General features: G+C 41.1%; 4 protein-coding genes across 4 annotated transcripts; 3 read left to right on the top strand and 1 right to left on the bottom strand.

Annotated features, from left to right (window-relative positions):
- The first annotated feature begins 5,321 nt into the window (after positions 1–5,321).
- Positions 5,322–22,131, top strand: LOC143122485 (transmembrane channel-like protein 2-A). Its single transcript, XM_076283273.1, has 20 exons — positions 5,322–5,358; positions 5,736–5,777; positions 6,176–6,530; positions 6,659–6,808; positions 7,481–7,574; positions 7,670–7,751; positions 8,140–8,246; positions 8,335–8,433; positions 8,652–8,794; positions 8,917–9,064; positions 9,560–9,748; positions 9,994–10,173; positions 10,557–10,715; positions 13,417–13,545; positions 13,917–13,984; positions 14,101–14,340; positions 19,901–20,026; positions 20,322–20,400; positions 20,646–20,769; positions 21,917–22,131. The coding sequence occupies exons 1-20, from the start codon at positions 5,322–5,324 to the stop codon at positions 22,129–22,131; spliced, it is 2,766 nt and encodes a 921-aa protein (XP_076139388.1).
- A 3,586-nt stretch (positions 22,132–25,717) lies between these two features.
- LOC143122614 (G2/mitotic-specific cyclin-B1-like) lies at positions 25,718–28,237 on the top strand. Its single transcript, XM_076283397.1, has 7 exons — positions 25,718–25,813; positions 26,106–26,291; positions 26,731–26,889; positions 26,973–27,209; positions 27,284–27,424; positions 27,538–27,648; positions 28,133–28,237. The coding sequence occupies exons 1-7, from the start codon at positions 25,718–25,720 to the stop codon at positions 28,235–28,237; spliced, it is 1,035 nt and encodes a 344-aa protein (XP_076139512.1).
- Positions 28,238–29,980: 1,743 nt separating this feature from the next.
- On the top strand, positions 29,981–34,709 carry ccnb1 (cyclin B1). The gene is made up of 9 exons (XM_076284300.1): positions 29,981–30,073; positions 30,350–30,481; positions 30,582–30,689; positions 31,594–31,779; positions 31,880–32,038; positions 32,124–32,360; positions 32,454–32,594; positions 34,224–34,334; positions 34,428–34,709. Exons 1-9 carry the CDS (start codon positions 30,053–30,055, stop codon positions 34,530–34,532), a joined length of 1,200 nt encoding a protein of 399 aa, XP_076140415.1. The 5' UTR covers positions 29,981–30,052; the 3' UTR covers positions 34,533–34,709.
- A 26,879-nt stretch (positions 34,710–61,588) lies between these two features.
- On the bottom strand, positions 61,589–61,957 carry pmchl (pro-melanin-concentrating hormone, like). Its single transcript, XM_076283271.1, has one exon. It carries the CDS (start codon positions 61,955–61,957, stop codon positions 61,589–61,591), a length of 369 nt encoding a protein of 122 aa, XP_076139386.1.
- Between the last annotated feature and the right edge of the window lie 3,091 nt (positions 61,958–65,048).

Here is a 65,048-nt window from a genome sequence, read left to right as displayed (position 1 = left end):
GGACCACAGTTTGGGAATGACTGGTCTAGACAATAAGCAAGGTGGTTCAGTGAGTAGGCCTATTGTGTAGGCTAATATACTGTTGAAGTAGGTCTAGACAATAAGCAAGGTGGTTCAGTGAGTAGGCCTATTGTGTGGGCTAACATACTGTTGAAGTAGGTCTACTCTTTTTTTTTAGCTACTGTAGGTGGTCCGTGCGTTTCTTTTTTATTGGTTAAGTGGTCCTTCCTCTGAAAAAGTTGGTCTATTAATCCGGTCTGTGACACTTTTGGAACACGCTGCTATTTAGACATGAGCAGGAAGACACAAAGTGTGGCCGCCCATTCATCTCTGTTGAACTAGGCTACTCGCGAAGTAGCCTAGCCCAGACATCACATGAAAGAACTTTTTCTTATCTTTTATTAGGTTGTGAATATGGCTGCGTTCTATTTGATAGTGACGTAGGTGGCACTTATGAATAGCCGCTGTGATAAACGGTTCGCGAGGAAATAACTTTCAATTATTATAAATTGAAATAGAATAGAAATAATCATATTACTCTATAGCTCTGTGCTCATCTCAATTCATATAGGTGGAATATCTCACAAACGTTTTGTTCAACAGATGACAAACCGTAAACCAGAATAAACAACAGACCTTACCGAACACAAAGGTGTAATGCAATCCCCTGTAGGCTACAATAAGCCGTTCCAGAGTAATCCGGTTTTGAAATGGTAGCAAATTTCTATATGGTCTCCAACTTTGGGCTTTAAGTGTCTTAAAACTGAGCTGTGCTTAAATACCTATATATCTGTAAACATTAAAATCAGAGGATATAGGCCTACAGCTCATGGCTAAGAGTTTGTCGATGTAGCCATAATGATTTATTTTCACAAAATGCTGCATGCATGTATTTAGGCCTAAGTGTCCTAAAAAAAGTGTGCTTAAATTGGTCGATGCATGATTTCATTACAGGCTAAATAGAAAATAAATGTTAAATGTTAAATATAGGCTAGACATAATATTAAAATTAGATGATGTAGGCTAGAGTTATAAGGCCTTTTCACACAGAGATCCCGCTAAATTTGCGGGAAGAGGAGAAGTCTTATTGCCGTCTTTTTGTGTCTGAAAGCGAGGTGAAAATTTGCTGGCCTGCTGATCTGTTCACATGATGCGGCAATTTGGGGAGCCAGGAGGCAGGATCAGTTATAGTAAATTAAATTGTGACGTGCAACAGGGGGCGTGTAGAGTGATAGTCGTAGGCCTTATTATGCGTGGGGCTTCAGATACAGCAGGTGTGTGATTTCAAAAACCATGGCGGAAGAACCGACTGCACTTTGGTTAGCTTGGATTTGCTTTGCTGTTGCTGTTAGAATGTTAGATTCTTGCGATAGATGTCTTCAGACAATAAAAAGTAATTTGGAAGAGAAATTCAGAGGTTCACAGGCTACTGTGGCCTTGGTCAGTGGCGCCGCCAATCCTGTAGGCTACGCACTGTGCGTACAATTTATTCATGAAATCATTCAATATTACAACAATAAAAAATACCTTGTGTATTGTCTTAATTGAAACATGTTTCGCACACAAATGATAGCCTAGGGCAAAGAGAATGGACATCTCAACATAAGGATACATTAGAAGATGATGATTGGTGTAAACTTTGTCAGACGACGTGATAAGCAGTTCTGGCGCTTAAAAACGCAACGTTCCATTCAGTCATAAATCATTTAAGCGTAGGCTAGTGCTCGTCATGAAAAGAAAACAGCAGCTTAATATTTTTCAGGTGTTTAACAGTAGGTCTAGGTGCACTGTTAGCAGTTATGCCGAAGGCAGTGAGATTATTAGGCATTGCATCCTGTCACTCTGTTTGGAACATCGCAGTTCGGGTTGATAAGATTCAGTTAATGCGAGTATGGCCTATGGATCGTCTCAAAGCTTGGGACAACCAAACAGCAGTGTAGGCAAAGCAAATCTTAATTGTTAGGTTACCATAGCTGTCTTTTCCCTAGGCCTGGGCCTATCGGAAATCGCGACATAAGTACATTGGTTTCTTTTTTCTTTTCTTTCTTGTTCGCGTGTTGGGTAGTGAAGCGATAATGCATTTAAAGCAGTACATCATGTGAGCCAGAGCGGATATGGCCAGAGCTGCTGTATAGGTATTCTGTCCCACCCAAATTTGCTGAACTACTTGCGAAGTAGCCTATTATCACAGAAATCACATGTATCACACGAAAGAGCTTTTTCTCAGCTTTTAAACAATGTTAGTGGTTAGTTGTTGTGGTAAACGGTTCGCGAGAAAGGTAACTTTAATTTAATCATTTTTTGCGCCATATCCCTACCCATTCATCTTGGTGGAATACTTCGCGAACTTTACCTCAACACATGACAAACCATATATCAGAATAAACTGCAGACCTTACCGAACACAAAGGTGTAAAGCATGCCCCTACGGTTAGCCATTCCAGAGTAATCCGGTTTTAAATTGGGAGCAATGTCTTTATGCATGTCTCCAACTTTGCGGTTCCTAATGTGTTTAAATTGTTCAATAGGTCTACAGACAGACTCATGAGTTCATGCTTTGTTTTTTCACTGGATTTTAGGATAGCCTATTATGGCAACTGATTGCATTCCAAGCTACAGTCAACTCTAGCAGGCATTGAATGACTGGAGACTTTGTGAATTTATAGATTGACATAATGTGCTGTCTCTGCTATTGCTGCTTTTGATCAGTTAGATTTATTTGCAATCTCCTGTGGTGGGCTGGACATAGCATCGAAATGCCCGCCCAGATTCCCCTTTCACCTTGACCCATTCACACTGGTGCCGGAACGAAAAAACTCGGCAAAATGTCTAGGGGGCTTGGTAGTAAATTTGGCGAGACACTTTGTCCCGCCGTTCCGCCTCGGTCTATGTGAAAGGGACAGTCGTTCCGCGATTCTGGTACATAAAATCGCGGCGATTTCGCCAGTGTGAAAGGGCCTATAGACTCACACCAGTGGATTGTGTCTTTTAGGAGCCACACCACTTTTATGACACTAGCTGTTCTGTTGACCTTTAGTTTTGTTGCTACTGGGCTTGAAGGGCAAGCCAATTATGAGTTCATTGATGGTACACTGATGGTAGGTTTAGAAAAAAAGTCAGCACATTTTAATCATATCGCAATAATACCAATAACCGTGATCATTTTGGTCATGATTTTTCCTCAAATGTTCATACTGTATCTCTAGTGGCTGGTAAAAAAGTTGAGTGGCTGGTAGACTTTGGAATCCACCAGCCACAATGGTAGGTGGAAAAAAATATTTTATTTCCATCCCTGTAGTGGGAGCTGAACTGGAGTGCATCACTTCAATATCTGACAAAAGGACCCTGAACAAACTGATCAACATTTTGGACAATGAGTGTCATCCACTCCACAGCACTATTGTAAAGCAGAAGAGCCTGATCAGCTGGAGACTTCGCTCACTGCCTTGCACAACAGACAGACTGAGGAAGTCATTTGTCCCCAGGGCCATTGAACTGTTCAATGCTTCACTTAAGGGAAGAGGAGAGATAGACTTCTCCGCGTCTGTCTGCCTCTCCACCTTCTCCATGTTTGGTACTGTCTGTCCACTAGCCACTTTTTACCACTGTCTGCCTCACTGTTTGCGTGCTATACTAGCACATATGCATAACCCCTCCCTCCATGCCACAGCCGGAATGTGGCCACACTTATACCTTTTCTTAATATATATATATATATATATATATATAGTTTTTTCTATATATTTTTTTTTTATATTACCTTGCCTACTCTCTGATATGTCCATATTTATATGTCCATTTCTTTCCACAAAACTCGCCAGAATCATTATTTAAGGGGTTATTTTTCATTTTTTTCTACGGGGGGGGGGGGGGGGGGGGCATGCCCCCCGAACCCCCCTAGAATTGCTGAGCTACTACCATACCTTTTTCATGTCTGTGCCCAGGGGCCCAGTGGCTCATAATCCTTCCATGGCACGGGGTAAAAACACTGGTCTTGTTTCAAGTGCAATCAATAAATTAATTATACATTTTGAAGAAACTTTTTTTAGATAAATCAGGGATTAGGCTATACATAGCAAAAGAGTGAGGGGACAGACATTTTTAAAATTAGGTTTAGGGAAAAAATTAACGCAACACACTATGACTTCACAAAATCTCACTCCAGCCAAACACCCAAAGTCCCTACAGTAGCCTAACGGTTGATTCACTCACGTTATCAGCTTTCACTTAGTCGACCCGTCCTCTTTGGAAAGTGGTCTCGAATCTTCCTCCTTCCTTAAGGCAAGATCAGATCGCACTAACCGGCACTTAGGGCGCAACTATTACGAAAAAGTGGTAAAAGTGACTACTATCATGTAATATTACGTGATTCACACGGCTGCGTTAACGCTCACTCAGTCTTCTCTTCGTCTCTGTCTCCCTCCTCGCGCACGTCCCCCACTCAGCCCCCGTACCCTATGCCCGTACCTCTGCTCTGATTGGCTAATAGCTTTTTTTTAGGCATTCTGTCCTTAACTAGGGCAACTGGCATGGGCAGTGTAGTGATATGACGAGGAGTGTGGAATTATTCATTTTTTTGTTCAGCGTTAGTCTGTACATTTACATTGTTACCCCGCCATCGCTGATACCTTTAAGTCTTCTTGTGTTTGTAAAATGTGCTGAATTGGCTTCCACATGGTCCACATTGATCTGTAAGTTTACATATTTTTACAAGTTTACAAAGCCATTTGCCCCATGTCATGAGACTAGCCTAACATGTGCTGAAACTTAACACCTTTGAGCACTGTGTGCTTGATTGTGGTTAACAGTCTCTATTTGGAAACCCAAGCCTCCATTAAATCTTTAAGTAGGTTCTTCTTGTGACAGCTGGGGTTCTTGGGATAGTGTGACCAGACGAGTGAGAGTGGGTCTGCAGGTTTAAAAGATCGGGTGGACCGTATAACCGTTTTCGAGGTCTCGGTGTGGAGTCACTCACCATGGTGTTGCCACTAAGTCTTGTCTATCATGCCAGGTCATCTCCCTGATATCAGGCCCTTTTAAGCTAAAGGAAAATACCTTTCACTTATTGGTGGTATATTTCAGATGCCTTCAAGTTCTAAATGTCTTGCTCTTCAGAAAATACGTTTTTTTTCCAAGTGATTTGGGATTTTGTGCCAGCAAGCAGGTGACATGTTCGCTCTCTGTAAGTTTTGCACGCTCTTTTGTGTGTGAGGTCATTAAGCGTCGTCATGGCGACTGGGAGTCGGTAACATGATGGCAGAACTGAGCCCTGAGGTGCCTCACCGAAATTCCAGAACAGATCATCAGAGAAACGACACAGAATGCCGCGAAGAGAAACAGCAAGGAAATTGGAGGATGGTGAGTGAAGCATCATATGATGTGCAACCTGAGCTGAAATTAGTTACTGTTGAGGTGAAAATCAAACATTTAATTGAGATATTTTACATTTTAACTTTTTGTCTGATTTGACTATATGACTATGATTTGAGTATGAAAATGTGTTATTGTCATGGAAGTGTCAGAAATAACAGATAATAGTAGATTATTTGTTACCGATTGTTGTTATTATTTCATTTTTTTATATATAAATTGTAATTATTGTAATCGACCATTCTAAATGACTTGTTAGTGTACACAATGTTGCATTAAATTTTAGAGAGAGACTAATTTAGTTATGACTTGTTTCAAGCTGACCATGCACTGGTATGTTCTGTGTTCCGCTAACCTGACTGCAGTGGGAATAGATATTGACGGCGAAGTGGAAACAGGGAGTGAGGGTGAGTTCAGATAATTGGAGATGATCTTTGTGCTTTGTTATTGTGCTTGTGTTTGTGAACAGATGGATTGGTGAACACGATGAGCATTGTGTTTATGACCTGCTATGTATGTGTGTGTGAGAACCTGTTTCTAAAGTGAGTATGTCTCAGTGACTGTCATCTGATATGGGTGGTTGCCTCATGATTACCTGTGGCACAAGTTTAAGCAGTAAGGTTTAAGTTTAGTTGGTGAATGATCACCTACAGAGTGTGTTTCTGGAATGAGTTTACTGAGGATATTTCTTTGACTCTCCTCTGATACAGTATAAGAGGTTGCTTCTTGATGATTTTGCAATAGTTTTGTTGACTTTGTTGAGATTATAGGTTTAGTTGGTGAATGTCCATTTTTATGCATGCAGAGGACACCAAACCCAAAGCCAGAGGAAGGCAAGCTGCGGGCAGAAGGGGCAAAAGAGCGATGGAGAGCGAAGATGCAGAGGATGATGAAGACAAAGAGGACGAAGCTCCTCGGAACAAACGAGCGGCCAACAGGAGGAAGGCGGGAAAGAAAGCCAAGGACACTGAGGACGAAAGTGAAGGGGAGTCCAAGGCAGGGGGCAGAGGGAGGAACAAGAAGGGGGGAGGGAAAAAAGGGAAGGAGGAGCAGAAGGGCAAAGGGAAAGGAAAAGACGATGATAAAGAGGAGCAGAAGGGCAAAGGAAAAGGAAAAGGGAAAGACGATGATAAAAAGAAGAAGAAAGGCAAAGGAAGCAGGTACAACACCATCTAACTGGGGTGAATTGTTAACAGGGGCTAGACTAGAAACTGAAGTATTCATTAAATGTGTGGTGAAAAGAGAAATGTAAATGTATTGACCTTGTCCCTCCCTTTTCCCATGAAAGCTCGGACTCCAAGACCGATTCTGAAGAGGAGGAGTCCATGTCTGAAGGAGAGTTGGCCCGACTCACGGAGGAGGTGGAGGAGAAGAAGAAGCTCATTGCCAACATCAGAACCAAGCCATGGCGTATGAGACGCCGCCTGACAGTTCTCAAGTAATGCACCATGGTGATAAAAAGAGGAATCCATGACAAAATCAGTGGTGTTGTGAAGACATACAGTTTTAGGTGGTGGTGTCATTAGGTTATTATTCAAATTGTCTGAAGACTGCGTTCAAATAGTCTATTTGCGTGCAACTAGTTTGTTAAAGATGATTAACATTATTTCAAACATAAAGTGGTTGGTTGGTTCTGGTTGCAGGTGAATTTAAACAGTTTTCAGTCAATATCAGATATGCTCTGAATAGAATGATGCAAACCACTTGTGAGAAAGCAGTATCAGCGGAAACCCTTGATGAAGTAGAAACTTCAAAGAAGAGTCACATTCTTATTTCAGAACATCAGGTAAACTGGCGCAAAGTAGAGGAAGTAAGGGAAATAGAAGATGTGAAGGCAGATAGACAGAAAGAATAATAAAAAAAACGAGAAGAAGATAGACAATATCTAGAAATGAGAAAGAATTCTCAGAAAGTCAAATTCTATTCTTAGAAGATATGCTGACAAAAGTAGAGGAAATAAGACAGGCGCTGGGTATGCAAGAAAGAATGAAATAAAAAAGCCAGAAAGTCAAATGCATAATGGCAAATAGCTTTACATGCAAACCTTGGCATAGAGTAGATGTCATCATTAACTGCACTAAATATTGTGATTTTAATTGTGTGTTTCCAGAGAGTCCCAGGAGTTTGTGGACAAATTTGAAGGTGCTCTGGGGGGGAAGGGCAAAGGAAGAGCATGGTTTGCCTACAAAGTGATGATGAAGAAGGTAACAACATGTTACCGTGTAACAACAATGATTTTTTGTATTGTGAGAACTGACATATTTAGTTGGTAATTTCCTTATGCCTTATTGGTTTACAGAAATGGATCAAGTTTCAGAGAGATTTTGAAAATTTCAGAACATCCTGCATACCATGGGAAAGGAAGATCAAAGAAGTGGAAAGTAATTGTTTCCCTAAACTTATTGTGCACTATTTGTCATGTTATTGTGACTAAAATGGCACAGAGAGCGTGTCATGGAATTAGACTCAGTCAATATCCCTCTCATGTAAAAGAACTGATTCACTTATTTGAAAAGAAGAAGATAACTGATAGAACTTATTTGAGGGAGAAAATATGACTGAAAGTACAGTCACAAAACATACTGCAATCATGTGGAGAACTGTGGTACATCAACAATGTTAGCGCCCTTAACAATTGTACATCTTTGTTCAATGTGTTGCATAAAATATTTACCTCTGCATAAAACATTTAGCTAATTTACTGAGCTAAATTTGTTGAAATTGGTTTGGATGCACTTTAATCCTATGTATTTGTGACTGGGTCTCCAGGTCACTTTGGGTCATCGGTGGCCTCCTACTTCATATTCTTGCGGTGGATGTACGGTCTGAACCTGGTGCTCTTCAGCTTAATGTTTGGGCTTGTGGTCATCCCCGAGGTCAGCAGTCACTCGGAGGTCACATTGTTGTTGTGTAGTGTAGTTTGAATGTATTCATTAACATTTCTAATAGGTAATGTGATGACAGGTTCTAATGGGGCTACCATATGGATCCATACCTCGGAAAACAGTACCTAGAGCTGAACAGCCTACGGCTATGGATTACTCTGTTCTTATGGACTTCAATGTGAGTTAGCTAATACAGAATACTCCATCTAACCATTCTTGTAATTCATAATGCAATTTATATGTATTAGTAACTTCACTAATCTATCATAAAGCCCAGACAAATGTCAACATTCCCCTGTACGTTTTTGTGATATATCTGTTATATATATTATTCAAAAAGTCAAAGTGTTGGTTAAACTACACATCATTTTACATCTCTATATAAATGTATTGCAGGGTTACTGCAAATACTCAGTGCTTTTCTATGGGTACTACAATGACCAGAGGACCGTTGGGCCTCTGAAATTCCGACTGCCACTCTCTTATCTATTGGTAGGGATTGGAATCTTCGGCTACAGCCTCATGGTTGTCATTAGAACGTGAGTCCACCTATAGCACCAGTACAGACTGTTGAAGATATTGCATTTTCCTGTAATGTATAGTTAAAGTGGATATGAATTGAAAAGAAAAACATGTATGTTGTCATGTTGTTCCATGTCAGAATGGCTAAAAATCAGGATGTCGGCGGCGGGGATGATGCGGATAGTGAGTTCACTTTTTCCTGGAAGATGTTCACCAGCTGGGATTACCTTATCGGGAATCCTGAGACAGCGGATAACAAATACGCCTCAGTCACCACAAGCTTCAAGGCAACAACACACACACTCACACTGTATTAATAGGGACAGTGGTAGTGTAGTGGGTAAGGAGCTGGGATAGGATACAGTAGCCTGAAAATATGTGGGTTAAATTCCCGGCTTCCACTGTTGTGTCCTTGAGCAGGGACTTACAGTAACCCTGAGTTGCTCTGGGGACAATGGCCCGTGTAATATAATTGACATACTGTATGTAAGTCACTTTGAATAAATTAATACAAGTAAATTATTATTCAGAAACATATACTAAAGACATCTGTCAGTATCAGTGATGATGGATAAAACGACATAGCTGAATTGGCAAATGACCTTGTTTACTTCATCATTTTATTCACAATAATAATATTTGTTATAATCCTTCCTTTTACAAAGTATCACACAGGAACAACCTCATGTGACGCTATTTTAAAATTGCAGGACTATGATTTTTGTTCTGGTTTTCATATAAGGATAGGCTATGATGTCGCTGTCATTTGTGAACTCTTGCAGGAGTCCATCGTGGACGAGCAAGAGAACCAGAAAGATGAGAACATCCACCTGCGGAGGTTCCTGCGGGTGCTGGCGAACTTCATGATCACCTGCATCTTGGGAGGCAGCGGCTACCTCATCTTCTTTGCGGTCTCGCGGTCACAGGAGTTTGCCAATAGGGATGACATTGGGTGGTACGAGAAAAATGAGGTACTGTGGATAAAACAATTATGATCTAAACATGAGAACACGTGATCTAAAATAAGCAAGGATTCTCCTTTATTTGGACCACTACATTGACCACTGCAACAGCTACCTAAATATATATAAAAATAGGTTTCATCTACTGGTGGCACTCTTAAAGTATAGAATATGAAATTGGTCAAATGATGTTGAATGAATGTGAATGGAATAGCTCATCCTTATGACTCTCCTCTGTTCTCCTGTCGTAACAGGTTGAGATCATCATGTCTTTACTGGGCCTGGTGTGCCCTCCATTGTTTGAAACCATTGCTGAGCTAGAGGAATACCATCCCCGTATTGCCCTCAAATGGCAACTCGGTCGCATATTTGCCCTCTTCCTAGGCAACCTCTACACCTTCCTCTTTGCTCTGTTTGACGAGGTCAACAACAAGGTAAGCCACGGTCACGTGCATGTGTACATCCATGTGTGTCTGTGAAACAGAAGTGCTGAATGTGTCCCTTGGTCACATGCATTTCTGAGAACAAGAGCACAGAGAATGCCCCATTACCATGAGTGATGGGACAGCCATGACAGTTTAGCCTGATATTGAGACTCATAAATTTTTAATGAGCAAGAATATAAGACTGGTCTAGCTGTATTGTAGTTGACACCATGCTATGATGTTGCATAATGTAACATTATACAGTAATTTTTTTCACTGTGTTTCATTGAGTATGCTGTCTCACTACAACAATTCCCAGTGACTTTAGTAGATGTGGTAATGACGACTATTCTATTCTATTCTATTCTAGTTAAATGTCTTTTGTCTTGCAGCTTGAGGAGGAAGTAAACATTAAGAATAACTCAGTTTGGTTCCTGAAGGAGTACCTAGCCAACTTCTCCATGTACAACAACGACTCTGAGGCCACCGCTCCGCCCATCAACCCTGCTGATGCCATCCGCGGACCGTGTTGGGAGACTAGCGTTGGACTTGTAATTCTAACCATTTAGTTGGCCTCTGACATGCTATCTATTATGTTACTGTTTCTGTCCATTAGAATAGTGATGGGCAAGCTACTTGATATGTGTGGTGAGCTAAGCCTACTCTGCAATAAATTCAGCTTCACTACACAGAAGCTACCACCCATACAAATATAGCAAGCTAAGTTACAAACTGTCAAAAGTAGCTTGATAGTAGCTATTTTCAGTTAATCAAACTGCATGCCAAGTCAATGCAATTTTAGTGATCAAAACAACTGTCAGTCAGATAAAGGCTAAAATATGATTGGCATGAGTTATCTAACTGTTTGAACTTTATCAATTATTCCGTTCTCCCACCTCTTTCGTACTTAATTCGTTTTGTTAGCTGATTTAAGCTTAATTTTATTCATTGATGCAAAATGGAAAAGTAGGCCTAGTTTAATGAAATTCAATCACCGAACGCGTGTTCGTATGTTTGGATGTCATTGACGTCGACAGGAACTTTTTTCTTTGGATTACACAGAAGGCATCTGAAAATATATTTATTTTCGTTGGTCTCGACTAAAGTGACGTACCCTACGTCTGAAGGTATGGCCATGGCCTAATGGTGCATTCAGAGCACCTCGGAATGACAAGGACCGCCCCCATGGCTACTTTGTTTTTCCGACAGCAAGTGTTCAAGTGCTTTGCCATCGAATGTGTGACAAACACGGATGCCACAACAAAGGCTAAAACATACACTCACTAATCCTAAACAAACAACTGTATTTGCTTAAAATATAGTGTAAGATGCTCGTGAAAGAAAGATATGCAGCTTTATAAGTGATAAAAAGGGCAAATTCCCAAGTTCACATTAAAACTGTTGGACATGAAAGGCCACATAGACTACAAACGAACTACAACGTGACGACAAAAGTGATGACGAGCCCCTAACTGGGCAACTCTGTTAGCAAAATCTAGCCCCAGTTTCCGACCTCTGACTCACACATTAATTAAGTGACGTGAATGACGCGGAATGATGATGTTTTCACTCAGAGAAAGGTTTTTACGAAGCCCATGAACGCTAGGTAACATCATGCTCTGCAACGGATCTTGGGGTCTCTGCCATTCTGTCTGTTCCCTCCAGTGTATGTGTGTGTGTGTGTGTGTGTGTGTGCCGCTGTCTATGGTGTGTTGTCTCCGTGAACATTATGGTGCATTCATGGCACTTCGGAATGACAAGGACCGCCCCCGTGGCTACTTTGTTTTTCCCACAGCAAGTGTTCATGTGCTTTGTCGTCGTAATGTGTGACAAATACGGATGCCACAACAAAGGTTAAAACATACACTCACTAATCCTAAATAAACAACTGTATTTGCTTAAAATATAGTGTAAGACGCTTGTGAAAGAAAGATATGCAGCTTTCAAGTGACAAAAACGGCAAATTCCCAAGTTCACATTAAAACTGTTGGACATGAAAGGCCACATGGACTACAAACAAACTACAACGTGACGACAAAAGTGATGACGAGCCCCTAACTGGGCAACTCTGTTAGCAAAATCTACCCCCAGTTTCCGACCTCTGACCCTCGTGACCCCCTTTTGTAAATAGCGACGTTACTGCCAAGCTACTGATGTAGTCGATGCTACTGCCCATCACTGAATAACATCAGTTATATTCTCATACCACACACCAAGTCCATTACCTTGAAAACACTGAAAGGTGATATGGTTTAAAAATGGGCTTACATGTCCACTTAACAGTAAGGACAAAAGGAGGTTCTATCTTGTTTGTCTGCAACAGTGTCACACACTGGATGTGCACTTGCACAGTCCCAATGAGAATAAAAAAGGCAAATACAACACAGAGAAGAATATGGTTACAATTAGCAGTGAATGGTTTGAAAGGTTCACCTCACTGCCACTAGGAAACTTTAACAATCAGTTAAAGGCACACCCTTACCCTTATATTTGGTTAAGATCCAGTTCAGCAGAGGTTCCCAAACTTAAGACTACTCATCTGACTATAAGATTTAATTTCTAAAAATCTTCTGCGGCCCACCCAAACATTTATTCACAACTCTGAGATGAGACTAATATAAAGTATTTCCTTATCATTTATTTAATGGAATTTGAATAATTACGCATGCATAAACTAAGCCTATTACAACTACCACTCCATTATAAGACACTTCAGTGTACCCATAATCTGACAACCCCATCAAATATGTTTCAGATCAACATCAAATGAACGTCAGTTTGAAGAATAAGCATATATTTAATTTACTTTTATTACTAGGTACTTTTGAATTGGAGCCATTATTTTTTTCAATATTTCAACCTTAATTACAAAATGCAAAAAAAATAAAATAATGTAGGCTACCTCTCACAGCCCATCTGCAACACCTTGACGGTCTACCAGTGGGCCACGGCACACTTTGGGAAACACTGTGTTAGAGGATCGAGATATAGTGACCCTCTACCTGGTATGAAAATTTAATCAGTACTTAGGTACTCTGTGTGAGTAGACACAAACACACACACGGAGGGACTGAGTTACAATACTCTCTGCCCCCACAAGGATAATAAAAAAGTAGCATGGACAGTAGTAAACACCCCAATATGATTATTTTAATGATTTCTAATTAAAGGCTAATAATATGAAGCTTATTTCAATCTAAAGTAGCTCTTTACCTGTTACCTGTTAATCTAAAGTACTTCTGTCATTCACAGGAGTTTGTGAAGCTGACTGTTTCAGACATCCAGGTGACCTACCTGACTATTCTCATAGGTGACTTCCTACGGGCCTTCATTGTGAGGTTTCTCAACTACTGCTGGTGCTGGGACCTGGAGGCAGGATTTGTGAGTCTTCTTCATAGCAGATTCTGTAAAGAGTTATTATTTTCCTTGGCCATGGAGGATCACAGTTAAAATCTCTCAAGTACTCTGCATGTTTCTATGACGCTATTTTTAAGGGTTATAGATAACACGTGCTTTGTAATGTACCAGAAGAATCTTTAAGAGAATAATAAATTAGTTTAGTCAATGACATTCTTTGTTAGGTTGGGAGCAAGCCTTAATCAAATCCAACACCCATCATCAATCCTTTTACTGTTTTAATGAGCAAATACATTTCTATGTAAAGTACTTCTTTGGAAACCTTGGAACACATTTCAAAATCATGAGTGACATGGGTGCACTTAACTTAACTACTGTACCTTCATACTGTCTAGCCATCATATGGAGAGTTTGATATCAGTGGCAATGTCCTGGGGCTGGTCTTCAATCAAGGAATGATCTGGTAAGTTTTAAAACCCTGAAGCTGAACTTGCTGAATGCCTAGCTATCTCTCCCTACAAATGAGTTTCCATACCCTTGTTTTTTTATGATCAATAATCTCCTCTTCAATTCTGTCAGGATGGGTGCATTTTACGCCCCTGGTTTGGTGGGCATCAACGTCTTACGTCTGCTGAGCTCCATGTACTACCAGTGCTGGGCTGTGATGTGCTGTAACGTGCCCCATGAGAGAGTCTTCAAGGCCTCCAAGTCCAACAACTTCTACATGGGCCTCCTCCTCCTCATTCTCTTCCTCAGCCTGCTGCCTGTAGTCTACACCATCATGTCTCTGCCGCCCTCCTTTGATTGTGGTCCTTTCAGGTACAGGATAATGTGTTGGAGTATGGAGGGAGGAGGGGTGTGGTAGCGTAGTGGCTGAGGAACTGAGCTAGCATACAGTAGCCAGACAGGTTGGGTTCAAGTTCCTACTGCCACCATTGTGCCCTGAAGCAAGGCACTTAACCCCAAGTTGCTCTGACTGGCCCTTGTAATAATTGACATAAGTCGCTTTGGATAAAAGCATCAGTTTAGTTTAGTTTTAGTTTATTGGTTTATTTAAGACAGGGACCATGTACAAGGTTAATTAATTACATAGAGTAAAAAGATGGCTTGTACCAGATTATAGCTAATTTCCATCTGCAGTCCCTGGGCAGGTATGAAGAATAAAATAGGATACAATGAAATAGGAACAACAAGCACACACACACACTCACACACACACACACACTCACACACACACAGACACACACACACACACACACACACACACACTCAATTAAAAATATACAGAATAATGATTAGGGCTGACAAGACTGATTACTTAAAATCCATTTTTTCACTTCACATGAGAGTATGGAAATCTGTAACACATTTTAGATTACTGGGGCGAGTGTTCCATGCAGCTCTAAAAGAGAAAGCTGATTGCGCAAATGCAGTGCTCCGATTTGGGAGGCTACAATCTCCCCTAGTAATGGATCTGGTGGCTCTGCCTATTCGTTCAGAGCAGGGTTGGACAATTTTTTTAGAGGTGGTGGAGCAGCATTGTGAATTATTTTATGTATTAGGCGCATGTATGAGGTTTTCGAGGCTACTTGCCCAGTATGGCACAGTGGTGGTACTGAATTGATCTTTTGTCTAGTATTTTCAGAGCTTGTTTGTAAAGTGACCAAATGGATTTCAAGGCAGTCCTGTTAGCCTGGGACCAGCTTGACATACAGTAATGTAAGTGAGACATAATCATAGCATTTACATAGGTCTTAGTAGCATCAACAGTTACGAATGTGTCTGAAATGAGCTATACTTCACTGTATTCCCCAGCTTTTTAATGTGTTTTTTAAAAGTAAGTGTAGAGTCTAAAGTCATTCCCAGGTATTTAAACTCCTCAAATTTTTTTTAACTTTTTCCCATCTACGTATATGTTACTTATATATATATATATATATATATATATATATATATATATATATATATATATATATATATAGTACTTTGTTTAAATCTATTTCGAAAGAACATGGTGACAGTTTTATCAGTATTTAATGTGAGACAAGAATTGTTCAGCCACTTTGTAACTTTAGTAAGTGTTTGCGTCAATTTGAGGGCAACCTGTCCTGGCTCTTTGCCATGTGTAAACAGGACTGTGTCATCAGCATACATCAAAATCTCCACACAGTCACATACCGATGGGAGATCGTTGATGTATGTGCTGAACAAAAGCGGCCCCAAGATGGAACCTTGCGGTACCCCCATGGAACATGCTCTTAAGGATGATGTTTTATCCTTTATCCTAACACATTGGGCACGACTTAACAAATATGACTCGATCCAGTCTAGTACACTCGGGGACAACTGAAAGCTAGTTAACTTAGGAGTACTGGGTGGTTCACAGTGTCAAAAGCCTTTCGTAGGTCTAAGAACACAGCACCCACTACTCCTCCCTTGTCAAGACTAGCCTTAATGTGTTCAGTAAAATAGCAGCATGCAGTGTCAGTAGAGTGGTTAGCTCTAAAGCCAAACTACATGGGATGCATTAGATTTTTTGTGTTAAAGTGCGCTATTAACTACTTTGACACTGTTTTTTCAACCACCTTAGAGATGGCTGGCAGTATACTAATTGGCCTATAATTGCTGACATCCTGTCTATCCCCTGCTTTAAAGATAGGAGTTACTATTGCTGTTTTGAGAGCATCAGGGAAAATGCTTGGATACTGTTGACAAAATTTGATTTATTTTGACATCTATATGATTCAAATTCAGGAAAGTAGATTTATTGTCTACAACCTTTAGTAGTTGAGGATCTAATGCATTGCTGCACAATTCTAATACAGAATCAATAAAATAATCATTAAAACTATTGGCAATTATTAAACTATCATTCTTTGAAGTACCATTTATTTTAAGCTGTAGGGGTGCACTCTTTTGTCGTTCTTTTCCTGAGAGTTGTTCAATGGTTCTCCATAATAATTTTTGAGTTGCCTTTTGCTTGTGTTATAATTTCAAGGAAATAGTTTGCTTTGGCCTTTCTAAATTGCAATGTCTTGTTTCTGAGGCTTTTATATATTAAGCGGTCAGTATTGAGTCCTGACTTTAGGGATTTTTTCAGGGCTACATCCCTTTCCTTAATAAGTTGCCTTAACATGGTTTTAAACCAGGGCAACGTTTGTTTTCGAATGTTTTTTGTGTATTTAGATACAAGATATTTAATAGTATCCAATATGTTTTTGCAGGCCTGTTCACTATTCTTAACCTTCACAACATTAACCCAATTTGTTTGTCTAAATTTATTTTCGAAGTGCTGCATTTTTTTCTTTGGGATAAGTGAGTTATGATTTTTCTCTTCAGGTGTATTCTTATTTCTAAGTCGCTTCTTTGACAGCTGCCTTGTGACCAGGGTGAGATTGTGGTCTGATAATCCAGTGATTAAGTTATATGTTTTTGATATGCGTTCTGTTATTTGTAAAAATTAAGTCCAATAGAGTCTTTGAAGACCTTGTTATCCTTGTTGGATTTTCAATTAGCTGAGTTAAGTGAAATTTATTAGCAATATCCTTAAGCTGTTTCCTTCTTGTTTTATCTATCCAATTCAGATTGAAATTGCCCATTAGTAGCACTTCTTTACCTTTACATGTTTTAAGTATAGCAGACAGTTTATCTAAGAACATATCATTTTCAGATGGTGGTCGATATAGAACAATAACATTGAAAGACATTTCAGGAGAAAGATTAATGGTGACACCAACACATTCAATATCATAGGCAGGTCAAGCGGTTTACACTGAATTGGTTCTTTTACATAGATCATGACGCCACAACCTTTGCCATGCCCATGGTCTCGTCTGAAGACGCGGTATCCTGGGATATTATAAACCCCTGATGGAGTGGATGGATTTAACCACGTTTCGGACAAACACAGATAATCAACATTAGAGTCTGTCAGCAAATGTTAAAGTGCCCATATTATGACTATTTTTCAACAAGTTAAAATAGGTCTATGAGTTCCAGAAAACACGTTTCTGAAGTTGTTTGCTGGAAATAGCTTGTTTTACACTCTTTTTCAGTCCCTGTCAAAGTGTGCTGTTTCTGCTGCTCATTACATATTAATGAGCTGCTGCTCACTTACCCACGCCCCACTCCATTAACTGTTTCCAGGGTCATTCGTGCCAAATCAACAAATGCCTCCAGCCTAGCCTGACCATCTTGGCTTTGCTTCATACTTTATGTCAATAATGCTAAATATTACCCAACAACTACTGTGCAAAGGTTTAAGCTTGTATCTAGATTATTTTCTGAGATATGTAGGCTTAAAAAAAAGTTGAACTCGTAGGCTTGGTGTGGAGAGGTGGGGTGTTGATTAGCCTATGCAACGTCTGAAACACGCCAATTCAAAATCCCCTAACTATCTACTACACCTTCGTTTTACATAGTATAGCCCATAGCTAACACTTAGCGTACCATAATCTCTATGCATAGATATATACACTATATATATATATATCTATGATCTCTATGTAAAACTGTTAGCTTGCTAGCTAGCTATCTAACAGTGGAACTTCAGTAGCTACAACATAAGCTTAGCTATCTGTAGGAAATATGTAAGTGATGGAATTAGAATGAATCCCATGAACAAACAGATAACTCTTACACCAACCTTATTTTGTGTCTTTGTTTGTTCAACGATTTAGTAAGTAGCCTATAAATCCTTTTCCCTGCCCACTTAGATGAAGCTCCATAGGTTTCCATTATATTCACGTAACGTAATTGCCCTAAAAGGAGGTGGTGGGTGGGAATATTGAAATGTTTCGGCTTGTGACGTCAAAAGCCTTGCCGATTTTGACCAGCTCACCCTGGAGGCTGAAGGCAGGATACATCCAGAAACCCTTATCTCACTCAAAACAGCATGGGTGTTTTTTTTTTTTTTTTAGCGCACCAGAGACACACAATAACACATCAAATCCCGGAAAAAGTGATTTTTTTCATAATATGGGCACTTTAAAGTTGTTCCGTTTTGGATACTAAACTCTTTACATTTAGATGTCCACCAAAGATCCCTTTGGGTTTTAGCTTCGGATCCCATAGAACTTTAGCATGATTAACACAGGGGCGCCACCAAGGGGTGGCCAGGGATGGCCGCGGCCACCACAACATAAACTCTGGCCACCCCTGGCTATGTGGCCGACGGACGCAAAATGTGTCGAAATTCACACCCATTATTCTCTGTTGAATTGCTCACTCAGTACTTATCACACATAAATTACACAGATATCATGTGAAAGAGCAGAACCTGAGCTTTCCAATGGTATATACAATGGTTTGCGAGAAAATTATCGTTGGATATACATGGCATTTATTATAATGATATTTCCATTGTGCACAGAGCGCTTTGTCTATCTCCACACCCATTATTCTCGGTGGTATATCTCACAAACACTTCGTTCAAAACATAGCAAACCATATATCGAAATAAACAGCAGACCTTACCGAACACCAGGATATGAAGCATTCCTGTATAGTAACATGATTTACAGTACAGTTCAAAATAATGAACTTGCTTTCCAACAGTGCTTTTGAATAGATATTTCTACCAGCATGCTTCAGGTGGCATGGATGCAGCACCCCCCCCCCCCCCCCTATTTTGATGTGCCACCCCAAGATTTACAATGGCCTCCCCTGTCAAAATGTTCTGCTGGCGCCACTGGATTAACAGTCTGAAACATCTTAGTTTTCTGTTGTTTTGTGGCCGCAATGCTGTTGTTGCACAGTTGTGCGGATATCAACGTTGAAGCAGTCTGCATTTCGTATTATCCAGTTTAAGAGCATCGATTTCAGTGTTACCTTGTTCTTTGATGTAATCAAATCGCTCGCCACTGGAGAGCTGAATCCCAGCTTCCGCAGCAGGCCCAAGGCCGCCAGGTGTAGTGTAGCCGTGCTGGCCATCTCCAAGTCCCAGCGGAGTTAGATCAAGTTTGTCTTGAAGCCTACTGTTTCCCGACCCAGGGTTAAGATGGATGTCACCGCAAAGGAGAAGGATGGTACACAGCATGGTCACAAACCTCCGTTCACCAGGAAATGTTCTCGATTTTGCGTACCCGGGCGACAGCGCACGATATCCACATGCCCAAATCAATACGTTACAGTTACTGTCTCATACACACGTGTGCACATATATATCCCAACCATGAATTCTTTGTGCTGACGTAGTCATGTTTTTTTTATTCTTCAGTTATCTTTCACTATTCCACCTGAGAATCACTATTACAGCTCATAGTTCAGCACATAGAGAGACAGAAAAAAGATGATCAATCAAAAACCAAAACAATGGTGTGGTATGAACCAAAACTCATTAACACTTCACTTTTGCTGTTCACCTCCATTCCTACTATAGTGGTAAAGCGAAGATGTTTGATGTTGTCATGGAAACAATTGACCTGGACCTGCCGGCCTTCATAGGGACGCTGTTTGGTTATGTGGCAAACCCAGGGCTCATCATACCAGGTGTTCTGCTCATGGTGTAAGTGAATAGACAGTAATGTCTATGAGATGTCAAAAACTGTCTCATGCATGATCCTACTGCAATATAGTTACACCAAGTGATTGAACCTGACATCCTTTTTCAGAAGTGTTTACAGTACAATGTGCAGAGATGAAAGTAGATGCAAAAACTTTTCGTATTACATTTATAAAGTGGACACTTTGCAGTGAAATTGCATGTACTATGTGACACAGACGTGAGAGGAGATATATAACTCCTCGGTGATGATCTTTTATGTTAAAATATGTGGAATAAGTGATATTTTTTCTTACAGGCTTGCCATATATTACCTGAACTCTGTAGGAGAAGCCTACAAGAATGCCACCTTGGAGCTGAAAAAGAAGATGCAGATGGCATGTACAAACTTGACTTGCAGTACCGGTATACTATAATTTTTGACCATGAACAGTAGTCCAGTCAACATCTGGACTAGATGATGGCATTATTATAGTCGTGTCCTGTTTTACTCGTTGATATTTCAGTTAGTAAAAAAATTATCTTTTTTTGATTAAGCATGTTACTACTAGGAGCACTACATTTTGTGGGCTTGTCTTCATAATAACCTGCCCCAATCTATTTTGAAACTCTCTGTTCGTAGGCCAGAGATGAGGAAAAGAACAGGCGTAACAACAAGGAAAGCACCAACCAGCAACAGCAGGACCTGGAAGACCTGCTCCCAAACCGATCTCTGGCACCTCCCCCTCCCCCAGAGAACAACACCGGTGAGAATCTCTCAATTAGTTATATGCTACACAACATGAAGACCGAATGGTATAGGACAAAATACATTAAAAAATGGACAATCTACATTGTAACAAAAAACCCAACTCACTCATAACCCAGTCAAGTCATCTTGTTTTGACCGAGCTTTTGTGTAATAAACTTTACACTACATATCACGTTGACATCATGACTCAGTCAAAGCAACATGGCAATTGGAGTGCGCTGCAATCTTTAAAGTGTATAACTGTAGGGTAAAGCTTTACATGCCTGTTTTGTGTATGTCTAACCATAGATATATATATAATAAAGGCTAGATGTCTCGTCCGCGCTGCTGACCAATGGAGGTCAACGTCTGCACCTCGCGGCCATCTTGCCACAGTCAGCTCGCTAACTCATAACATTGTGTTTTAATGGTGCATACTGTAATAACAGGTAGTGACCTGAAGGTGTCATTGTTATAGCCTGGGGGCATTGTTCTGCCTTTAGTAGAAGAAGAGATATACCTTACATCAGGTACCACAGAGCTAAAGATGGTTGATTACGAAGATACTTCCTGAGAGGCCATTTCCTGTCCCTGGAAATGTATGCAAATAGGGTAGCAGTAGTACACGCCCCGCATGGGGGGGGGGGGGGGGCACTATCCCCCATTTATGCAGTGATCGGGCTCCCTTTTTAACATTGAGGTCTATGGCAGAATCCAAGAATTTTCCAGAATTTGTCAAAGCCTTATTTTTCTGAGCAATGGATGCACATTTCGGACACGGTATCATGATCTCCAAACCCTCCTCCCCATTTCAGGATGACCCTCCAATCGGGAGAAAATCAACATTAATGAAGGTGTACACCAAGTTTGTTTTGTACTCCCAAGGCATCAACCACGTGGAACCGAGGCGTTCAAATGTCAGTCATACGTCAGTGACACGCCTCTGTGCAGGCGGGGACTGAACCAGAGCCCGTCTCTGACTGAATGAACTAGGTGGTTTCTGAACTAGGACGACCCATCTTGCTACGCCTTAATTATCTTTGACAGAGCCCACCAGATAGCTTGCCTGTGACAAGATGGCCGCCGGTGATGCCGTTAGAGACTCCGCCATAAGACATCTAGCCTTTATTATGTATATCTATGTGTCTAACCTTGTTCATTAGAAAAAAAAGAGGAGAAAGGTGGGAGGGGGACCAGAGTGAAGCCAGGTGCTGCAGGAGGCGTTAACATGCAGAAGGATGTGTCACTGGCATCAGCCAATCCGAACGCTCGAGGGCCAGTCACCCGGGAACCTGCACCTCGGGGACCAGGGGCACTTCCGGGAAACCCACAGGAACGTGGCGCAAGAGGTCGAGGACGAGGTGCCCCAAGACAATAAACTGCCGCAACCCCTCGCTAGTCTGCTAATCGCTGATCCATGTCACTTTTTAAGGAACAGTTGAGTAACATTGCACTTTTAAGAGGTGTAGCGTAAACACTAATCTCCTTTTAAAAGCAATATAAACAGTAAATTAATGTGTGTTGGAGGTCTGAAATGGTGTGATATGTTAAACGACTTGAGATTTTATGGACATTGTTAGTTTAAGATAAATTGTTGTTATTTTCATGTTGAAAATTGGTATCATTTAAGTAGAAATTCAATATGGCTGAACATTCATTTGATTGTTGACTTATTGTTGAAAACAACTCTAATGTATTATTACCATTGATTTTTTGTCCAGTTTATTATAATCCTGGAAGAGCATTAGCGCATCTTCACTATGGCAAAATAAGCTAGGATGATCTACAAAGCATTTAATTGTTTATTTTTTTTATATTATGTTGTAAACCCAATCTTTATGGCCTACTGGTAGGGCAACCGTGGCCTACTGGTTAACGTTTCGGACTTGTAACCGGAGAGTTGCCGGTTCAAACCCCGACCAGTAGGCATGGCTGAAGTGCCCAGTTAGTTAAAGATGATAGACTACTACATCCTCCCTGTTTTCTTCTATATTAGACCCACTGGCCAGTTTGCCTAAAGGTCAAACAGGTCCACAGATGAAGCAATAACATTTGCTTTGAACACTGCTCTCTCTCATCTGGATAAGAGAGATGTTCTTCATCGACTACAGCTCCGCTTTTAACACCACAGGTCCATCTAGGCTTATCATGAAACTGAGTCCTGAACATTTGTTCCTCCCAGTGCAGTTGGATCCTTGACTTCCTGGCCACTGGCATTAGACCTTAGTGTTTTTTTGCACTTGCCACTTTAGTTTTTGTATGATCTTCTCTTGTCTTCTTTTGTCTTAATGCTCACCCACACTTTATTCTTTAAAGTTGAGCTGGCTCTTGAGCATAATAAATGTAATTTACTGATAAATACTTTTATGAATACATGACAATAAATTTGAACTTGGATTGCCTTAATTAGACTGATTTGTGATCACTCATCAAGACATCACTTGGGCTTCTTTACACCAAACCTCACCTAAGCAGGTGGAGATGGATATGGAGGTAAGACGAATAGGCCTAATGGAGTACGTTATAACAGCGCCATACGTTATGAAAAGACACAGACAGTCAGGCCGGGAACAAGAGCGCAGTGCAACTTCCGACTGCTGCAGAACAACATAGCCTATCACGTCTTTTTTCTATTCATGTATGTATTCACACTTTGATCATGGACAGACAAGTAGACAGGTCCTCTGCTGGAAACATTAGGCCTATTTTTGGTCAAAGTTTTCTCCATGGATTCCTGGTCAGAACCCCTATTTCTGATCTGATGAGCATCTGTTGTGTCGACCAGACATAAATGCTAGATCAAATTCTAGACTCTTTTCCTCAGTGGCTCCTCGTTGGTGGAATGAGTAGCCCAGTGCTCTCTGTTCCTGTGATTGTTTAGGTCCAAAAATTCACCGTTTTGGGGATATAATTGAATTTTGATCTCTCCTAATGGGCTCATTAAACTGAACACTTATTTAAGCAACTTTCAGTGAAAATGTTGCAAAGTCATCTGCTGACAGTGAAGTAGCTGATGGCAGTGGTGGAGGATTGAGAAGAGACTTAAAGGTGGAGATAGAATGTATTTTTTGCAAGTGTAACAGTGAATGAAAAAGATGATAGCAAAGACTGGTAGTTACTAAGATCATTTCCATCTCTGGATTTACCTCATTTTCTCTCAGCAGCTCTAAGTATTACTATTATTAATATAATATAATATAATAATAGTAACAATATATCTAGCAGAGTGATAAAATAGTATTTTTTGTAATTCCATCACCTTTATGGAACTATTTTGTTTCTTATATCAATTAACATTTGTCAAAATGTTTTTAATAGGTAAAAAAACTCTAGCTTAGCCAAAAGTGCAGGCCCAAAAAAATCACCATTTTGGGGATATTATTGAATTTATATTGAGTTTTTGGGAAAATGTCTAAATGCCATATGTTTTAATCTGTTTAAGTTAAGGTACCCAATTTATTTGAACTGGCTATTTTAACCTGTAAGAGGTTTATGTTTGAAGGAAATTTTATTTCTGATATTTGACAAATATCTGACAAAATTATACTTTTTTAATGATTTAAAATTGTTAGAAAAATACTTAGGGTTAGTTAACTCAGTTAACCTCTAAATATGTATTTGATAGAAAAGGACATTTATTTGCTAAAATGACACTGTTTTTACCGGAAATGTCCCCATAGCATAGCAAAAAGTGTGTAAATATGTGCTATTTTGGAATACCATATTTGGACAAAATTCAACATGCCCCAAGTTTTAATCTGTTCCAATAGGGGTTCTGACTGACCAGGAATCCATGGAGAAAACTTTGACCAAAAAATAGGCCTAATGTTTCCAGCAGATGACCTGTCTAAAGGGATCGCATCTCTTATCTCGCAGAAGCTGTTTTTCATAGTGTGTATATATCACCATCTAGTGGTCAAAGTTGCGAATTGCAATGCAAACTAATGGGTTCTGCTCTGTAGCCTATTCGGTTTGGTTTACCAGGCTTGTTCTACAACCACCTGATGAAACTGACTCCCAGTGTTCTCCTAGCTTTCTCAGTTGGTGGCCTCCTCGCCAGCCTGGGGGCATCTGTGCCAGTAACGCCCAGTCCCACAGCCATGACAGGAATGGGCTCTCCTCCAATGGAGGACGGGCATTGTGTTCTTAATCCATTCAAATGGGAAGAGGATAGAATATACTGTAGGGATTGGCCTGTCTTGTGTGTTAAGTTGAAATGCCTTGTCCTGCAGTGGATAATGACAAAGTGAAATCGCTATTAGCCTATCAAAATGGATTGTCAAGGTCACATTACGTTTCCTCAATCTAGCCTATAACCTAGCCTGCATTGCTTCATTTCAAGGCTATCTTATTTGTTATCACTGGTGTGTGCCTTTGACGAAGTTAAATTGGTTAAATTAATTTTATGCCATCTTTTCTACCCGTCTTTCATGCACCCCCCTGCTTATTATAAAGGCACGCCAGCCCAGTTGCCTAGGCCTAAACGTCTACGAAACAAGTCTACGTGTAATTTTCAGTTTAGTAGGCCTAAATTGGAAGAGATAACAGTTTGCCATGAAATTTGGAACAGTTTGGGATATTTTAACCGTTTTCTTGTTAACTTTTGCCCCCCAAAACTCGCATCGGAAATGACAGATTACATGATTGTAATCACATGTTGGGATGTAGGCGCAGGTGTGCTCCAAATCTAAACGAATCACGTTTGAGACAGAAACCATTTAAATTTGTTACACATGTGTGAAAGCCGAGCATTTTCGGGTGTTTCATGTGGAATTACACAAATACTATCTCTTTAATGGCTCTCCGTATTCCTCAAGTAAGTAGCCTAAACTACCTCTTTTTAGGTGCTTTGGGAGAAGTGGTAGACGATAAGAAATTGACATTGTCTTTCAAACCGTTGTTGCAATGAAAATCCCATTTGATCCTTTTTGTTTTTACATCAGCGCGCTCAAAATCAGATTGCAATGGAAAAACCGGTTGAAGGCCCAATACGGTCATTGAGGTCAAGGCAGGTTTTTGGCGTTCTGGCCACTAACGCCGCGTCAAGGCCAACCTTGAAGGTACGATTTGGTTTGAAATGGTTATCTATTGATTAAGTTGTAGCCTATGTGTCAAATGCATCAGTTCACTATAATTTGTGGTAGGAGGTTAAACCAGCACCTACGATTAAGACAGCCAAGGAACCAACACAACTTCGCAATGAACCTGTCTCAAAGCCTGACGTAAAGGTGAGTTGAATTGTATGTCATTAATTGGCACAAACTAGAGGGCGATGGGTCACTGCTGGATGCTTTCTTTTGCCAACACGCTCATGACGAGATTTGTGTCATTTGCTGGTGCTCTGGTTTACAGATTATGTCTGCCCCAGCGTGCCCGGAGCCCATGGAGATTGAGAGCACTGTACCGCAAGCTCTTTGCCAGGCCTTTTCAGATGCTCTAATTGAAGACCTCAAAGATGTGGATGCAGAAGACTATAATAACCCCATGCTTTGCAGTGAATATATCAAGGAAATTTACAAATATCTACAACAACTTGAGGTCTGTTTTAAGACTGGAGGAGTAGCCTGGTTAATTAGGCTATGTTTATAGTTCATGGGAGACACTTTATCCAAAGTGATTCACCTCAGACATTACATTGACACTAAAATTAACAATTTGAAGTCATAGCCTAGGTAAAAAAAAGCAATATTAGTAATAGACTAAATGAATTAACAGCATAATAGCAAAAACTATAGGCCTAAACTTACCTTGACTTTAAGAATTCATTTGTTAGATATGAGGTAACAGCTGGATTGTGTTTAGAAGGCTGTTTGTAGATTCACAATGCAGTTGAAGATCTTGTCTTTGACCTCAAACATTCAGTGCCCTTTTTTTTTCTTTTTCATTTTTTCTTACTGGTGAGAAAATGCTAATATTGCTACAGTATTTTTTAAGTCAAGTTTTAAATTTTTACATTTATGTCAACCTCTTCCTCCAGTCTGACCAAGCAGTCAGGCCAAGATACCTTGAGGGCCAGGAGGTAACGGAGAATATGCGTGCAATCCTCATTGACTGGCTTGTTCGGGTCCATGTCAACTTCAAACTGCTGCAGGAGACCATGTATATGACTGTTGCAATTATTGACCGCTTCCTCCAGGTAAGAAGTATCTTCATTTGCTTATGCAGTGTGTTTGTTGTAATTGCATCATATGAAGATTTTGGTGGTTGTGTTCCTGGCAGGACAATCCCGTGCCAAGAAAGCAACTCCAACTTGTGGGTGTGACTGCCATGTTCATCGCCTCTAAGTATGAGGAGATGTATCCCCCTGAGATCACAGACTTTGTGTTTGTGGCTGACTCTGCTTACACTGCCACTCAAATCAGATGGATGGAGATGAAGATCCTGCGGGTCCTTGACTTTAGTGTTGGGCGCCCACAGCCCCTTCAGTTTCTTCGAAGAGCTTCCAAGATTGGAGACGTACGTTGTAAGAGACTTGTGTCATGGCAGTCACTAATTAGCATTAGTCAAGAATATGTTTGTGTGTTTTGTAGGTTACTGTTACGCATCACACCCTGGCTAAGTACCTGACGGAGCTCTCCATGCTGGACTACGACATGGTTCACTTTCCACCCTCTCAGGTGGCGAGTGCAGCCTTTGCCCTCACATTGAAACTGTACAGCTGTGGAGAATGGGTAGGTCACAATGCACTCCTGCTCTTGTACCGGCACCTTTTTTCTTTCTTTTTTTTAAATCTACCTTTTTGAACGGGACCCTGATGAATTTCCCTTTCTCAAACCTGTACTAGACTCCCACGTTGCAACACTACTTGGGCTATACCGAGGAAAGTTTGGTTCCAGTCATGAGGCACATTGCCAAGAATGTTGTGAAGGTGAACGAAGGCCTCACAAAACACTTGGTAAGTGCAACTGCACTTGCAGTCAGTATTAAAGGTTGTATCGGCGATTGCAGGCATAAACATAAATTATCACATTCATCTAATCCTTCCTAACGATCCGCTAGCTGCCCGCCCCATAAGCAGGCAGTCAAAAAAAACACGTCTTTGTAGGCAGCCTAGGCTCTGAGATCTGCACACAAAAACCATTGCTAACCAAAAGTGTTGCTAACCACAAGTGTTGCCAACCACTCAAAGGCTAAATAAAGTGTTCCAACCAATAACTGACGAGATGAGTTCAGGAGAGTTTCAATTGCACAGGGGGGAGGGAGTAGCGAGCTAGTTCTGTTTTGTTTGAACATCAACAGAAGTGACGTTACCCCGCCATCGCTGATACAACCTTAAGTCTTGTGTTTGTAAAATGTGCTGAATTGGCTCCCAGTACTGACCTTTAGTGTTGGGTCTTCAGCTAATTTTGATCTTGATTTGCATTTATTTTCTCTTATAGGCTGTCAAGAACAAATACTCCAGTCAGAAACAGATGAGAATTGCTCTTATTTCTCAGTTGAAATCCTCTCTAATCAAGAACCTTGCCAAAGAAATCTCTTTGTGAGATGTGTGCCCAATGTTCTGACTGTACAAAGTGTAACTATTTCATGTTTGTAAACCTTTTTATTGACTGATAAATTATGCCATTATGCCAACAGTGTTTTTCAATCACTATGTTCTTAATAAACTATTTTTAATGTTTTAAATAAACCTTTTAATCTAATTTCTGTAAGTCCTTCTCTGACTTGTACAACCACTGGTGGGGGTGGCTGAAATTGGATTTAAAATGCATTTAAGGAGCTTCACAGCTAGGCTACAATCAGGTGCGTGATTGAGTTCCATTTGCAGAGTGTGATTTTTTTTTAATTTTTTTTTTTTTTTTTTTATAAAAACAAAAAATATTTATGCATCATGTCTGAAGCTAGTTCAATTTGATGATGGAAGCTCAAAAGCATTTGGTAGTGTGTTTTAGATATTTTTAGTTTTAAAAACATTTGTATCACACAACTTGCATGTGGCATTGATATGACCTTTTTGTTTCAACATCTGATCTTCCATCTTATTGCACTTGGAGAACCTTGATTGAACCTTTTTAGGCACTGAAGCTTTATTTACCTACAGTTTCTTATTTATGTTACCTATAGTTTATTATAAACTGTTTATGTTCCTTTTTGGCTGCTTTTACAGATCACTCATCCATAAGTAGTTTTAAACTGATCATGATTTGGTTGAGGGTTTTTAACTTTAATGTAATTCTGTTTGTAACTTGTGCCCTCACCGCCTCACCAGAAGTGAATACCCTTACACTTCTGAGTTGTGTTCATTAACATGCATTGTAGGCTAACTTTTAATAAACCTTTTAATAAAACCTTTTATACTAAATTTTGTTCTTAAACCATGTGTCATAGTTGACAGATATTTGCCATTACATTAACTGTGTTTAAATGGTTTAAATTGAATTTCAGGCCTACAACATAACACAAAATCTATAGGCCTATGTATGGGTGTCAAACATCTACCAGAGGTCAATAAGCTTACTAATTTGTTTGTTAGGCTGCATGTAGCCCACCCCCACCACCAGACACACACTGCTGCCATTATATTCACCTTCATGAAACCGGAAAATCCGCCCGGTTTAGTGCAGTCTCAACAGGCTAAGTAGAATATGCCTCAATTTATACTTATTTCGACATGTTCACAATTCTGTACTCAATATGGATATTCTATATAATATACTGACAGACAGACAGGACATTTATAATAGTTATAAAAATGTGCTTTTACATGGCTTAAGATCAAGCACTGTCTACCACCACATTAAAATGAACACAAAGGCGGGGAATAATCTAATTTTAGTGCAAAGCCTGTGAGTGCCTGGCTTCAGAAATGGTTTTCAGCATAGCCTATTCATATGGCCTAGCTGAATTTAAAGAGCAATGCTAGGTAGGACAACCCACACACACGCACACACACACACACACATTCAGGTGATGGAAAGCTTTAATGAATCATCCTGACCCTAATCGATTGTTTTTAACCAATCTGATTGTACACTATAGTTGCGAGTCAGGCAACCATCCACGTTTTTTTATATATAAAATCCGGATGTCAGTAGCCTACGATAGGCTAGATTACTTTTGGTTCAGCCTTTCACAGCTGTGTTGCATCTTTGGCTGTAGTCACATGATTATCAGTCGTCGTAGGAACGCATTCCAATCAGCTGTGGTTTGTCCAATCAGATTGCAGAATCATTTAGAATGCGACGAATCACGAGCGAGCGAGCGACATTTTAAACCCATTGGATAGGAAGTGGGATACTGTGTGTTTGCCCTGCTGAAGCAAGTGTGTTCTCTCAGTTTAACGCAACTTTTCTTCGAAAATGGCTCTCCGTATCACAAGAGTAAGTCTTCCCCTCCTTGGTCTTTCACATGTTTTATTTAAGTTTGATATTTGACTTAGCAAGTTAGTTGTGCGTAGGCTCCATTGCTGAGAGAAGGGAGCGCTTTAAATTCTTGTTCAGCTGGTTGGTAATGTTATCCATAGCTAGCTAACGTTATTGCGGTGTGTTAAATTACTAACTGATCAGAATATGAACGTAAGAATATTTACTTTCTAATTCTTGAATTTGAGAATTATGCGGTGAGGCTAATGTGAAACGGGTTTATCTTCTCTCTAGAGTTCTCGCCTGGCTGGTGAAAACGCCAATGTCTTGCCTGGCAAGGCGGCTGTGGGAAAGCCTGCACTGAGGCCGAGGGCTGCTCTTGGAGAAATCGGTAATAACGTCGCAGTCTCACGGCCTGCCTTGAAGGTAATGACTACGACACTTGGTGGTTCCATTGTTTTTTTGTTTTTTTAACGCATTGATTTGTCTGTTATTAACGTTGGTCGGTCCCTCGAAATGTGTGCAGGATGCCAAGGCAGAAGCTGTTAAGGTGGTTGAAAAGAAGCTTACAAAGCCAGAGAAGGCACCAGATGCTGAACCAAAAATTGTCGCGAAGGCTGAGGCCGAGCCTAAGGTGAGTATTATTTTACTTAACACCGAACCCCCATCAACGATTTGTTCATTTAAATGAAATGTACCAATACTGCCTATGGCCTTTGTTTATCTGTTGGCGCTTCGGACTTGTAACCGGAGGGTTGCCGGTTCGAACCCCGACCAGCGCCGCTGTTGTTGCAGGCAGCGCACTGCGCTGTTTGTGCTTCACCTCACTGTGTGCTGAGTGTGTTTCACTAATTCACGGATTGGGAAAAATGCATTTCTCTCACGGGATCAAAATAGTGGGTGTTTAATATACTTATACTTACTATATAAATAGCCACCTCAACGAATGCCATAGCAGCATGCATCCTGCACCATACAATTCAGTAACTTTTTTTTTTTTTTTTTTTTTTTTTTTTTTTTTTTTTTGAAAGTATGGTTTGCTCCCTCATGTTCTGTTATCGAAACCGGATATTGTGTTTCTTTTTGAATTCGTAACTTGTCACTCCTGTTTGAGTGCCCTGGTGGTTGTTGGCTGTACTGCACTTGGGCTTGTAACAAGAATAGCTCCTTTGAGGGCAACTCCTTTGAATGGGATTCTAGTGTGGCCTTTCAATCACTAACACTTACTATATGTCACAACACTACTAATAATCATAACACATACTATAATAAATTACGTTTCTAATGTTGCTATCCAGTTTAGAAATGCACCCTTAATGCCTAATCAATACAGGTTGACTTGTCTGTAGGTCTGGTAACTTGAGATTGTGCCTAGGCCATTAATCTCCCCACCTAGCAGATATAATTCTAGGGACATGTTTTGACATGTACAACTAGTTGTTTGACTACCCTTTCTTGGCAGTAGTTAATTCATTTAACATTCTGCAGTTAGTTGGCTGCTACATGGGGAAAGTATAACTTTGTGTTCCTTGTTGCAGATTCTGTCAGCCCCTACCTCCCCTGTGCCCATGGAGACCTCTGGTTGTGCATCAGATGACCTGTGCCAGGCCTTTTCAGATGCTCTAATTGAGGACATCAAGGACGTTGATGCTGATGACTATGACAACCCCATGTTGTGTAGCGAGTACGTCAAGGATATCTACAAGTACCTTAGGCAATTGGAGGTTGGTCTTGACTTGAACATCCTATGGACTCAAGCCCCTTCACTTATTGTTTCTGGTTTGTTTAACAGAAACTAAATTGTAATTGTCTTTCCTCTTTCAGACTGAACAGGCAGTGAGGCCCACTTATCTGGAGGGGCGGGAGGTCACTGGAAATATGCGTGCCATCCTTATCGACTGGCTGGTTCAGGTTCAGATTAAATTTAGGCTGCTGCAGGAGACCATGTACATGACTGTCGCCATCATTGATCGCTTCCTCCAGGTAGGCGGTACTCCCAGGGCATCACATTGTCTACCCCTGGTAATTGTTCCATTGCCATGCTTGACTCCTTTTCTTGGTCCCTCAGGATAATCCAGTCCCCAAGAAGCAGCTCCAACTCGTTGGCGTCACATCCATGTTCATTGCCTCCAAATATGAGGAAATGTATCCCCCGGAGATTGCAGACTTTGCCTATGTGACTGACCGCGCTTACACCACCGCTCAGATCAGGGACATGGAAATGAAAATCCTGAGGGTTCTCAACTTCAGCTTTGGTCGCCCACTGCCCCTCCAGTTTCTCCGCAGAGCCTCCAAAATTGGAGAGGTACGCTAGCTTTCCACACAAACTGCTTGTTTTTCTATTTTGCTGCACCTGACAAAGCTAATGGTCTTGTTTTGGCTATATGTTTTTTAATAGGTCACTGCAGAGCATCACACTTTGGCCAAATACTTTGTGGAGCTCACCATGGTAGACTATGAGATGGTCCACTTTCCACCTTCTCAGGTTGCAAGTGCTGCTTTTGCCCTCACACTCAAAGTCTACAGCTGTGGTGAATGGGTAAGTTGGACTCGCCACACCATTCTGATCAGCCAGAGAATTTTCAGCATACTTGTGGTCAAAGTCCCCAGTGTCACTGAGGTAAAGTGGTTCCTTGTTTAACTTGAGACATTATGCTATATATACACACTACTCATGAAAAGTTAGGGATATCTGGCTTTCAGGTGAGATTTAACTGTTGGACATGCAGTTTAGAGAATCGCATTAAGTTCACCTGTAAAAGTTAGTGGATTTTAGCTTCATCCTGAAATTTCACCTGAATATCCCTGACTTCAGTTGCTGTGTAGACAAAGGTTCAATTAAAGAGGCTTTAAAGTTAAAGCAATGGTTTGAAGAGAATTTCACCCTAGGGTCATTTGCACTATGACTGCGAACCAAACACACGCCAGAAGCTTTTTTCCTTGGTCGGACATTGGTTGAGTTTGCGCTATCAGTCTATCGGCCCTAAGGCTTAGCATTAGTATTTTTGGAACCAAAAGTGTATCTTGTAAATTACCCCACTAATTTCTGGAATATTACCAGACTTCTACAGTAGAACAAAGGGTCTGTACATAAAATGAGTCATTGGAAAGTTTGTAAATAGCCTACACCAGGAGTTTATTTAAATAAGACTTGCCTGATGGCGTCTCTGCTGCTACCGCCATGTCGACGTCACTTCCGTGATTTGTGAAGTCCTTTGCAAAACTCACAAGTAAGGGAAAAGCTAGTGAATTCAACAGTCCATAGACAAATAGTGATAACTGGCTGATGGTTGAAATACTTTAAGTGTTAACCTGAAAATACAAGCATTTATAAAACATATAAATGGCATCGCATTCTGACAGGACTTTTATGGGCTTTTCCCAAGTCACAGAAGTGACATTGACGTAGCGGAGAAACACTTCTGGTTCCAAAAGTAGTCACGCTAAGCCATTGGGCTGATGCATAGACTGAGAGTGTGAACTCTACCAAGGTGAAAAAGATTCTGGTGTTTGGCTTGCGGTCATCGTGCAAATGACCCTAGGGTGAAATTCACTCTGAGCCAAGGTGAGCATAGACATAATATACTATAGACGCTGCATCGACCGCTACTCCCTACTAGCGCTGACGAGACGTGGAGCCGCCATCTTGGACCGGTCATCCACTCCACTCAGTGTAATCTGTTTGGCCGGTGCGATGAGCTGTCAGCGCACTTAATTAATCATATCTCACTGAATACCGAACAGGTTTTTTTTTTGCTGCAAAGGTCATGCATGTAGCTATGAGACAGGCCACATTGTTCTAAAATACAACCAATAGTACGGTAATGTTAAATCTTACTTGTGAAAAGTAAATCCCCCCCTGAGTATGGTCCGCCGATTTGAGCAGGAACATGCTGCACAGTGCTGTCATGTTTTCTGCTGCAACGCAATGAGGAGTATGACAGGTCCAAGATGGCGGCCACATTTCTTTTTTCCAGCAGCCAATGCAGCGTCTATGTATTATGTCTATGAAGGTGAGCATGCTACACTCCGGGGGCATGATTAAAAAAAAAAAAAAAGTGATACCTAGCTTGAGTTGGTGCCGCTACAGTGCTACTCTGGGGGCTTTTATTTTTTAAAAAATCTAATTCTCCTTTGTCTTACCTCAATATTCAACCCTCTGTACCAGACTCCCACACTGCAACACTACATGGGCTACACAGAAGAGAGCTTGGTTCCAGCCATGAGGCACATTGCCAAGAATGTCGACAAGGTGAACGAAGGCCTCACAAAACACTTGGTAAGTCAGCACTGCACTTGATGATCTGAAGTCTTATATTGGTGTCTGTCTTCAGCAAAAATTTTTTTATCTTGATTTGCTTTTGTTTTATAGGCTGTGAAGAACAAATACTCCAGTCAGAAACAGATGAGAATTGCCCTTATTTCTCAGTTGAAGTCTTCTCTAATCAAGAACCTTGCCAAAGAAATCTCTTTGTGATCTGTGGCATATGGGCACAATGTGCTGACTGTACAAAGTGTAACTATTTCATGTTTTTAAAACTTTTTTTTTTAATTGACGTTCAATCTGACTGCCCCATTATGTGTAACAGTGTTTTTTTCAATCACTATGTTCTTGTTCAGATTTCATATGCTTTTAATAAACCTTTTTAAATCACTTTTTTTGTATGTCCTTTTATGCAACTACACTCTAGGTGGCTGAATTTAAAATGGTATTAAGGAGCTTTACAGCTAGGCTTCAATGGGTGCCCTTGAATTGCAGAGTGTAAAATGGTTTTAGACTGGCCATGCACATGCTGTTATCACATCTGGTGTAGCCAGTTCCATTGATGGTGAAAGCTAATTGTTGCTAGCTTGGGTACCAGCTAAACTTAGCCACACCCACAACATTTTGAGGTCAAAGTTCAGTCTGGACTTGTTCTGTTGTGGTAGCCTGACTAGCCAGCCAGACCCACATCAAGGTGTAGGGTCTGGGAATTCACCATTGGCAGTGCTTAAAGGTTGTATCAGCGATCCAAACCTCACTTTCATCTAATCTTTCCTAACTATCTGCTAGCTGCCCGCCCCTTAAGTAGGCTGTCAAACACATCTCTGTAGGCAGCCAAGGCTCTGAGATCTGTACACAAACAATTGCTACCAACTGTGCCAACCACTTAAAGGCAAAATAAAGTCTTCCAATAACAAAGATGTGTGTTCAGGAGTTTCAATTGCACGGGAGAGGGGGTAGTGAGCTAGCTCTTTGCTCTTTTATCAACAGAAGTGACATTACCCCGCCATCACTGATCCAACCTTTAATCTGAGGGCCAGATAAACGGTTGTCTTTCAAATTCCCTCTGCACGCAATAGGATGGCGCTACAACTCAGGAGTCCCATGCGTTTTCCCACCAACAGAGCTTGTTGATCAGTCTTATGCCAACTTAAAAAAAGCTTTAACTTGTTGTGCTTTTCACCAGCAGCATTGTTTTCAAGTAGCAGGGAACTCATGCAGAACCGTTACAACTCTGCCTTCATGTTAAGCCTGCCCACCGTCTCCATGCGTGATGTGATTGGCCTGATTGAAGTTTGATTTTTCCCGCATGCAAGCCAAAGGTGTGTTGCTTGACTACCCTGGCTGCAAATTACATCATCTGCTGCTAGGGTGCCTCTAGATTTCTGGGCTACTGTTGTGGAGCAACTATGCCCAAACCAGAGCTGCTTGGACCAAATGAAATTGGGCTTTGTACGATGATGGACAGATGAGCAACAGTGCCTCTTCCATCACGTCATCTGAACACACAAAGCTGTGGCTATATGCTAGACAGATGGCGTCTAAGACCCTGTTTACACACAGGAGAAATGCATATATTTCCATGCGGTTTGACCTTTTATTTACACGAAAACAGGTATCACTGAAAACAAAGTGGATATGTGGGACCCCCCCCCCCCCCTCCAGTTTCACTTTCATCAAGGGAAAACATAGTTTTTGTGCTGTGACATGATGTCCCATGTTTAATGGGTATTAATGATTATTTTCCCCTCAACAATCCCTGGCAAATCCATCCACTCAACAGGTGGTGTAAAAAGATACTGTTTTTAAAAAGCATTATTGCACAGATGTGCCATGGACTGATCATAAAATATACTCTGTAACATGTAGTTCTATCATGTACAATGACAATGTGTGATGTGGCAAGTATGGAGATTCTTGCAATTAGCATGATTGTATGAATGTCCACCAGAATTAAAATTAATTGAACGGTGAAGTGTTCACTACTATTCTTAACACAAAATTTGTGAATACAATGAGTCAGATGATCCTTTTGTGTGTGTGTGTAACTCTTGGATCCTTTATCTTTTGGTTGGGGCAGGTTAGGGGTTTGGGCTTGTAACCGAAGGGTTTGACCCCTGACCCAGTAGGAAAAATATGGGCGGGGAAGTGGTTGAGCACTGCTCTCCCATGCCCACATACACGGCTGAAGTGCCCTTGAGCAAGGCACTATCTCCTCACTGCTCCCTGAGCGCCGCTTTAGCAAGGCAGCTCACTGCTCCGGGTTAGTGTGTGCTTCACCTCACTGTGTGCTCTGGGTGTTCACTAACTCACGGATGGGATACATGCAGAGACCAAATTCCTTTTATATGGATGTATACTTGCCCTATAAATCTGATTTACATTTACATTTGAGGTTACTATTAAAATCAATTTGGAGGATGTCAACTATAGGCTATAAACAAGGTGGTACATACTTCATTTAGACTGCCTGGATAGTTGTACCAAGAGCCATAGTGTCAAGGCTATCTTTAGCATTTTGTGTTTTGTGATTACTCCATAAGCTACAGCTTGTACCAATGTCAACAGTGTTGTTGGATTCTGTGAAATGTGCTTATGATAAATGTGCTTATGATAAAGGAGATTTGGTATCAAAGTCACTGTTTGACAGCTGTAAATGCCTGTCACTCCTTGAACTTCCTTCTGTTGCCAGTAGGTGTCACCCTTGAGCTGGCTGTGTTTTTGCACTCTCACAGTAAATGATCGTCTGGATGATTATCTTCACTGAAGACTTAAGGGGTTGGTCTTCTCTTTTCACTGCAGTCTTAAAATACGGTCGTTAGAGAACACCCCTGCTTGCTCTTTTCTGTAGCCAAATGTGAGGAAGGTGTCGGAGACCACCAGGTGTCCTGCACTTTGGAGTTTGGTACAGCTGACGTGTGTAAATGTTGACTGTGCATTGTTCAGACTATTATTTCAGCTATATAGCTCAGTCTATACTAACATTGCACTATTCCTTCCCACTCTTCAATTGTTCAATTGTTATTGTATATTTTTGTATATTTTATTGTATTTTTATATTGTATATTTTTAACAGTGTTTTGTATATTTCTTACTGTCCTTTCTGTTTTTATGTAAAGTAATTATAGTGTACTTTGAGAGCAAAGAGTAACCAGAGTCAAATTCCTTGTTTGTATATACGCAAACCTGGCCAATAAAACTGATTCTGATTAAAAAAAAAAGAAACTGTTGTACTTGTCTTCACTACCAGTGTATTTACCTTTCAGTTGGTTAGGTCAAAACAGTAAACCTATATGATTTAAGGTCTATATGTTGAATTTGTGTTCATATGGATTTTCCCGTTTCCGGCATAGAGACCATATCTGTTTATTTACATAGACCTCTGTGTGTATTATTGTTGCCTCTTCTCATTGGGGCTTTTTTTCTTGCCACATATGTGGATCTTTCTTCACTGACGCCCACAAGGTGCTTAGAGCAAGCTTCTTTCTTCCCTGGCGAAGATTTAAGGAGCAGATGTCAACAAATCCGGGACAGTATTGTTAGAATCTGGGTGTTAGCAATGCCGAAATCAATTACACAAGAGCAATTTTGGGTTGAACTCTCTGGAGACAAGGGAGGGGCATTCTCCTAACACTTAAAAAAAAAAAAAAAAAAACGTCTGAGGTCTTTCAGGGGATCAGGGGAAGTGAAACCTCAAGGGAACGAAACACGCAAGGCTGTCCATCTTGACCACCATCTGGCTTCCCTGAGCAGATCTTGTGGTCTTCAACACTGACTAGTCAGCAAACTTCATCAGAAAGACCTTTGTGCTGCATCACGGTTCCAGTTAATAATAAAGCAATCAGACAGACCTTAAATATGGATGGATGGCCATACTTTTATCATTCTTTGTTATTTTTTATAATTTCTTAATTTTTGAAGTATAATTCACTTGAGTGGAAATCCCAAGTCAGATTTCACTAGTTGAGTTTGAAACATAATGGTCTTTTAGACTTAACACCTATGCAGAATCCTTAAGGACAACATTTTCCTCCTGCTCATTATGCAATTTAACCTCTTTACCGAATCTATTATTTTCATTACATTTACAGTACAAATTACCCCCCCCACACACACACCTCTCCTTTCTTCTCTCTGTGGAGAGTACAATTTATCTCCTTAGCTCCACTCTGGAGCTCTCCGCGGGGACTAATGATAATTAGTCTCAGTTCCTCGGGAAGGCTGTGCTTTTAAAACCCAAGCCCACGCTGAGCATTCGTGCTTGAAGGCTGAGGTCATGGCTGGGCAGCCAGATCACTTTTCAAGTCGACGGATTCCTCCTGAAGAACACCGCTTCGAGAGAACGTGGGCCCAACGCTTGGATGGGAACTAAAAAAAAATAAAAATAAAAAAACTCCTGAGCACCCACAGAACAGCACAATGGCATCGCACTGAGGAACCCTGATGAATGGGGAGAAGATTGAAACCAATAGCTGGCCACAGAATCATGAAGAGATGTGGAAATGGTAGACAAAATGACTATAGTCTGTTGGACCATCACTGTGTTATTCAGACTGCTTTCTCTGTGCCTAAGGTTAATATTTTCATATCTGAGTTTGAAAAGGCCAATGTGCCAAAGATAACTTCGGTCTAAGTGCATTTGCACCTCATTCTCTGCCCTTCATTTTGCTCAGCTCTGCGGCAGAGTCCTGCTTCATCGCTCGCTTCATTTGATTAGTGGCGAGAAATAGAATTTCACGGAGGCCCTGACATTTTATCTCTCCTTAAAAACAATAGAGCCTGTCACCCCTGCTGATTATGTGAGTGATGGACATTTTGAACTCAGTGTCTGTGTCCATGATTCAATAATCCCCCCCCTTCCAAAAAAAAAAGGCGAAGTGGTGGCTCGTTGACACAAGCCGAGGGGTGCTAATAGGTTCACAGCTGGCAGCCAAGGCTGGATTCTCCGGGCGCGAGGTGACGAGGATAAATAAACACAAGAGGCATTCATTTTCAGAATTTATAGATTTTCAAATAAAAGCCCAATGTGCTTCCTGAACTTTACAGATCTCTCCCGTTCAATGGTACATGAAGGGCGAAGAAAGGCTGCCATTGTGGCCCCTGACAGTGTTGGGTAGCTCCAACCAGGTGTGAAAAGGCTACAGCGTGCTGGGGCTGTGGTTCACTCCAATTAACCGAGCAGAACTTTCCCCCCTCAGACTGGGTGACCTCTCTCACTGTCAGAGCTTAAACATGGAGTCCACCTTTTTTGCCGTATTCCCCCGCTAGTCCAACCACCTTGCTTCACTGATAAAACTGTTGCACAAGAACTCCAGGCACTTATTTATCTCTCTTTCTCTCTCTCTCTCTCTCTCTCTTTCTCTCTCTCCCTCTCCCTCTCTCTGCATTGTGGCCCATACACGCAAGCAAGTTCCTGGAAAGTGAAGCAGTCCCCCAAGGATCTTGCTTGGAGACTGAATGATTTGACGATGTGTCACGGTCTTATCCGCTTGGCAATGTTTTGGTCCAATACTTTATGTCACATGCACTTGTGGATGTCTGCGGGATCGGCCACTCTGCCAAGACAAATCTGTGTACTGCAAGGCCTGGTTATAAGACTTCTGACTTCGCTGATTTGTAGTACCACACTGAATCATGATACTGACTTGAAGTTATAATTTAAAAGAAAATTGTGCAATGCAATCTATCTTTGTCTATTCTTTTGTGTCAAGAATTTGAAGACATAACAGAAAAGGTGTCAGTTGAAAACACATATTTGTGACTATTGGGCAAACTCAACACACCATAAATTAACTTAAATGACAAGTATATAGCCTTGCGTGAGAGAAGAAAAAAGAAAATTCCCTGAATGATGAGTACTATATTACCGGACGAAAAAGGCCTCCAGATACTTGCCTGGTCATCTGTAAGAATGTTCTCTGGTTCATTTCAGGTAGATACACCAAAATTGGTGTGTGCTGTAATCGTGAGCTGGATAGAAAAGATGACCTGACCTTTTGTCATCCAACGACTGAACAATAACACATGGAGGGAAGGAAAGATTTGCTTTTGTTATCCACTGACTGGATCCTCTCAGCCCCAAAAGTACTTTTAACCATTCTTAGAGAATGGTGATACCGAGTCATCAAACAAACTTATTCATGACACATTGTACACAAGGTTAATGAATAAAAGCTACTTCTATGGCAGTGAATTCATGTATAGGCAAGTATTCTGGTGGCTTATAATGGGTCAAGTTTTATTTTGATGGGCTATGATTGGAGCTTGGACAGGTAGTTCAAAGTAAGGCTTAGTTGACTACTATGTTAAACATTTGTTGAATGTCTACTGACAGCTTCATTATTATGACCGCTATTATGCACAGAACTTGATGGGCATGTAGCCCCACAAGGACGACACAGAACCATTGATTTTTGGTTTGATCGATCGCTATCGCTTGAACTGGTAAAAATGGAAAAAAAAACTGAGGCTCTGTAATCGCAGGTATCTTTTTTTTAAGTATATTTTTGGGCTTGTTATGCCTTTAATCAGATAGGACAGTAGAGAACGACAGGAAGTGAGTGGGAGAGAGAGTCAGGGTGGGATCTGGAAAGGACCACAGGGCGGCAATCGAACCCGGGTCGCCGGCATACGGTGTAGGTGCCCCAGCCAGTTGTGCCACAGCTGGGGCCTAATCGCAAGTATCTTTGGCTGATGTGTTCAGCGAAGGGTTGCCGGAACAAACACAAGCACGCACACACAAACACACACAAGCATGCACACAAAAACACACACAAGCACACACACATACACACACACACACACAGAAGCACATACAGTATATACACGGAAGCAAACACATGCATCCATATGAGATGGAGATGGACAAATTGACAAGAGTGATTTATTTCTGCGGAGAGAATGTGCAGGACTGGGCGACGGTCATATTTTCTACCACTCTGCGGTGCATCTAGTTAAAGTGTCACCTGAATTACTGTAATGTCTGCAAAAATATCCACTTGCATTTGTAGACACAGCACATGAAGATGAATACAAACAGCATTTGAATGAAAGTATCTGGGTTGTTAATATCTGTCAAATTTCTATAAAACACAAAATGAACCTATAGACTCCATTGTGATTATCTGAGGGCTTTATGCAACACTGTGGACAAGTGTAAAAACTATAAATGTGCTTAACTGCAGTGGGGGAAAGATTGATCGTATTACCATAGGCAATAGTTACAGCTCACAAATAGGAGCGTTCTAAATTCTCCCACTATTTGCAAGTGGGATTACATGCGCTGTAGGTACTGAATGGGTTTTTTTGTTACCCGTGTGGATTTCTAATTGCTGTTAGATTTTTGGTCTCTTGCAGCGCAGATAGAGCCAAATAACCTTTTCCTTTGAACGATCAAGCAACAGCACTGACATTCAATTATTTAGGTGAGAAAAACTAATAAGGTGTTCAATGGAACCATGAACAGCCCTATGTGGGCGATGATGACCTCAGACCTTATCGATATTCTTATCCTGTATAATCTGACAGGCAATGGACCAGGAGCTTTTGGCCCCAGACAATATTGAAAGATTCTCTGTCTTGTGCCAAAAGCACAAATTAGATAATAGGCGTACACTACTTGAGTTTTTATTTTTTTATAAATTACAAAACAGGTTTGAGGCCAGATATGATCTCAACACAAAACAACAACATTCAAAATGTTGAATCAGCTGTAAAACAAATGCTAATAACTGTAAATTACTGTAGGGGAAAAATGCTATTTCAAAAAGTGATGCGATGTGGAAGTCACAGGCTTCTTACCAACATACACCTAAGAAAGCCCTTAAAATCTGCAAATTAGCAATGTTTGCAAGAGCACTGTTGGTTGCAATGTTACAACAATGAGTCATAGTTTAATATCTGGGTGGAGCCAGCAGCAGAATGCTGTAATGTGACCTTTGCGAGTGAGCCCCGTGCATCCTCTGTGGTTATAAATCCTCGGGGCATTGAGTGCGGAGGCAGGGGGTGTTGACACTCACTAAATTAACCTTCAGGGTCACTCGCCTCTTTGTTGTCTGTGGGAGTGGCCCACAGCTAGCTCAATGAAGATGCCGTAATGTTTTTTTTTGTTTCTTCTTCTTTCTTTCATTCTCTTTCTTTCTTTCTTTCTTTCTCGCATTCATTCCCACATGACCAATGCACCTCTTCGCTACTGTTGAATGCATCACTCTGTTGAAGGCTGAACTGCTACTGGTGGTGTTGTCATTAAACAAGATACTCACCTTTCGTGTCAATATAGCACTGTCGAGTGGATTCTCAGTGCATTTGAGAAAATGAATGAACCATTTCAACCATAGGGTGCTATTGTTTTGGTTTGAATATAGTTTACATGATCACATAAGATAGAAAATTATATGGCCTTAGAATGTTCTAGTTAACAATGGTTTGTAGTAGCTAGTAGTTACACTAGTTTAGTAGCTAGTAACACTTGTTTAACTTGAAAAGAGCACTGATAAAATGCTACAGGAGAGGAAGAGCGGAGAGAGAAGGCAGTACATAATTTCTCAGAAATAATGACCAATCCACATACACTTTTTTAATTGGTACAACTTTCACACACAGTAAGCGATGGTTCAAGAGAGGATTATTGCAAGTCAAGTCAGTGTTTTCCTGGCAATTCTCTATCATGAAGTTTCTTCACTTGTCACATCTCACCTTCACTTGTCTCATCTCACCCTTTCTCTGTCAGATATTTAGCCTAACCATTTAGCATACAATGTTGTTTTTGTAACATGTGATTATTACCTTAGCTTAACAATTTATGTCTTGGGGGGGGGGGGGGGCCTTTTCCCCTCAAAGTATATTATGATTACAGCCTTGCCTCTAACCACTTAACACTGAGCCCAAGGAAATACGGGTAACATAAAAACTCGGAACATCTGAAACATTGACAAACTTTCCTCTCTGTTCTGGTTTCAGACAAATGTGAACCATGAGGTTTTGTAATTTGCATCTGCGACGGAGGGCTAAAACCTGTTCAATTCTGATGTGGATTGTCCACAGAGACAGTGAAGATGCACCACTTTAGTGAAGGAAAATGAGACAAAAAGAACAGTTCAACTTCACTGCATAATGTATATACACACACACTGACCATTTCCAACAGGGGAAAAAACAGACATCTTATTGATTGAGAAGCTGTCAATAATGGACAGTTTCCTCCACTGTGAGCTAATGCACTTAGGGCCAAATGCCCCGTGCAGCCTCCTCTGACCAGGTTATATAGTGCACGATGAGCTCCTAAATTATTCAACAGCCTCAGCAGCAGCAGCAGCAGCAGCCGGAGTCTCCATTAGAAAATGAGCTCTAATGATGTCACCCAACTCTGTGGAGCCCGACTGAGGACCCCTGGGAGCCCCTGCAAGAGCCACACACACACACACACACACACACACACACACACACACACACACACACACTGGACAAAGATCCAGCCCCAGTTATCTACATGCACACATCACCGGCTGGCCTCTTCTCCCCTCTTCTCTCCTCCCAGCCACAATTTATGAGATTGCATGAGAGATGAAGACACGGATGTCTCGGACAGACAGGGAGAAAGACAAAAGAGCACAGCGAAGGAGGAGATGCCAGGAGAGAAAAGGAAGAGGACTCTGGGGAGGATTGAATGGAGTGCATGAGCATGTCTGTACTCTGTGTCAATGTGAGCCCTACAGGGGCAGAAAATACATTGCAGAGAATAATCAACCCTTGTCACACATTTAAGTCTCAGGCAATGTGGAAGTTTTAAACATTAATTAAATAGAATGAAATGTATGAGCAAACTGGCAACTGTAAACTGTATACAATGGTGATTTTCTTTTTGTATTTATGTGCAAAACAGAGGTGAAAACTAAAGCTGATCTACATATGCCTTCCATTTAACGAATTTGCTTGGACTTCAAAAGTATGGTGAAACAAATCAACATATCTCTCTTCAAATCCCAGAAAAGTGCAGCGTAATGCCAAAAGCTCTTGCCACGGATCGTAGGGCTTTCTGGCCAGCACTAAAAGCTGTGCGCCGCTTAGGGCGTTAAAAATCACTGGCTTGCGCTAACCTCCAAGCTGTTGCTTCTCAAAGTCCGTGGGGATATCCATGTGAAATTCCTGAAAGTAGAAGTTCTGTGGTTGCAGATTAAATGGATTTTTGCTGGATCTGTTTCCCTCTTCTTCCTCTCTTGTTGTTTGGGGCTGATTGGTAAAAAAAGGAGACATATTTTTATGTGAGTGTTTTGACATTGAAGGGCCACCATATTTTGTTTCATAGTACCGAGAAACAGAAGCTACACACATTACACGATACATATATTCTAATGCTTTATGAGTAACTCCAGAAGTCCAGAAGTTTAAAACGACTGTGGCTGTTGAGAAATCCTACCACAACACAGTTGTAGACTCTCCAAATGCCGCGTTTGTGGATTCAGTAATATTTTAATTTGGTGACAGAAATTCAATCAAAACGTTGCCCCCTGTAGGCAAACAAATTTCACAAAAATATTGCTGTAGAAAAAGGGAAAATCCAAGCCACTCTTCTTCCAAAACATTTTAAAAGCCTTTATTTAACTGGCTATATCATAATAGAACATTTAAAAGGAGAAGCAACCCATACCACAGCACAGACAGCCCTCTTCAGGGTGTATTGCTGATCGGCCAATTTGCCTCGGGGGCCATATCAAACTCTCTGATGAGCGGCATAGGCTATGGCCCACAGGCCGGAGGTTCCCAGCCATTTAGCTATTTTTACTATTTTACAACTGTGTACATTTCACAAATGTGCACATTTCACAACTGTGTTCCATTTGTATATTTGAGGAACTCATGTTTTGTCACTTCTTTATAGCGCAATCACACATTACAAAATCATGTATGTACCACAACGGTCACTTGGGTAGGCTACAACTTTCTGAGATATAGCTCTCTTAGCCACCTTAATACAGAGTATTTCAATGTTAGACCCTTTCAACAATAAAAACAAAAACAATGCTGAACATTCTATTTGGTTCCCAATCTACTTCCTCTGCATTAAGATAACATATGGAATGTTAAAAAGGAAGTCTTGTGGGGCCAACTATGATGCTGATAATGGAACTCTCTTGAAAGGGTCTATATTCATTCAATAAGTCAATACATGAATAAGCACATTTAAGCAATATAGCACGAGTGAGAGTGGGGTTGGTCATGGATATTCCCACGGGTGTTGTTCGGCCGTAGCCACGAGGCCGGAGGCCGAGTGGCGCAGGCAACAACAGCCGTGGGAATATCCATGACCAATCCCACGATCAAGAGTGCTATATTGCTTTTATACAACAATTCTACCACAAACTAAATAATCTGAAAACACCCCATTATTGTTTAAAAATTGCTAGGTTACGGGGACGCTGGCGAGACACGCCGCTCCGTCTGGCATCATGTTTTTGTTTGTTTTTATGTAATGTTCGTAATTTTATGTAATGTCATGTTTATTTTTTGTATTGGTTTGTCTAGTTAAATGTTTTCCCTATTTATTTACGCTATTTTTGATCGTTTTCGTGTTATTCTTAGTCCTTTTTACTCCTAAGTCAGCTGATGTTGACATTTGTCCATTGGGAGCTTGCTATGGCTAGCTTTTGCCCTAGCTGGGCATCGGACATCCTTCCATCTATCCGTGAGCGGTGCAGCACTTCACTGTCTGGTCGAGGGGATCTCTCGGGACAGCTGGACCTAGTGCTAGGCTACTCTGCGAAAGATCTGCCGTGGCCGCCGAGCTGTTGGTGACCTGCGAGCTGCCATGCCAACTGCAGACTAACTGGGCCTCTGACATCCTTCCATCCATCCGTGAACAGTGCACTTCACTGTCTGGTCGAGTGGATCTCAATACATGAATAAGCACATTTAAGCAATATAGCACGAGTGAGAGTGGGGTTGGTCATGGATATTCCCACGGGTGTTGTTAGCAGAGGTGTAACCCTAGCCTGTTTAAAAGAATAAGGAACTATTCCAGAACTGAGTGAAGCATATTTGGTTCCCAATCTACTTCCTCTGCATTAAGATAACATATGGAACGTTAAAAAGGAAGTCTTGTGGGGCCACTATGATGCTGATAATGGAACTCTCTTGAAAGGGTCGGGGTTGGGGTTGGTCATGGATATTCCCACGGGTGTTGTCTCACCTTGTCTTGTTAGCTGACAATCCTTCTAATAATGTGCCTTCAACATATCCCTGTATCCGGTCAGGTTAATAAGCGTACTGGTGTTGAAAGGCAACAATCAGTTCAGCAGGCTTGTCCTACTTTTTCTGTAGGGTTGTGGAATTGCCAATCTGCAGTGAATAAAGCGGACTTCATTCCTGCTCTGGCCTCACAGTTATCGCTTCAATTGCTTGCGCTTACAGAGACGTGGAATACGGCTCCCACACACAGCTGCGTTCCTTCAACGCATTCCAGTGGGTGTTCCCGATGGTAGCTATGCAAATAGACCTCTCCAGAATATATCCCGCCTCCTAACTTCCGTATCCATCCAACTTCCGGGCGTGGATTGTCTATGGGAAATAACATGGCGTTTTGAAAGATCGTACCTGTCAAACTCTGTAAGTGACAAAGTAGAAAAAGCTGCTGGGCCGATTGGCCTACACACTTCTGCCATCTAGTTTCCACTGGATTTTTTGATTTTCGGGGGCGTTTGAGTAGTATAGTCTATAGTATACTATTTAAACGGCACCGACAATCAAAAAATCCAGTGGAAACTATATGGCAGAAGTGTGTAGGCCAATCTGCCCACCGGCTTTTTCAACTTCGCTACCTACAGATGTTTTACCGGTATGATATTTCGAAACGCCATGTTATTCCCCATAGACAATCCACGCCCGGAAGTTGGATGGATACGGAAGTTACGGAGGCGGGACTTATTCTGGAGAGGTCTATGACTTGAAGTAAAACCGTAATGTGATTGGTTGGTGCCGTCCGTAGATTGGCTTGATTGGCCGGTGCCGTCTGTTGGTGCAGCAACAGCTGAACTCCTCAACGCGAGCGGAACGCGACGGACCCACAATTCAGTTCGGCAACGGATGACGTGAGCCCATTTAAAGTGAATGGGATGCGTCTCCAGCAACGCGATGCACGCAGCTGTGTGTGGGAGCCGTTAGGCCGGAGAATACTGCCACGCCTGCAGCGTTGTCGACCAGTTATGCTTTTTCGCATACCAGTCGTTCGTCTGGTAGAGGAGGCGGGACAGGCTTTCTCGTCTCTGATGATTGGAGGTTTACACAGTTGCTGCCTGCTCAGGTCCACAACTCGTTTGAATATCATGCCATCATGATAACTGAACCATACAAATTATACTTGGTGGTTATTTATCGCCCTCCAGGACAACTTGGGAACTTTGTGAACGAGTTGGACATTCTACTGTCTGCTATTCCAATGGATGCATGCCCATTATTAATCCTTGGCGATTTTAATATTCATTTGGATAACTCGTCTTCAATTGACTTCCTGTCCTTACTCTCCTCATTTAATATCACACGTGTCCACAGTCCTCCTACTCACAAGGCTGGTAAAGATCTTGATTTAATTCTGGTACGTAACTGTAATACAGACAACGTTTTGGTTAATCCATTACATGTATCGGATCATCACTTTATCAGATTCTCTGTGCGTCTCCTGGATAGCCCAGCAGCTCCTCCTCCGATAATTTCGTTCCGGCGTAATCTCGGAAGCCTCTCAAGCGACCATTTTGCAACATTAGTAACATCTGCTTTACCTACTCCTAGCTCATTCTTGGCACTTGAGGTTAATGACGCTACAGAGACTCTCTGCTCTACACTGGCATCTTGTCTGAATGCAGCATGTCCTCTTTCCTCAAGACCTACTCGTTCTAAGCCTCGCCATCCATGGCTGACGAACAGTATAGTCTCAGTACGAAAGGAACTTAGAGCTGCTGAGAGGAAATGGCGTAAATCCAGAGATGGAAATGATTTTAGTAACTACCAGTCTTTGCTGTCATCCTTTTCATCCACTGTTACACTTGCAAAAAAGCCATTCTATCAAAGCAAGATTGAGAGCGCCACTGACAGTAGAACACTTTTTTCTACTTTCAAATCTCTTCTCAATCCTCCACCACCACCATCAACTACTTCATGGTCAGCAAATGACTTTGCAACATTTTTCACTGAAAAAGTTGCTAAAATAAGTGCTCAGTTTGATGCTCCTATAAGGAGGGCTTTGCCTTGTGTTAGTATGACCGCATCATTTGACTCTTTCTCTCCTCTTGATGAGGAAGCAGTCTCTCAATTGCTTCAGCGATGTTGTCCAACAACATGCCCATAAGATCCTGTCCCGTCCACTCTTCTACAGTCTATCTCACCCGCTGTTCTACCAGCAGTCACACATGTATTTAATGCTTCACTCAGTTCTGGAATAGTTCCTTATTCTTTTAAACAGGCTAGGGTTACACCTCTGCTAAAGAAAAGTACACTTAATCCAACTGAGGTGAAGAACTACAGACCTGTCTCCCTTCTTCCTTTCTTGTCAAAGGTTTTGGAGAAAGTGGTCTTCAAGCAAGTTTGTGACTTTCTTCATCAGAATAATCTACTAGACCCTATGCAGTCTGGTTTCAAGAGTGGTCATTCTACTGAAACTGCTCTTCTGTCTGTGACTGAAGCATTGAGAGTAGCTAAGTCCTCTGCTCAGTCATCAGTATTAATTCTACTAGATTTATCTGCAGCCTTTGATACTGTTAACCATGACATTCTCCTATCTATACTATCTGAACTGGGAATTTCTGGAAAAGCTCTTGACTGGTTTGAATCTTACCTTAAAGGGCGTTCTTTCAACGTGTCTTGGCAGGGACAGGTATCTAAGTCTCATGACCTCACCACAGGTGTGCCTTAGGAATCAGTATTAGGACCCTTGCTTTTCTCTATTTACACCACTTCCTTAGGTGATACCATTCGCTCCCATGGATTTGACTATCACTGTTATGCAGACGACACTCAACTTTACCTGTCTTTCCCACCTGATGACTCTAGTGTTTCCCACCGGATTTCTGCATGCCTTAAGGATATTTCAGCCTGGATGAAAGATCGCCACCTTCAGCTTCAGCACCAGTTTTTGGTGTTTCCAGCTAAAACAGCTATTCCCCAACAGATTAACATCCAGCTTGACTCAACTTCACTGACCCCAACTAGATCGGCACGAAACTTGGGCGTTGTAATTGATGACCGACTTAACTTCTCTGAGCATATAGCTTCTATTTCAAAATCATTTCGGTTTATGCTTTACAACATTAGGAAGATCAGACCTTATCTGACACAAGATTCCACACAACTTCTTGTTCAGACCATGGTCATCTCTAAGCTGGACTATTGTAATTCACTATTAGCTGGCTTACCCGCTTGTGTAACAAGATCATTACAGCTGATTTAAAATGCTGGAGCACGCCTGGTCTTTAATCAGCCAAAGAGGACACATGTAACTCCTCTCCTAGTTACTCTCCATTGGCTCCCTATAGTAGCCAGAATTAAATTGAAATCTCTCACTTTGGCCTATAGGACACTAACTAGATCTGCTCCTAGTTATTTTAATTAAATAATCAAGCCTTACATCCCCAACCGCCCACTGCGGTCTTCTGGTGAGCGTATGTTGTGTCGACCAGTCATGAAAACTGGGTCTAATTCCAGACTCTTTTCTTCAGTGGTTCCATGTTGGTGGAATGAACTGCCCAGTGCTCTCTGTTCCTGTGGTAGTTTTGGGTCGTTTAAGAGGGGTCTAAAGACATTCCTATTCAACATATGCTTAGTTGTTTAAGCGCTTATGTGTTATGGTTTATATAATGTTGTTTTATTTTAATTGGGCTGTTAATTAATTTGACATTATTGTTTATTATTGATATTCTCCTTAATGTAGTCTTAGCATGTCATTGTTTTTATATTATTGATTGAATTGACATTATTGTTTTATTATTGCCTTTGCCCTTTTTTACATTGCTTTTTTATTAGGCTATTGATTGAATTGATATTATTGTGTACTACAACTATTCTCCTTACTATATTTGACCTACATTTTAATCTGTTCCCTGTTCAATTTTAAATATTATTATGTTGTTTTGTATTTATGTGTCGCTTTGGACAAAGGCGTCTGCTAAATCCATAACCATAACCATAACCATCTCTCGGGACAGCCTAGGCTCTACTCTGCGAAAGATCTACCGTGCCCGCCGAGCTGTTGCTGACCTGCGAGCTGCCTTGCCAACCGCAAACTAACGTTAAGGTGAAGAGCTGCATTCTCACGGAGCAACAAAGTCACTGTTAAGTCCACCGAATTGCGGATCTACACGATCGCTCAGTACTTTGGACGGTGCTTCCATCATCTCCAGACTGCAGACTAGCAGGCCTAGCTTCTAACGTTAACGTTATCTCCAGACTGCCAGTGAATTCACCGGGTTGGTCAGTTGCTAAAGAACTTTGTTGGCATTGCATCGGTTGTAAAGACACAGCTCTGTGCGCAGTTTTCACGGATCATCATTGCCCTTGGACATTTTCAGCTGGTTTGGAAATTGGATTCATTTTAACATCACTTTTTCCCCTTTTAAAATATATTTTCTTTTTTTATTTGTTTATTTGTTTTGTTGTATGTCTTGGTGTCACGGGTACGCTGGCGACTACGCCTCTCCGTCCGGCATTTTTTTTGTATTTGTTATTTTTTAAAATGTATTTGTCTTGTCTTGATGTCATGGGTACGCTGGCGACTACGCCGCTCCATCCAGCATCTTTTGTCTTGTTGTTATGTGTCTTGTTTGTGGAGCGCTTTGGATTGCACTATGTGCATGTTAAATGCGCTTTATAAATAAATCTGACTTGACTTGACTTGACTTAAAAATGTTAATTTCGACATTGTTCTTACGAATCAAAAAATAGTTCCCTTTTCAATAGACAGCGTCTTGGTTGCTAGGTAACCAACATTCCAGACCCCTCGTTACGGGTTTTTGTGGTTTACATGTCTTCTTGAAAGAAATGTTGAAATCACATTCATATCTAGGTTTGCTGCATGCATGTTACAAGGACACTGGGCCATGTCATGTAAGGGACATGGTACTGCAAAAAAAACGGAAACATAGTCTACATTGCAGAACCACTCAACTTTATTAATGTATAGTGAATAAATGTTACACTACTGTGCACAGCCTGACGTGACGATGCTAGCACGTTAGCAGCGGTTAGCTAATTATGCTAACGTTAGTTATATACAAGTCTCAAGTGACAATCATATTATACAGTACACAATGCTGGCAATGCTGAGAACAATTAGCATCCTCGTTTATCTTACTTACATTGAGTTGACTGTGTGGCTTAATCCACAGATGTGGTGAAGCACTGTTTCGTTATGGTTTGCTAAGGAGTAACCCATTGCTTAAAATAGTGGAGAGCTGGGTGTCAAATCTTCGCATTGTATCGCAGAGTGATTTATTATTAGCTGTGCTGAGTCTGAGTTGAAATGTCCAGGGATATTCCAACTCATGGAACGTCTCTCGGCCAATCAGAAACAAATAAATAGTTCCATAGAACCCAATTGTTGTATAATCAGTATCAAGCCAGACTGCCAAACTGGAGAAAACACAATTGCAAAGATACCACAAAGATCTGTGCACAGCCAATTGTAGTGATGTGGAGTATGTGTGTGAGTGTGAGTTTGAGTGTGAGTGTACGTATTGGCCAGTTTGCCTCGGGGGCCGGATCAAACTCTTTAATGGGCAGAATACAGCCCGCGGGCCGGAGGTTCCCCATCCCTGCTCTAATGCATTTAGAGGCCTACTGTAATCACATTAAGACAACGGGTTAAGTTACACAGACAATGACCCTTTCTTCTAGTGACCATTAAATGTTCATCATCGTGAGGACAGAAGGAAGGAGCTAGACATTTGATCATCACTTCTGATCTTATTTCAAAACTTACTGTGAACCTGAATTGCATGACATGAATACTTTTCCATTTTCACTGCGGTAATGTATCCCACACAAACATATCCCCATCATGTTTCAATGCAAAATGCATCCCCAAACAACAAAAAGAACACGTGTTTAAAATAGTATACTAGCTGACAACATGAACTCATCCCCTTAGGTGAGTGGGAGGCACTCACAGTTTTTGTGCATTTGTTGCCTTCTCGTACACAATCCGCAGTTTGTAGTGAAAACAAATCTGTTAGACTCTGATGGACAGCCTGTCTCTCTCACACAACAACAGCTTGGACTCTCTAGCATCTCTCTCTGGTCCTCTAGTGTTCACACCCACCCTGAGGTGTTATAGCCCTCAGCAGCTCACACCAAGAAAAACTGAAACAGGAACCATCTTGTTCATGTCTTACTCTTTCATACTATCATCAACACTGCCATGCAGCATCATCATTTCACACAAATTGGTCAATATATATATATACATATATTGACCAATTTGTGTGAAATGATGCTGCATGGCAGCATATATATATATATTAAAAAGTGTTTTAACGAAGACTAGATAATACAAGGCATGCTCTACCAAAAGGCTAAGCAAATGATTGGGTCATAATAGGGTCAAAAGGATTGGTAACAATAACCGTTTGGCTCACTGCATATTTATAACATATTCATACTCACAAATGCAGTGAATCCGTGTAATTCAGTACAATTCAGTCAATTCAGTTGGATTTCACTGAAATGGTCTGTCTGTGCTGTCTTGGATAGAGTTGGTGCAAAGCATTTCTGTTTAACCCAGTACATTTCATGATGAATAGACAGAGGAACCACATAGGAATAAAATGCTTCCAGATGTCAAGTCTCACTCTCTGTCTCTCCACTCTGTCTGCCTCTCTCTTTCCATCATTCTTTCTCCGTAAATTGTAAATCAGGTATAACTACTCAAAAGCATGTAGGGTGTTGGCCAGTTCAATTTGCTGTCATTTAAAATCCATTGATGTTTGGATTATCTGCATACACAAAACTCTTGCTGGAATTCCAGCAAATAGCCGCTCACCTTTTAAACTCAGACAAATACATTCCAAAGAAAGTTTCTTATCACGTCAACCAGACTATGAAAGATGGCAATCTACCAGGAAAGAAACTACATTTTAAACATTAAAATGTAGTTTTCTTCATACAACAAATACAATAAATACAACTTTTTTCTGAATGTCTTTATTTTAGATAGATAGATAGATACTTTATTGATCCCCATGGGGAAATTCAATTTTTATCGGCAATACATACAATGTAATATGTGTCCTTTAGGTTATTGAGGAAGTCTATGTGGCTTTTCTTAATGCATCCTTAAACTTATCATATACAGGAGTAAACTCCATAATACCACTTTCAAACATTGCTCCAAAGGACATGAGATTATGTCTGATTCCCTAGGCTAAAGGTAATTTATTTTGCTTTATCCATATAGTTATTGACATGAAAATACATGGATCATCTTACGAGAGACAGTAAACACTATCTTATCAATTAAAATAACTCCAGCTAATGCATTATTTTTTCTTATATCATTTCAGATTAAATTAACTATCATTTAAGATATGTAGGCTATACTGAGTGTGGTGCCTCCATCCAGAACAGTTGTTACTGATCATCAAATGTCTTTTAGTGCTGCTTAGGACACTTGCAAAGGTATATATTGACCGTATCCAGAGGGCACACTATGTACAGACTGCATCTGCAACACTCGTGCAAAGTGCTCATTACTCCAGCCCTGCACCACAGCGGCGTGCCTGGAGAGAGCTGCACTGATGCTCTATCACTTGTTATTACTCGAGCAGTAACTGCTTGGGCTGTGGAAGAGCTAGCGTGTGTACGCAGAGGCAGATCAGGTGAACATTTGTCAATAACTTTGACAATAAACTTGGTCAATTTCTTGAATCTTAAACCACATTCATTCATTCATTCATTCATTCATTCATTCATTCATTCATCCATTCATCCATTCAAGTAATCATGAATTCCTTCCTTCATGAATTCAGTCCCTCACTTGGTCAGTCACTAACCAGTAAAAGAATGAAAAATAACCATGCTTAAGTAATGAAGTTATGTGATGAGTGAGTCAGAAACTTAGTCATGCAATCGGAGCATTAATCTGTCAGTGAATCACAAGATTCTGAGCACCAGTGGTTGGATTTGGCATTTTGTCTTTTATTCTGAGAAGCTACGCGCTTATACCAAATCCCTCTGAGATTTGGAAATCTAATAGCCTGTTCAGTCAAAGTGAGGCGCCTTGCTGCAGACCAGTGTTAGATTCCCCTTGATAATGGAGTCGTTAAGAAGACCAATTCAATGGACAGCTAACCTCTCCCCTGCTGCTTCCTGCTATTAATAGCCTCTATTCTCCTTGAGAATGGATCAAGACAGAGGTCGGGCGAACCTCTGGCTAGGGTGCAGTGCAGTGCGAGTCGCCCATTTTGCGAGGCACATTCCATTACTGCAGGTTCACAGACAGAAGGACAGGCGAGAAAGACGTAAGACGAAGATGTAACTCTCAATTTTGTCTGTTTGCCAATGGCCATGGCATAGACGCGGCCCACAGCCTTTTGAATTATTTTTTTATGCAGTCAGAGATTGATTCTCGACCCGACTTTTGTCTGTAAGGTCTTCAGTGGGAGGCCTTCAAAAGCCTTCAAAAGCATCCTTGTTCTTTTGTGACTTGCTAGACTGGGTTTTATTTTTTATTCCTCCTTTAGGCAAACTTAAAAAAAGCTCTGTTGAGTTTGGACCACAGGACATATCAACACACATCAAGTTAATAAGTAGTTATTTGACAGGGACAGTAGATCAGCGATATTGATGCGATAAGGACCTTGACAGAGAATGAGTCAGAAACAGAATGATGGTGCACGTAGTCCTTCATCTATTTACCTTAAATGTTAAAGAGCAACATATGATTTATAGCTGAAGATATACGGAAAGAGAGTAAGTAAGTGCTTCTAATTGCCTGCTGTCACTGAAAGATACTGGAGGTTGAATCTACCTAATGATTATAATTGCAGGTTTGCAGAAAATAACTACACAAAGTTGGTGACATGACTTAAATGTATAGTGTACATCTACTTGATAGCCACTCGAGCATGTTATAACTAGTCATTATAATCATCAGAACTAGGCCAAAAATGCATATGAATCATAGAGAACAATGTCTGGTGAAGGCAGAGACTTTCTAATGAGGAGACACAGCACTCAAAAAATCCTCCATAGAAATGCATGGGGCTAGTTTGTAACGGCAATATGGCCGTTACTACACATATCACACCCCTTCCTCGGCAAAACGTCGACATGTGAATACATTGAGCCAATCATGTGGTGTGATGTGAATACATTGAGCCAATCATAATGGTGTTGTGAAGACATCGTGCCAATCATGTGTTGTGATTTCGCCGCTGGAGCAAGATTGGTGTCGTGAAGCCTTGCGCACGCGTGGAGGGACTTGCCTAAAAGGACTTTGGTGAAGGTGAATAGTAGATAGGAATAGTCTATCAAGATGACCACACATTGTGATCCATAGTTCAGTATGTCAAATAATTATTTGGGTCTTACCTGTATAATTAAAAAATATTTACTTATGTTTTAGTAGCAATGATGAAACTGGAGGATTGCCATCATTAGCCAAGTCCAATGAATTTGAAAAGTCACAGTGACCGTATCATTGACGCTGGCAGGCTAAGCCGTAATCACGTAATGAAGAAGCAGGGCCTTACGGTAGAGGCAGTTGAAGTGGTATTGCATCAGGGACTACAAGCACTAACTGTCTTGAATTCTTCCTAGAAATCTCCTCAGACTTAAAACTACTCAACTTCTTGCATCCCATTAGTCTGAAAGAGTAACCTGCATTGGCGGAAAGTGCATCCCCACACTGAAAACGATAGCTTTGGTCATGGGAGGTAAGTGTGCTCGCAAACAAAGAAACTGAATCCAGTGGGTTCTATGGCTAGTGTGTTCTTTAATATGTCAGGGAGTGAAATTTACTGACCGACTGATATCTCTATACCTGCTGACCACCATTAGCGGCAGAAATCAAAGTGATCTAAAGGCAGGATAAAAACAGTGTTCTAAGACAGAGCCAGAGCCTGCCCTCATGAATTAGCTCTCCTCCCAGAGGTCATGACCCCTGGCACGGCATCACAGCAATGCCTCCATAATGCCTGCCTTCCATCACGTGCACACTGCCTGCAACCATCTCCATGAACCACTGTTTCCTATAATAAACCTTCATCTCTCCATAACAAACCTTCATCCTCGCTGCTTTACCTATGTGTGTGGAGGGGGGAGCATATTCATAAGAAGTGCAAATGTCATAGCAGCTGTGTAATTTGCTCTCAGAAAGGGCATTGGCCCGGTAATTAATTCCCGGATCAAGACTGTTACTGGAGAAAGATTTGAATTGTAATATCAGGAGTAGGTGTGCATGTGCGCGCATGTATCGCTGCACCTTGTCTAAGGTGATATGCCATTATTATTCATGCAACAAGAGTTGTGTTCCTGCCTGTGTTCACACCTGCTTGAATTTTCATTTATACTCATTTGCAAATGTATAAGCACTTGCTGTTTTTTCATTATTATTTATTATGATTTATTTTTTGCTGTTAACACTTTTGGAAAGGTGCCAATTCATCTCTCTTCCCAATGCCAATGCCCCCCCATCTCTCTTCCGAATGCCAATGCCCCCCCCCCCCCCCCCCACACACACACACCCCTGTGGTTGGTTCTCTGGCAAGACACACGGGTGCTGACTGCTCCCTGTATCACTCGCTGTGCTCCAGCAACTCTGAGGCAAGCCTGATGCATAATTAAAGAAGTCCCATTTTATCACCTCGCCAATAATGGGATGTCATTCAGCAGCTCCATTCTCACCTCCTTGTCCATCTCAGCTGCATCTCAACCAGTATACACCAACACACAAGATTACCTGGAGGAAAAAAAGAAACACTTTTAAAAGGAGAATAAATAAATGAAGTACACCTGTCTAGACTAAAACAATCTATTTGAAGCCCCACTTTTGTCATGGTATTCAAATAACCCCGAATTAGTGCGTTCAGTCGGCTTAGGTTATCCTCCATCTTCTTAAGACGCTCAATATTTGCATCTGGCCTTGACAGGGACAATTGGCTACCAACCATGCAGATAGCATCAGGCTCATCTGATGATGGCAGGTGCTTAATAGGGGCTTCCATGAGGAGGCATGCAGGGGGGTTAATACTTCTCTGTATGGACCCTTAACCAAGGTCGCTGCTTGTCACGTGAATGAATCTGAAGGATGCTCTCACCTACATATGGTGGTGATACGATAGATAAAGACGCAGATGTTGATCTAGAGTGCAAAAGAAATATGCATTTCTTTTGTTATTGGATAGGGTTCACAGTGTGTGTCTGTGTGCATACATGTGTGTGTACACGGGTAGGTGTGTGTGTGTGTGTGTGTGTATGTGTGTGTGTGTGCATCATGAGGTTTCTTAGAGGGAGCTTCCTGGAACTGAGGTGTTCTTTTCATTCTGAAAGGAAACATGGAGGTATGAATATCTTTACTGAAGCTGGAATAGCACAGCATGTCATTACAATTTGCTGAGGAAGATTGTCTTCACTTTTTAAATAAATGAATAAAATGCAACATTATTTCCACCTCTCTGCCCTTTTACATTCTACCTTTATTTCGATCCATTCTCCCATTAAGATACACACCGTTTTCTCCTGAAGTAAATGAATAAAAAAAACAACACAGAATAGATCTGCTGGCTTTTCTGAGGTATCTGGACACTACTTCTGCTAGTGTTGCAGTATCGCCCTACGACCATAAATCTGCCTCTGATTGATTTAATGGCACCTTTTAATGGTCTCTGGGTGCTCTAGTGCTATGGTGTGACTCATTCACTTGTGATATAAAAGCGCCGTGGCTACCTGGCCCCAGTGGGCTAATGGTATGAAAAGAATCTTAGAAATGGAACTCGAGGGAACCTACGCACTGCACACTGCATGACATCTGTGTCTGCCACGCACTCTTGCCCATGACCACAGCACACAGCGCACATGCACACACACAAACACAAACACATGCACGCGCGCACACACACACGCATGTATGCACACAGACACACACACATGTAGGCTATGCACACAAGTACACAACCTCACCCCCATATATATACACACACACACACACACACACACAGAAACAGAAACACAAACACAAACACACGCACGTGCACACACACACACACGCATGTATGCACACAGACACACACACATGTAGGCTATGCACACAAGTACACAACCTCACCCCCATATATACACACACACACACACACACACACACACACACACACACAGAAACACACACACAAACACACAGGATGCAGAGATTAAACAGGCCACAAATCAGCTCACCCGCGAGAGCTGACCGTGGAAGCTAATGGAGGGGGGTGAAGAGCAGCCGTAATGGCAGCCAGAAGGTTAGAATTACGAATAATCGTTTCAGTGTACAGTTATGTGTCATGAAAAGATTCTGGGGGTTGTCCATTGTCCTTTTTCAGTAACAGCATGAATATTTTGATGAAAAAGAGTTTCACAAAGGACCGGTTTGATTTTATTTCTCAGTGTTGAAAGTGCTATCTGTATAGTCCAGATAGCTTTATTTTGCAGTTATCTTGTGTGTTGAATATGTTTCCTCTTAAAGAATTTCAGATGTTTATAATTTGCAGTAAGATTATTCACATATGAATCATAAGCCTACTCTGGTATACATCAAAACAGTGTTGTGATGTTTCTCAGTAAAATCATTCACATCTATAAACCCAAGGTCATGAATTACACCATGAATTACAATAACAGTGAAGTAACAATCCATTCTTCAGTACAGTGTGTATTGTCATATAGATATACCACTCAGTGCTTCACTCTTACATGATTACCATCACTCAGTCACAGCACATTTTCAAGGTTGTATTTGTTTTGTTGCATTGCTCATTTTGTGTTTTGGTGTTTCTGTTCTGTCAGATATTATCAGTGTGCTGTTTTGTTCGTTTTTTATATTTTCTGGTGCTATATAGAGGGATGGGCAGTGTTTATGATACATGTATTATGATTATTATTATTATATAATAAAATATAATATATCATAAAATATGTATTTCAAATACAAACTAGTATTCTGTGATTTGTATTTTATTGGGTTGAACAAACTCGCTTCATATTTTGTATCAAAGTACTTTATAGGTGTGTATTTTTGTAGTTTAAAAATACTGGCAAATATTTTTGGTAAAACCAATACTTTTGGTGATGTGATGACATCATAAAAGTACAAAACAATGAATGTAGCCTCTGTCTGGTACTGACTTAGTAATTTGCATCAGATTCAGAAAGATGATCCAGTTCAAGATGAGTAACGTGTAGGTTGCTCACACACACAGTACACTCCCTCTCACACCAACCTCAAGTTTCTTGAGAACTTTAATAATCAGATTCTTGAGAACTTTAATCATCAAATCGGAACACATGGAACCGGTTATGTGGTTGCCCTGCAACATTGCTCAAAAAGTTGCCCCAAGTATCACCTAAACCTAAAGCAATATGATGAAAGAAATGTTGACTGTTTGTAGGTTTATGGCATGTCTCGTAGGCAGAGAAAAGCTGTTGCTTTCAAACACTTCAGATGTTCACACTTCACACACCAGATCTATCTTAATCCACGTAATCAACAGAGTCAGTGTACTGATGAAGGAATAGATTAAGTAGACCGATATGGAAGGTTTGCAAAGTGATTTCATGCTCCCTTTAAAACAACTTTAAAGTAGGGGTGTCAAACTCGTCACTGGGCTAGATTTGTTGGAATGAGACCTTGTGGGAGCCGTAATGGTCATTATCATTTTTCTGCATGAGTGTCAGATTGTATACTCCCATACTATACCCACTTCTGAGCAAACAAGTACAGATCATGTACTGCTGTCATATACTGCTCTTTCTCTCTTGAAATATTCTACTTCCATGTCAGTTTTGAGGATGGTTATAGTGAATTTATCATTCAATGGTAGAAAAGAGCAGCACTCTGGCTCCATATGAGAGGCAAGGGCGTAGGGTTGATGTCAGCTTTGTTAGGGACATACATGCTTAGTTTAAGGGAAACAAATTATTGAAAACTTTAAGACTCACCAGTTTCTACTGTACTACAGAAAGGAAAAGACTACTCTTTATATTCTTGTCCATTTTCCAAATCACAATACTGCAGTGCCCTCTCACAGTTTATAAATGGTACAGTAGCCTAGTGGGAACCGGATAACTCCGCAATCTCCTATAGCCTTGTCTTTGTTGCCTTCATATTTTCCTTACAAAAGTTTCTTACATTAAAAAGGAGATAACAATAGTCAACAATGACAAGCCAGTTGGAACCTGTCACTATCTCCCATTTGTGTGCGGTCAAGTTGAGTTCCCAATTAAATGGAGTAGTGTAACTTTCAAGTAGATATGCTGCATAGTAGAGATTGAGAGGACCCAAAAATCATTTTGTTGGTGCATTTTGACATTGTAAAAGTTCTCTAGGGTGAGTGGGGACAAGTCACCATGGTCCCTATGCAAACCTACCCCCATGATGAAGGCCTTCATCAGATTTTTCCATCAATTTAGCATATCATAGAAATATTGCGTATTACACATTGTTGAAGACAACTGGATGTGAATTTCCTTTTTTTCCCTAATTTTCCCTTCCTACCCAAAACATCTGGGGGGCCATATAAAAAACCTGCTGGCAGGCCTCATCTGGCCCCTGGGCTGTTTGACACCCCTGCTTTAAAGAGTATTTTTAGTATTTTCAAAATACAAAAATACAGCATTTTATTTTGATATATGGCGTGGCTACTCTATTTTGTAGTTTATTTTGATACACTTAAAAGGGTAGGGTATTTGATATTTTATTTTAAAATACAATTTGATGTATTTTGCCCATCCCTGGATATGTATACCTACTTTATTGCAGAGTATGGTTAGTCACTGACAAATTTTCTGATAATTGTGATGAATATCTTTCTACGGTAGATTGAAAACTTTGCAGAACCCATAAATAGAAAACATCACAAATGGATAGAGTATATACTTATCTTTTAATTACATTGCTTTGTCATTGGATAGCAGGTTGCAGGAGGCTGTACATTTTTCTCCAAGTAACACAACATTCATTGAGAGACAACACACAACAGAGAGAGGGGGGGGGGGTTGCCTGTGGTTATTGAAGGCTCAGAAGGTTCCAGAAGCTGTCATCACACCTCCCAGCATGGCCGGTACACCCTGCCCACCATGCACCTCATGGTGTCCCTGCGCAGGACGGACAGGTTGGGGTTGGGCTCCTGGTTGGTGTCCCTTCGCTCGGCAGTGGCCAGGTGCGGAAGGGCCCCCCTCTCCAGGGTCCTCAGGGTCCCCCAGAGGGACGCGTCGCCCACAACGATGACTCTGGGTCCTCCGGCGTCTCTGCTCGTCTCGCCCGCTTCCTCGTCCAGCAGCTGCGCCAGGATGTCCTGCTCGGCGCTGGAGTCTCCGGTCCGTCCGGCAGGGGAGGCTGATGACGTCAGTAGGTGGCACTCGGACAGCAGAGCAACAGAGAGTAGCACTGAGATGATGGAGATCTTCATTCTTCGGGCTTCGTATGTTTGAAGTCTTCTGGAGCTTAGCCTTGGTGGTGCGATGCTTCGGTTGGTGGTTTGGTGGTGGCTCTGGTTTCTCTTTGTTGCCTTGATCCCTTTGCCGGGTGATGATGCCCCCAAGCTGGCCAACCATCTCTTTTATATGCTCCTGGGTCCGGGATTTGCCACTTTTGCCACTGATGAGGTGTCTCGAGTGTGCTGATGAACCTTTTGTGTGATAGAAATTAAACCCAAAAATCCCTTGAAGTGGCGGATGACACGTTAAGAAGTCCTGAAGTGTGTATTGTTTGGTGGAAAATTAATTATGTTTACCAGCACACATGGCTGGTTGCCTCCTCAGGCCAAACACTGCATTATCGAATGCACAGCATGAACGAAAACATTTTCCCTTCCTCTCCCTTCAAGACAACAACCAAGGATTACACACCTGCTGAGTGACCAGTAGATAAAGGACACACAGGCACATGCCACGTCTCATAAGGACCACACTAGGACGTATCTTATTTTCAAAGACATTCCAGATTCACTACCCCTATATATATATATATATATATATATATATATATATAAAGATTTATATTCACTCTTAGTAAATGTGTACACATACATAGTAGAAAAGAACCTCGTGCCCACCAGTGCATGAATGCTGTGGACATACTATTCTTCATCATTTGGTGTCCATTCTTAAATTCCATTGCATGTATACTTATGGTTAGTAAAAATGAGATGCATGCATGCCAGAGTCAAGCCAGGTTCACATGGCCACCATTTCCAGCATACTTTAGGTCATCTGCTTTCCCCTGACTCCACCCTACATAACTTGTCTTATGGTTTTGCAGACGTGTATACCACTGGTTTGAACCCTGTGGGATTTCTCTGGATATGCAAATGTGAGAACAGTGGGGAAAAAATCAACAGTTCAAATTCAAACCATCTGTTTTCTCTTCATACCCTTAAAGAGATGATGATGATAAGGATGATGTTGATGATGATGAACTGATCTGTGAAGTCATGTGCTCTGGTTGGGAGATGGACTTAAAAGGAGATACAAAGCGTTTTCCCAGAGCTTGTGATGGATCGTCCTCCTGAGTCATGCAGCTCTTGCGTCAGAAATGTTGAAATAGGACACGTCGTCTTCCAAACGCAATATTTGAGTAACGCTTACTGTCTGGGTATAAATACAGCGCTTCAGGTGCCATGTTTGTTTATGCACTCGTGAATCAGCTCATTGGAAGGGCTGTTATCAGTTTCCATGTGTAGCTCACAAGAATCTGGGCAAGACATTATTTGCTGTGTGTGCCAGCTTCGTCTTCATCTTAACCATGTTAAATCATCTGTGGTTATTTGTTTTTAATATTTTATTTTTTTTATCACGAATACATTGTATGAATATTAGTTCTCTTTTTTATTTATTATGTTTTATTATGTTTTCATGTTTTTTTTTAGATATTTTATCAAATCAGGCAATATTGGATTTTTTTCACACACAAATTGCATGAATATTGTTAACGTTTTCATGTTTTTCAGATCAATTACATGAGATTTAACACAATTTACCCAAGGAGGGCAAAGGTCAGACAAGCCCCCTGTGTCCCAGGACAGGATGAAGGCTTTTAAATATGGAAGAATCATTAATTAAATTGTAAATGTAAAATATTTTGAACAAAATATTCCAGCCACAAAAATAGACATATTAAAAACTATTTATGTAATATTTTTTCTCTCTCTCTCTCTCTCTCTCTTTCAAACAACAGACATGTATTTATGTGCTTTCTCTCTCTCGTGTGAAAATGATCTGTTGAAACATCCAACCACATTCAATCCATCCAATTAAAAGAAATAAATGTCAGGGAGCTACTCTGGAGGTTTCCAGTGCTGACTGCCATAACTGCTACCTTATATGTCCTATTACTCCCCGAGTGAGCTGAAGGAAGCTGAATTTATTAGACAGTTGGAGATGAGAGAAATTTGCATCGTTTTTCTCCGCAATTAAAAACTTTAAGTTCAGCACACTATGTAGAAGAGTTTTAAATGACAAAAATAACTGGAGGTACAACAAGCCCACTTAGACACAAGGTTCATTTGTTCTCATGTTATCAAATAGGTCCCCCTTCCTTTTTAGTAAACAGAAGATGAGAAGATTGTGCAGAGTTTTTTTGGGGTAAATCTCCAACTCCTGCTGATTCTCCCTTCTTTTCAGAGACTGTGACAAGCGTCCATTTATGTATGACAACCAAGTCCTACAGTTTGGTCTGGAACAGAGGGAAAGAAACAATTAAGTAGACAACTGACTCTATTTCTGGAAACCCACATTCCCCCACTTCCTTGTCAAACAGAACCCGGGTGGCCACCGAACATAAAAAGTAACATACATCAACAACCTGTCAATGCGCACGAGATCTGAGGATTTGCCGTCCACCACAGCACTGTAGAGTCCACATCATTTGTGACAGATTGCACTTTTCCCCCTCTTCTTATCTCAATAATTATTTCCCTAAAATAGTCTCTCTTTTCTCCCCACACAGATTCTGCATTGTGTTAGTATTAATCATACGACTGTGATACCACAAACCTTTGAAAAAAGTTAAGTCTTTGATGCCCCTGCTATTTAGAGTTTTGATGCAGTTGGTATGTCATCAGCTGTAAGCAGGCACAGAAAACAGTGAGTTAAAATGAATCTTACATAATATATAATATTGTATTGTCTAAGGCGGCCTTCACACTGGGTCTGTTTAACTGGACCGTACCCGAGATTATTATCCCCTTGCCCTGACCCAGCTGGTCTCCGTTCACATTAAATATTTGTTTGCGGACCCGAGAGTTCTAACAAACTGTACGCCAGACCACTGTTTTTTTAGGGCACATTCACACTAGATTCACACTTTGGTCCGGACCTGAGTTTGTTTGGACTGATGGTTCAGTGATTTTAGCTCATGTGAACGCAGTCTACCGAACCTGGGTGCGGACCCGGGTTTGAATGCTATCTGTTCCAAAACCAGGAAATAAACTGGGTGCGGACTGGCCCAGAACCGGGTTTGGTAGACTGTGTTCACACTATCAAAAATCACTGAACCACCGG

This window comes from Alosa pseudoharengus, unplaced genomic scaffold, assembly GCF_046254945.1.
Source record: "Alosa pseudoharengus isolate Yale_2024_CS ecotype anadromous, Long Island Sound unplaced genomic scaffold, YU_APseudo_1.1 YU_APseudo_1.1_scf_14, whole genome shotgun sequence".
Lineage (NCBI taxonomy): Eukaryota > Metazoa > Chordata > Actinopteri > Clupeiformes > Clupeidae > Alosa > Alosa pseudoharengus.
The sequence above is the reverse complement of the archived record's forward strand: the minus strand, read 5'-3'. Positions and strand labels throughout refer to the sequence as shown.

Excerpts from the sequence above, each read along its gene's own strand:
- LOC143122485 (XM_076283273.1), top strand. The coding sequence starts at position 5,322 with ATGCCGCGAAGAGAAACAGCAAGGAAATTGGAGGATG. Across the intron at positions 9,749-9,993 it reads GGTGGTACGAGAAAAATGAG|GTTGAGATCATCATGTCTTT; the intron begins GTACTGTGGATA and ends CTGTCGTAACAG. Across the intron at positions 13,985-14,100 it reads TTCAATCAAGGAATGATCTG|GATGGGTGCATTTTACGCCC; the intron begins GTAAGTTTTAAA and ends CAATTCTGTCAG.
- LOC143122614 (XM_076283397.1), top strand. The coding sequence starts at position 25,718 with ATGGAAAAACCGGTTGAAGGCCCAATACGGTCATTGAGGTCAAGGCAG. Across the intron at positions 25,814-26,105 it reads CGTCAAGGCCAACCTTGAAG|ATTATGTCTGCCCCAGCGTG; the intron begins GTACGATTTGGT and ends TCTGGTTTACAG. Across the intron at positions 27,210-27,283 it reads GAGCTTCCAAGATTGGAGAC|GTTACTGTTACGCATCACAC; the intron begins GTACGTTGTAAG and ends TGTGTTTTGTAG.
- ccnb1 (XM_076284300.1), top strand. The coding sequence starts at position 30,053 with ATGGCTCTCCGTATCACAAGA. Across the intron at positions 32,361-32,453 it reads GAGCCTCCAAAATTGGAGAG|GTCACTGCAGAGCATCACAC; the intron begins GTACGCTAGCTT and ends GTTTTTTAATAG. Across the intron at positions 32,595-34,223 it reads TCTACAGCTGTGGTGAATGG|ACTCCCACACTGCAACACTA; the intron begins GTAAGTTGGACT and ends CCTCTGTACCAG.
- pmchl (XM_076283271.1), bottom strand. The coding sequence starts at position 61,957 with ATGAAGATCTCCATCATCTCAGTGCTACTCTCTGTTGCTCTGCTGTCC.